Below are 57,439 nucleotides of genomic sequence, written 5' to 3'. Positions count from 1 at the left end.
CTTGACTAAACAAATGTGTCTTCAGCCTAGACCTAAACATTGAGACTGTGTCTGAATCCCGAACACTAATTGGAAGGCTAAAATGAAATGATGTAAAAAAAATATTGTGCAAACATACAACAGCAGCGGTTGAGGTAGTGCAAATAGAAATAAACATAAATACAACTATAGCAGCAGATGACAGGTTGAGGTACTGCAATAAGTAATGAACAATATAAATTATGTGTGCGTGTGTGTGCGTCCACACAGTCGAGAGAGAGAGAGAGTGTGTGTGTGTGTGTGTGTATGTGTGTGAGAGAGACAGAGAGTTGTATACAGTTCAGTCCTGAGTGTGTGTGTGTGTGTGTGTGTGAGAGAGTGTGTGAGAGTGTAGAACAGTTCAGTCCCGGGTGTTGAGGAGCCTGATGGCTTGAGGAAAGAAACTGTTACACAGTCTGGTTGTGAGGGCCCGAATGCTCCGGTACCTCTTTCCAGATGGCAGGAGGGTGAAGAGTGTGTGTGAGGGGTGTGTGGGGTCAGCCACAATGCTGTTAGCGGAGTAGGCGTGGCAGATCATAAAAGACTAAAAGATCGCTCAAATACTGCGGCGCGAGACCATTTAGTGCTTTAAGTCATTGTTGCTAAATATAGATGGTGTGCGCTTTTGTACAGTGGTTTTACTCCTAGTTAGTTTTGCTACAGTCCTAAATAAAAATGTAGGATTGTTTTTGTTATCTTCACTTAGGGCAGAGGTCTAGCAGTACTAAGAGAATTTCTTTTTTTATCTCAGAAGGCTTTCCTTCCACACTAACTGAAATGCTCGCTCAACCACGTGAAAGCCAAGATGACTAGCATCTGATGCAACTGGATGGCGAGCCAAACAGGCGAGCCACTTTGTGATGGTAACAAGCAAGGACTTGGTTCTGCACTGGGTCTGGTGCAGAAAGTGACCATCTAAGGCTCTTATACAGAGGGCTGATGAGAGAGTTTTTGTCTCGATGCCTAGCTGCTCCACCAGTCCTTCATCAATCATTTCAACTGAGTGAACCCTAAGTCAACAAACACAGCGAGTATGTGAGCTTGATTCCCCACTCTAACATTAGCTTGCAACAAGGGTTTGGAGGGTAAAAAAACTGGTCTGCCACAGGACCCTCCTTCAGTGAAAAACCTTATCTTCTGCCGCCACAGTAGAGGCACAGACTGGAAGAATGTTGTCTCTCCCTCTTGGAGGTTGATAGCTTGTGTTGATCAATCTCCATGGGTTCCAGTAACTATTCTGGAGGGGCAGTTTAACAGGTCTCTTATGGCTACATTCTCTGATGCTGAGTTCACACTGCACTTTTCAGTCGTGAGTTTTTAGGTTTTTAGAGTTTTTAGATTTTTTTAGACAGAACGCACAACCCTTGTTCCCCGCACAGACCATTTGGATTGCAAACTTTTTGCGGGGTAACATTTCCAGTCTCACGTAAGAACTCTAATCTCACGTGTGATCCTGCGTTATTTCTTTATTATTTCTCATGTACGCTCGGTTGTGAAGCGCAGTTTCTTCCTGTTGTGAAATCATGCTGTGTGAAACCTCCTGTCACAGATCCAATGTGCCGTGTGAAAACAATGGTGTTCTGCCCACTTTGAAAAACGTGCAGTGTGAACTCGGCATAAGTCTTCGATTAATGCAGGAAACCAAGTAAATCAAGCCCTGAGTTGCATAGGTAACTCCCTCGCTGCAAGTTCATCTTTGATGGTCACTGCTAGGCCACGTTAGAATGCATCAAAGAGAGCTGCAAAATTCCAGTCATTCCAGTTACATGGAGTTATCTCGAAGAGGACTAACGATGCTTCTGTTTTGAGGGGTGGAGTTGGATACCTTGTGGAGCTCGAAAACGAGTTGTAGGAGGTGCAGATTGTGGTTTGCCGCTCCCATTCCACCATAGCCCATAGCCTGTTTTGCCCGAGGGCAGTGAGATGATATAGCTGATCTTGGCCCTATCTGTAGGGAAGGAAGATGGCTGTAGCTCAAAGATCACAGAACACTACATAAGGAATGAGCAGAATAGACCAGACTCTCCAGCAAAATATTCAGGATGAGGCAGGTGAGGTTCATGGATGTGTTGTGGAGCCACAGACAGTTGTGCAGGCTGGAGAGTGAGCTGACTTATGTGATGAGCCAGATCTTGGTAATGCTGGTTAAATCCTTAAGGCATTTCTCATTGAACCTACAGTCTATACATCAGAAGCAGGTTTCTTCCTTGTCTTTTTCCCTTCAGCTCTATGTGCTATTTAGTGCTTAAAATACCTGTAAATTATAACTGTGTGGCACAGCACTTCGATCCTCAGCTTGGGTTACTGCCTTCATGGTGTGTCAGCATGGGCTTATGGGTGGATTGGTGACTAGGTGTGTTAGTAGTTGGTGCCATGTGGATTGATTAGATGCTTGTTTTTGCACAAAATTCTGGGCCTGTTGTGCTCATATTGAAAAGATAAACAGAAATGGTACTCAAAGAAGTATGATAGATTCAGGTGTAGATAAAACAAGACTGACGGAAACACACCTCAGCTACTCAGATAGACTTGGCTGGAACTTAACATACTGTTTTTTTTGAGATGCTTTTCAGCTCACCATGTTTGTAAAGAGTAGTTATTTGCCTTAACATATCCCTCCTGTCAGCTCAAACCAGTCTAGCCATTGTCCTCTGACCTTTGTAATCAACTATTGTTATCAACATGACTTTCAGCCTTGGTGTCTCTCAGCAGGAACATGAGCCAGGGTGAGAGTTGAACCCACAGCCATAGTGATAAAAACGGGAAACTTTTCCTACTAAAGCTGCACATCCCCCTTTCTTCTGATTCCATCTGATAAGGGTCCACTGGTGTGTCATTTGAATGTGTATCTCAGAGTTCCAGACTTGCCTCAGGTGGACCTTCAGCATCAAATTGTCATGAATTTTCTTCTTTGTGTTTGTGGTGTGATGTGGAAGACAATCCTTTTTATGACTGAACCTTTTGAAAATGGCACATTCACAGCAGCTTCCACAACCCAAACTTCACACTGTTCACTAAACCACTTAATGGTGTTCTAGTAATATCACCCTTAAAAGACTTACATCAAGTCACATCATGTTCTCTTTTTAAAACGAATCACCAATTGCATCACATATGAACTGTCATAGTTCAAAAAATCGCACAGCTGACTAAAACAATAATAATAACGGATAAAAATGTGTATGATTGTGTAAGGTCTTGTGAGTATAATTATGTACACGGTGTAAAGGAGGCTAACATTCAGTAACCATGATGCAATCTGTGCTTAATTGGCAGGCTGAAGATAGTGAATATGGAGCTTTTACTTATTTTAACCACAAGAGAGCTTTCTAAGGTCATACTGTAGAAATTATTCTCGGGTGTGTTTCTCATTTTGTCCACAAGAGGGCTGTCTAATCTCATTCTATTTAAATCCAGGCTATTTTGGTACATTTTGCACACTTCTATTCATCTGCCTTTAAAATATAATTTTTTTCAACACGCAAACAGATTTAATGGCACCCTTCCTAAAAAAGAAAGTTTCACATGCAGATATATAACGCAAATAAATAACACATATGCCGACACATCTCAAGTTTATTATATTCAGAGGTTTGTCGATGTGGATAAGTGCATGCTTTAAGAATGAACCTCCTGGCAACCATACAGCAAACTTTGGGCCTGGAGGAAAACACTTTTCAGAATTCATTTTATCCTTAATAACTGGTTTTATTTATTTATTTATTTAAACTATATCTTAATATTACTGGCACCCTGTCCAGAGTGTCCTCTGCCCTGTACTCCAAGACTCTTGGGATAGGCTTCCCTGTGGCCCTCTGTAGCATAAACAGTTTAGGAAATGGATGGATGGATGGATGGATATTACCAGCTAAATTTGTTAACAAATAATTACAGAGCAAACAAAAAATGGGAAAAAACTTTGCATAAAGCTTGTAAAGCTCGTAAGCCTTCTAATCTGGAGATCTCAAGTGACATGTAGAAATACAGTTTTTACCCGACACATTGGCGCAAAATCCAGACTGAATTACACAGGTCCAATTATCTTAATGCCTGTGTATTTGAACATCTTTATTGGGATTTCTCTGGCAGAGGTAGAATCCTGAAAATACCATAGGTATCTGTGGCCAGGACCCAAGAGAACAAAACTGGCTGTTAGACAGATGCCACAAGCTCATATATGCAGAAAAGAGGGCAGATTGCACCATTCTGAAAAAAAGCAGGTAAATATGATTGTGAGAGGCAGGTGGGAAGATGACCAAATTTGGCAGATGACCAAATTGGGAAGAAAAATGGGAAACAAAAGCAAACCTTTTTTTTTTTATCTAAGCATGATTAACATTTGGATTAAGTTTCTGTGAAATATCTATCAAAAACAGGCAACGCTATATCTAATACTGTATCTCAGTCTTGACATTAGACTAATATGCCATGTTTGTGTTTAAATCCTAAGCGGAAATTGTGCTGCAGACACGTGATCTACTGTACTTCAGTTCATTGGTGTCAGGTTTAGCACTGTTCGATGACATTGGGCCTAGTGGCCTCTGAGGCCAGTCTATCAAATAATCTACTATCATGGGCCTATATACAGTTAAAGACTAAGTGTGTGTTTGTGTGTGCTGTGTTTGCTCAAGTCTGTTGGCAGGCAGTCGCAACCCTGACCTTGGTCCACAGCCAGGACTCACAATAGCACTGCTGCCTCCAGACTCCGTCTCTGTCTCTCTAGAAAGTGATAGAGGATGACAGTCAGTAAAGGGGATAGAGAAAACAAAACAATAGATCTTCCAGGCCTTGGGGAGGTGTCCACTGAGACAAGTGAGGAAACCGGCAAGGCACGTGGCCATCTTTATGGCACTTCCTGCCATTTTTCATCAAACAAGCATCTACTTATAAGAAACAGTTCCTCAAATTATGTAACAGAAATAAAACAAACAAAAAAACCCCACCTGTACAGCAGCAATCTCCCTGTTAGTCAAATACATCATCCACTTCAGATAGCAGGGTGAGATCACTGACCTACAGCAGCTTTCTCTAAAGACACCACACAAATGTCATGCTATGTCTCCTGGCAAGGCAAAATGCATTACTTTTCTAAAATCTTTAAAATGGCATGTTTACAGGATGAACCCACCAGTGGGATGCATCTTCACTCATATCACTTTTTGTGGAATGCCAGCAACATCTACGAGGGCAGAGCTAGTTCTAACATCACACAGGCAAGTTACGTGGAACTACACCTAATTTTTTACAACAAGGATGTCAAACATACATGTATAATAAAGGTTCTAATCTCATCAGTAGAATCAGCGTCCAGAATAGAAATGGTTTTGTGCCATGTAATTTAACTTGAATTTGAAAAAGATCAAGTCTTTGTTAGGCCATTGGGAGGGGCCTCTCATAGCATATGGAGTGTGGGATGGTTCCTTTAGCTGGAATGTGTTGTTTATTGGTGGTTTATTGGTGGTCTGGCTCGATTGCTTTCAGTTTGTTTGTTTGAGTTGGTCGGTATGGTGGGTTGATTTTCGGTTTGGGTTGGTTTTGATTAGTGGTTTGGATGGTATGGGATAATTTGCTTTGGTTGAGTTTGTTTGATTGGATTGGTTGGCTTGGGCTGGTTTAGATGACTTGATTTAGTTGGGTTTGTTTTACTGGCTTGGATTGGTTGCATATGCTCGATTGGATTTATGTATATTGACTGTTTTAGGTTGGATTGTTTTAAGTTGTTTCTTTGTTTTTTTTCATTTGGTTGGGTATATTAATATGTTTGTAGGTTCAATTGGGTGGATTGGTTTATTTGTGTTAGGATGTTTGAGATGGTTCAAGTATCCTAACAGAGCTGCAAAAGAAATTACAAAATGTGTGTATTTATAATACCTGTGCATAACTAGTGTGGAGATCTGGTGATTCTGTGGTGAAAAAAAAGGAAAAAACAAATCTGCTTTATAGCATTAAAAACTGAACAATCTTACAGAAAATAATGGTTAATAATTAGAGATGCAGAGTCAAACAATAAAATGTCAGAAGTATTATATTGGATATTTCAGTATATACAGTCTTATGCAAAAGTTTAGGCACCCCTTGATAAATACCAGATTTTGGTGATTTTTTAATTGAAAAGATGTTAACACAGTCTCTCTTGGAAATGGAAAAAATGCACAATATTTTCAGCAAACACTGATGCATAGTTACTTCTTATGCCATAAATTGAACAAAGATAAAAAATAAAAACATTATTGTGGCACTGTGCAAAAGTTTGGGCACCCTACATAATCAGTACTTAGTAACACCTCCTCTGGCAGATATCACAGCTTGCAAACGCTTTTTATAGCCAGCTAAAAGTCTTTCAATTCTTGTACTTGGGATTTTCTCCCATTCTTCCTTGCAAAAGCCTTCTAGTTCTGTAATATTCTTTGGTCGTCTTGCATGCACAGCTCTTTTAAGATCTACCCGCAAATTTTCAATGATGTTTAAATCAGGGGACTGTGATGGCCATTCCAAAACCTTCAGCTTGCGTCTCTTTAGGTACTCCATAGTGGATTTCGAGGTATGTTTAGGATCATTGTCCTGTTGTAGAAGCCATCCTCTTTTCAGCTTCAGCTTTTTTACAGATGGTGTGATGTTTGCTTCCAGAATTTGCTGGTATTTAGTGGAATCCATTCTTCCCTCCACCCGTGCAATGTTTTCTGTGCCACTGGCTGCAACACAACCCCAAAGCATGATGGATCCACCCCCATGCTTAATAGTTGGCAAGGTGTTCTTTTCATGAAATGCTGCTCTTTTTTTTTCTCCAAACATGCCTTTTCTGATTGTGGCCAAAGAGTTCTATTTTAACTTCATCAGTCCACAGCACTTGTTTCCAAAACGCATCAGGCTTCTGTAGATGTTCTGTTGCATACTTCTGACGTTGGATTTTATGATGGGGACGCAGGTAAGGTTTTCTTCTGCTGACTCTTCCATGAAGGTCTTGTCTGTGCAAGCATCGCTGCACAGTGGAACGGTGCACCACCACTCCTGAGTCTGCTAAATCTTCCTGCAGGTTTTCTGCAGTCAAATGGGGGTTTTGATTTGTCTTTCTGACCAGCATACGAGCAGTTCTCTCCAAGAGTTTTCTTGGTCTTCCAGATCTCATCTTGACCTCCACAGTTCCCCTGAACTGCCATCTCTTAATTACATTTCTCACTGTGGAAACTGCAAGCTGACAACGCTTTGCTATCTTCTTGTAGCCTTCTCCTGCATTGTGGGCATCAATAACTTTCATTTTCAGAGTCTTACACAGCTGCTTAGAGGAACCCATAGTTGTTGAGTATCTGCAAGTGTGTGCACAAGGTTTGAAGAGTCAAAGTATTTGTAAAGCTTTGAAATTGGCATTTACTAATGACAGCTGTTGCCATGCATCAGATCTAATGAGCTGATTAAGGTCTGAAATCTTGTAAAAAGAATCTGAGACTCTGGAACTCTTAGAGTGCCCAAACTTTTGCACAGTGCCATAATAATGTTTTTATTTTTTATTTTTGTTCAATTTATGGCATAAGAAGTAACTATGCATCAGTGTTTGCTGAAAATATTGTGCATTTTTTCCATTTCCAAGAGAGACTGTGTTAACATCTTTTCAATTAAAAAATCACCAAAATCTGTTATTTATCAAGGGGTGCCCAAACTTTTGCATAAGACTGTATAGTTTATTTTCAATATATACAAACAAAATAGTATTTTTTTATTTAGTGTATTTAGAAGAGACCTGAGACCTGAGAAGTACACACCTGTTTGTGTTCCTGAACTGTTAACTTATACTGTATGAAACCCAGTGGCGGACCGTGAATTTCACACCTAGGCCTTCACTGGTGTCCTTCCTGTATTAATCCACCTCTATACCGTCATTATGACACCACAGCAGTAGATACTAAACAACCGTTAAATAACAAAGTAAAAAAGAAATTAGGCTACAGTATTTCACACCTCACAAGGAATAATCCGTTTTATTACAGTTCCCCTTGAAAATGCATGTGTAAGGATGTCTGCGACCAAATCAATTTCTTTTCCTCTGTCTGTTATATTTAGTTTGTGCGGGTCGCTGCCTCTGACTACTCCAATTATCCAATCAAAGGACGGGAAATTGCTGACGTAATCGTATGCCTGCTAGATGGCCCCAGTGATGCCAACTCGAAATCTGATTTCAATTTCATTGCCACTTATTTTAAGCTCCGGGCGCCTGCACTATTGATTCTGAAGGCCTTAAGGCAGATTTTCACCCTGGCAACACATGATGTCAGCCACTGGCTGAAATATGATTGGATAAATACTCTTATCATAAATATACACTACTGGAAGCAGCGCAACCAAGAGAAAAGCTATGAAATGTAGAGAATAGACTATTGGGAATAATTTAATACCCATTCATGGAAAAATATATTAAATATATTAAAATGCAAGTCAATGATTCAGATCACTGCTGTTTAGGCCAGCAGAGAAGGTCTTGCTGACCCTGATGGCCTACCATTGATGAAACCTGAGAACAAAGAAGCAGAAATTTACTCTGTACCTAAAGTGTGTCAGGAACCACTGGGACAGTTCACACAAGGTATATATGAGCCCTTGTGTGCCTGTCTTTGTCAGTCATTGTTGTTGTTGTTTTGTCCATGTTTCCACGTGCCTAGTGTTGTCAGACCATATGATGGACTGCTCATGTTTTGTTTATGTTTTGTTTCATTTTCATTTTTGTTTAGTCCTATCTTACCCCTATTAATAAAGCAGCACTTCATTTAATCCTGCGCATGGGCCTAATTCCCATTGTGTGCAGACGCACGTGGCTCCCACAGAGATCTGGGTTCAAGACCCGTGTGGTGCGGGGTTACAAAGTGTGATATACAGATGGCTATGCAATCTAATTTTTTATTATAGAAAGTTCTGTGCAAAAGAAAGCTACATATAGACTTGTACTAATGTACCAGATATATTCATTCATTCATTCATTCATTCATTCATTCATTCATTCATTCATTCATTCATTCATTCATTCATTTATTTATCCATTCATTCATTTATTCATTCATTTATTCTATTGTTCATTCATTTGCTTGTGTTTAGTTTCCTGGTCATATTTTTAACAAACAAAGACTTCCATTAAAAATAATTTTACAGCATCAGTGCTCTTCAATTACTTTTTATGGATAATTTAGTGCAGGTTGTGTTCTGTGTGACTGTCCCCCCCAGACTGGATCTCCTGTGATGAAGCCTGGAAGAACAGTGTGTTAATGTAAAGATGATGAGCACAACATTAAGATGACAGAGAAGGTGGATAATATAATGTTAAGACAAATGAAAGAAAATTAAGATAATTTTGACCAAATATTTTTTTTTTACTTGTTAAGTTTCTACTTCTATTATACAAATTCAACCTGGAAGTACAGTACATGTTTCACAGGACCGTACAGATCTTACTCTGCTTTTGTGAAAGATATAATAAAATTAAGATCAACAAAAGGCTGTATTTCTGCTTACCTGCTTTGATTCTTCCTACGTTTCATACAGCAGATGGCCACACCAAAACAGCCCCCAACAGGAGAAAAACTGCCACAGCGATGCCTGTATGTGAACCTAAAATGCAAACGGATTTAAGGTGCAGCGTTATTTCTTGTGCTCTGTAGATGTGCACAAGAACAAGGAAGCCACGTGTTGTCTTGATAATCCCTGTTTAATGAGTGTTCACACCGGAAATGAACATGCCCCAACTTCCCCATTTCCAAATATACAGCTCCCATAAACATACATATGTGTGTAACACAGACATATTCTACATGCTCCTAGCATTGTAATATTTAAAAAAAATATATATATATCTAAGACTAGGATTGGATCAAAGAAAATACATAGTTGAATAAGGAAAAAAAAAAACATACTTGTATCTGTAGACTGAGAGCTGAATGACTAGCATCACACTGTTAGGTAGAAGCGAGTTGGGTGGAAGCACTGGTTTTGATTCGCAGGGACTTGAATGACAGTTGTTAAACATAAACTAATGTCTAATAATAAATTAATAAAATTTTACTATTATTTGTCATGTATTTAGCCTTTATGGAAGGAGTCTCTGGTATGAGCAAATTGTCTGACTCTTCATGGATTCTAGATACATGACAAGCAGGTTTTTTTCCTTATCCTGTTAACTGTAGACAAAATGAGAGTCTGGTGGTGGAACAACTGTTTATAACAGCTATAATATAAGTGATAACTAAGTGATAACTTAGTTGTTTTGGGACCTTTCCACAATATCAAGTATAACTACAAGGGTATGACATGTGCAACTTCTTTAATAAATAAGAATTGTAATGGTTGGCAAATTGTGCTCATATGTGTAGCAGCCACCATCAGTGCTTATTGTTTATCAGTAATCAGGGTGAAAATCGATAATTTCGTATACCAGCTGTACAAAAATTGCTATCAAATTATTATTTGTTGTTCAAATTGAATGAAACCGCACTGGTTGGGAAGCTAATAAAATTCCCTTTTATCTGATATAAATATATAATATTGTTCTTTGTTAAGTTGATCATCTGCCTGGGTAATTACCAGTGCCATGTGTTTATTTTGCAACATCCTGTGTATGGTGTTTTCCTAAGTGTCATGGGAACACGTGTGTTTTGGGGTCAAATGCGAACTATTTTGGGCTCATGAATACTTGTGAGGTGACATTCACTAAATTCATGAATGAAAACAGTTTCTAAAGGTGCAGACTTTATGTACATATGACCACCCTTCGCTAAGTTCCCAAAGTCAGCCCAAAATATTTGCGCTTCCTGACCAGCTACAGCGAAAATGGTTATATATTCTGAATGTAGACATTACAACCTTTCTTGTCATGTAAAATGTTTTAGAAATGAACTCGAATTCAGTGTTGGGGAAAGTTACTTTTAAAAGTAATGCGTTACAATATTGCGTTACTCCCTAAAAAAGTAACTAATTGCATTACTTAGTTATTTTTCTTTATAAAAAGTAATGCATTACATTACTTTTGCGTAACTTTTTCTTACATTAAAACCAATTTATTGAGTGGAACTAAATGTTTTACCTGGTGGTGAACTGAAATCAAGCTTTTGTTGTTTAGCAGTAGGCGGGGTGCAGGTGTCAACATTCGGCTCTCTCGCTTCCAACTCTACAGAGCTGTGCTTTGCATGAAGATGCTTTTTTAAATTTGAGTTTGTGTTTTTCACCTGCACACAATCTACATTTGATGACTATTGCCTTCTCCTTTTCTTCGACGACTTCAAAATAATGAGAGTATTTCCATCGCTGAAACGTAAAGCTCTGACCTGCCATGTCTGTTTCTGCAGCGTGTTACAGCGCACGCAAGAGTGACGGAAATAAATTTAATTCAGTAAAGACATAATGGTTAAAAAAGATTAATTTAACTGAAAAGTAACTCGTGTTAGTTTACAAAAAAAGTAACGCAAATATTAATGTGTAAATTTAGAAAGTAATCCGTTTCTTTACTTGTTACTTCATAAAAGTAATTTGGTAAAAAATTATTCGGTAAGAAAATATTTTTGATATATATGCAAACATTTACCCCCTATTAGATTACTTATTAGTTCTTTTTTTTAATGAAATGAAAATAGAAGGTCACAATGCGCTTTTTTTTTTTTTTTGGACAACTCTGTGAATATTTTCCAGATTGTGTTTTATATCAAATTAAAGCCAAATCATTGATTACAGTGAAAAAAAGTAAAGCCAGGATTTCTTCTTGCCTCTGGCATGATGTATAAATTCTGGAAAGCAGCGGTTTTTCAGTGACCATGTAAAATATCAGAAACTTTATACATCATACAGAGATGTTTTTAAAATCTGCAACTATAAAATGAAACCTTAAAAAGTGTCTTTGAACTGTAATGTCAAAACCTGACCTTTTTTTAATGTTAAAAACAACATGTAAATTTAATTCTACAGAAATAAAATCCACTGGAATGCAAAGTTTGAAGGCAATACCTCTTCTAGATCAAAAGATATAGAAATTTAAAGGCAATTTTTACTGACTTGGGCATGCGATCGCCCCGTTTCACGAAGGTATTTATATAGAGCAAAAATTCTCCAAAATGTTCATTTTTTTCGATTTCAAATACCAATAATATAAGGTGAAAATTTGATGGTGGTTGCTAATATATGATGAATAAAACACTTCACAATGTGCTGTTATATAATCACTCCATCATGTCATGCCTTGTATCAGCAGAACATAATAATATAAAGTTTTTACCTTACAGTTTCGACAGCAATCTCCTTCTGCACATTTTGAGCCCTTTGTAAGTTTACATGTGGTGGCATTGCAGCACAGGTTAGTACACTCCTACACACACACACACACACACACACACGTGCACAGAACATCAGTTCAGTCAGGTTGAATTTTCAAATTATAACACAACAAACACAATGCTATAGTTTACAGGTTCACGTTTACCGATGCAGATCCGCAGTCACAGTCTTCTCCTATCTCTTGGAAGCCGTTGCCACACACTGCAGGCTGGAGCAGGTCTTCGGCGTTTGGTTTATTGAGGAGACACTCAGGGTTCTGTGAGTTCAGAAACCCCTCATAGTAGTCCAGGCTGCAGGCGCTGAAGAACTGTGGGATGTTGTAGCTACAAAAACAAAACAGAGATTATGCAAGGACGTGTTCACTAATTACATTGTTTTGTCACTGGCCTGACATTCCATTTGGCAGGATGCTGCTGGTATCACATCCAGATTGATAGGGCTTTGCGAATACAGCTACACAGGACACAGACTGGATCACAGTCAGTTTGCAAATTCTAGAAACTTAACAATCCAGAATTACTAACATTAGTTGGCTAAATGGACTCATAATGTAACATGGCAATAAAATACAAAACTGGTATGATGAATTCAATTGAAAGATCATATCTATATATTTTAATATTCCCCTTGAGCACCATTCCACCAGTGTTAAGTGCATTTAGTACTAGCTGCTTTAAGAGTCAGCAACTTATGTCTGAATGTTATTTTAATATTTATCAAAAAGGAAATTCATGAAAACATTTTTATGAAATTGTGCAAACAAATGAATGAAGTTAGAAGCTGCAAATGAGAGGTCATGAAATCATAATCTGTGTGTGTGATACAGGATATTCTATCATGTTGTTCATTTGCTATTTGGAATAGTTGAATTAATTAAGTGATGCCAATAATACTGTTACAACTATGTTCATTTCCCTTCCTGCTCACCAGAGGGAACCCTCTTCTGGGTCATGGAGGTCACTTCCGGTTTATGCTTCCGGATATACAGATATTTACACTGCACTCACGCTGGTTGCCAGCGCAAAGTATAGTCGGTTTATCACTGCATACCAATCCTTTTTTATTCTGCTTTTGTATTTGCCAATGTGTATGACCCTCATTATGGACCCTCATTTACCCTCGTTGGATTTGTATGCTTCGTGGACTGTGTATTCTGGTTAGTTTGATGTTTGCATATTGCTATTTATTGTTTAGTAAATAGAATTACACAGCATATGGATCCTGCCAGTCAATCTTTACAGGATACTTCACCACTGATGGATCAAGCGGATGTAACCCAGCTCCAGGCCATAGTGGCCCAGCAAGGACAAGTACTAGCGGCCCTTCAGACCACCAACACACCATAACCTTCCTGGGGTATGTCATGTCAGCAGCCAAGGCATGGAGATGGACTACAACAAAGTGAGAACTGTAACATATTAGCCTGTCCCCTCCAATGTCAAAGACTTGCATTAATTCATTTATTGAGGTTTTTTGGATTAGTGAATTTTTACAGAAGGTTCATCCAGGGTTACATCAGAGTGGCCACCCCCTTATTGCACTACTTGAAATCCCAAGAAAATACACTGGTCTGAGGCAGCACAGACGAACTTCGAATGAGTTTTACAACCACACTCATCTTATGTCACCCCGACCCCAACCTCTCGTTCATTTTCAAGGTACATGCCTCATGCTGCAGGATTGGAGCTGTGCTGTCACAGCGACATGGAAACCTGGGAAAACTTTACCCATGCACCTTCTTCTTCCAGAAATTGACCCCAGCTGACTATGATGTGGAACCAAGAGCTACTCCCAATCAAGAAGGCTATTGAGGAGTGATCTGCCCAGGTCCAAGAATAGCAAGACCGATGTGCTTTCTCATCACCATGACCCCATTCATGTAGAAACAGACCCCAAGCCCATTCTGACCACCTTCATAATCGTCGCACCAATACATTGGAACTTTATTGAGTAAATCAGCTGTGCCCTGCGAGACGAAGCACCACCCGCAGAGTGTCCTCCAATGTGACAATATATGCTCATTGCTGTTCGTAAATGAACCATTGAGTGGGTCCACACCTCCCTCAGTTCTTGGCACCCTGGCATTCAACAAACCATGCAACTCCTTTGAAATGGCTTCAAGGGACCCTCACTGGCTACGAATGTCAGAGCATACATGTGCTCAAGTACGCACTCCCTGCCAGTTACCTGCGGGGCTCCTGGAACTGCCCCCCATGCCCTGACACCCTTGGGCCCACATTACAGTGGACTTTGTTACCAACCTATCCAGCTCCCATGGATTCACCATCATCCTTGTGGCCTTGTATCAGTTTTCAAAAGTGTGCAATCTTGTTCCCCTCAAGGACCTGCCCAAAGCCATGGAAACCACCACACTCTTATTCAAACACATCTTCTGATGCTATGACATCCCTGTGGACATAGTCTCTGACAGAGGGGTGCAATTCACGTCACATGTATGGAGATCCTTCTGTGGAAAGCTCACCTCAACCAACCCCCCTCCATCTAATGGTCAAGTGGAGCGTGGGACGGTATCTACAAACCTTCTGCAGCAGGGAGTAGCAAAGGTGGAGCAAATTCCTCCCCTGGGCCTAAAAAAATGCCTAAAACTCCCTCACTCGAGCCTCCTCTGGCCACACAACATTCCAATGCATTCTTGGTTATCAGCTGCCACTGTTTTCATGGTCAGGAGAGCCCTTGGATGTCCCGGCAGTGGATGACTGGTTTAACCAGAGCAAGAAGGTTTGGGAAATCACCCATGTGCATGGACACCACAGGATACACCCACATTCCTTGTACCAACCAGGACAGAAGGTCTGGCTGTCAAAATGGAATCTTCTCCCTTGCTCCCTTGGCGCAAACTGAACCCCAGGTACATCGGCCCCTTAAAGATTCTCTAACAAATTTACCCTGTAACCTAAAGGGCATTTTATCACTTAATCATATTAAAATAATTTCTTCAATGTGAGAAGTTGGGACATTTAAGGGATTGTACTATCAATGGCTTTTAATTGTACTGTACAGTTTTTGAGTTCTTCTTGTAATTGCATGTTACTGAAACATATGAAATCACTTTTTTAAGCTAGGCTTACAATGCTACTGGAGAACGTTTTTTGCATTGCTGTTAATAAACACAGCTTGTTACCTCAGATAGGCAGCCATGATGCAGGTCTCCCCGGCACATGCACATGAGCTGTCATCATGGCCCATTCCAAGGTTATGTCCCATCTCATGTGCCAAAGTGGCACCTACAGCTATGGCTCGTGTGTTATGGTTCTGAGAGACATGAGAGAGCACATGGACATTGAACATATGCCAGTTTCAGTTATTCATGTTTATGAAGTAAATATCCTTTTTTTGCTACCTGTGTGACCCCGGTAGAAAGTTCTGTGCATAGGGTGCTAACGAAAGCCAGGCCTATTGTCATTCCATCAAAGTCAATTTCACTGAAATAGCACCAAAATATCATTTTTAAAAAATTTTTTTAAATACAACATTATTTATATTAGTTTTTCACACTGACGTGATCAGATGAGCATTGTCATGCTTAATCCTCTTCATCAGATCTTCATTTCTCCACTTAGTAAATGCATACAGTGTGTCACCAGGAGATACAGTCACCTTAATCTTATCAGCATCTGTCCAAATTTCCAGACCAATCAGAGCGACAAAAGTATGCAGTTGTTTGTACACCTGTCAAAAAATGTTAACAGTTAAATGTATGAATAACTTCATAACTTTCAAATAAATCTTCCTAGAAAATATTTCCAGTAGTTAATCTAAATCCAAACTCATCTTGCTTCTGATTGGTCAGAAGGTTTATATTAAAGTGCTTATTCTATTGTTTATATAGCAACAACTTACACAGGGTCTCATATGGTAGATGCCAGTGTAAGTAGTAATCAAGCGATCACATGAACTAACTTCTTTTAAGCATGTTCTTGACAATGAATTCTTGAAATAGTATTTTAGAAGCTGCATCCTTTTATCACCATATCAGAGTTTTATTGAATTTACTTAAACCTGAGGTCTGAGACTTACAATGTTAACAAAGTTGAGAATATCGAAGATCTTCTGTCTCACTTTGGTGATGTTCTCGTCCAGCTTCAGATACTGTGTGAGAGCAAATCAAACATGTGGTTAGTCACAGACCCTTTTTGGCAAAGACAAAGTTACATTTAAATTCTGGGGACGTATTTTTCCTTTTGTATTTTTGTATTTTTATTTTTGAGCCTACACCTACTGTACAATAATTATAACTGTTGAATGATATGGTTAAAAGGAATAATTCAGTATGCTAAATATGTTGCTCCTATATGTAAACAATACTAACGCTAAACCAGCGTGTGATAGAACAATATCAGCAAGAATCAAGGGGAAGGTGTACAAGGCAGTGGTGAGACCCGCCATGCTGTATGGTTTAGAGACAGTGTCACTGAGGAAGAGACAGGAGTCAGAACTGGAGGTAGCAGAGCTGAAGATGTTGAGGTTCTCTTTGGGAGTGACACGGGTGGACAGGATTAGGAACGAGTACATCAGAGGGACAGCTCATGTTGGACGTTTGGGGGACAAAGTTAGGGAGGCCAGATTAAGATGGTTTGGACATGTCCAGAGGAGGGAGAGTGAGTATATTGGTAGGAGAATGTTGGACATGGAGCTGCCAGGCAGGAGGCAAAGAGGAAGGCCAAAGAGGAGGAATATGGATGGAATAAATGAGGATATGAAGCTAGTGGGTGCAAGTGTTGAGGATGCAGAAGATAGGGATAGGTGGAGAGAGATGATTCACTGTGGCGAAGGGAAAAGCTGAAAGAAGAAGAAGAAGACTAATACTAAACCAGTAAATGTTATTTGCCACATTGCAAAGTTTTGCCAGGATTAAACAGAATAATTTTTTTCCAGTTTCATGTGTATTATTTCCTGGTTTCCCCATCTTTTTGGAATGATTATGGAACAATTGCTGTTTGTGTTGGTCTGAATCCTACTTAGATTTCTAATAATTCATGTGGCTGCTGATTACATACCATTCTATTGTCCACTACAAGGAAGACTTCATTAAATTTCTTTTGCTGGAACTTTGTTTGTCCCTAAGAAATAGAAAAAAAATATTTTAAAATACAACTATCAGTAAACCAATAGTTATTATGTTCCATATCTGGAGTCCATTAGCCATGGTTCACTTTTGACTTCTCCTCACTTCCTGGTACATCAAGTTTTATTTTACTATTTACTATGAAAATGACCTCTTAGGTTTTGTGACATTGGTTTGCCTGAGATCTTGAAGAATAGAAAATCTCTAGAAAAACTGTATCTTATCTCACTTACTGACATGCGAGCATTAGATCTGTCAACGGAAGACCCTGGGAAGCCTTCAGGTACAGGATGCCAGGTAGTGTTGGTGACTCCACATACAGATGGAGAATCAATCACATCTTCGTCCTTCATCACCACATGGTCACCATCAGTGTCTTCAGACAAAGGCTCGATGATAAACCTCTGTTCTGCAGTCTGGAAATATCCCCTGAAATGCATAAAAACTTTGGAGCTCTATAGTTTTTAAACCATATAATGATTATAATACTAATCCCTGAATTAATTAAAGCACTGTAAGAAGAAACACTCCAAAGTAATCAGAAACAATCTTAGAAAAGAGGGCAACAAACCAGTAAAACCTTTAAGCGTGCTAAATTTACCCAAGGCACCATTACCTTCTTTCAAATATTAGCATTTCTTTCAGAAATGACTAGAAGAATAAAATCTCAAAAAGTACAATATCCAAAAAGTAAATGATTTAAGCTTCTCATGGACATTAATTAAGACTCTTGTGGCTGTGAATTATGCAGGCTTTCATTTTAGACTCAGTATATTAATTTGTTGCCACACTTTTAGTAAATTTGTCAAATGTTTTTCACACAACATTGAGAAGTCATTGGCTCTACCGTAATCCATCACAGGTGCTCACGCTGACCATTGAGTTCCTGTCATTCATGATCTTCCCCTGGTAGTAGCAGAGATCCTACAGAAAATAATCCTCAGAATTACTCAGTGTGCATCTTTATTAAAGCATAAACTCCATCTAAGGACTATGTGAAACTGAATTCAAGTAGAATCCAATCACCATTTCAACAGGTTTAGTTACGACTGGAGTTCCGTCGCTCATGTAGTGAGTCTCAGTGTAACCATCGGTTATAAAATCACTGCAGAACCAAAGGATCATAGGCATAAGATCAACTAGTAAGAGCAGTTTTTTTCACTAAATGTTGAATTACAAACAAATTACACACAAAGCCTTTTCTAAAAAACCTAATTTTTATTTTTTTTTTTCACATTTTTTCACAAATTCATAATTTTATCGTAGAAAATTAATCTTCACAAAGATCTCATCGCCTGTTGACCTCTGAGGGAAAAAATAAAAACTTTTGTGGACTTTAAACAGCTTTCATTTTCATTCGATATTCCTCCAGCTCCCATTTTTCAAGAAATTAGAAAAGTAAAGCTTACGTGTTTTTCTCTAGATGCATTTCAATGTGTTTGCCGCTAACATTCATGGCATATTTCACAGTATCAGGCCTGGTGGACTGGACAAAAAGGAATAATTATGCACATTATAAATACATTTATGACCACTTCTCATTGATTCCCAAGGTTGAATCATTCACTGACTCTTACCTCTAAAGATCTTTTATGAAGGTCATGGAGTCTGATTGGTCGAACCACCTCATAGAGGTCAAGTCCATCTAATGTATAAGAACTAAATGTGAGAAAATCTCATTTCACTTAATTTAATTCAGTTGTAGTAATATAGAAGAATAGAATAGTATCCAAAAAAGCTAGAATTGTTTAGATGATACCCACAGAACTGTAGCTTAATGACAGTAAGCATTTTTTCTCATAGTGATGGTTGTAGTGAATTTTAAGAACTTCTGGCATTAGCTAGGAATACACCATTGATGGGACTTAACCATTAAGATATTTGAATTTAACTGAATAGTGGTTTCTGATTGATCACAGATTCACAGACAGTTCTTGTCTAGTCTTTGTCATCCAGTTGTTTTACATTAAGCATTAAAACTGTCACTATTATTAAGTTAGCTGCTAATCTGGAAAAAAATATTATTTAACAGAACCTTTTCAAATATAATATTCAATAAATACAGAAGTGTGTATCATCACTATTGACTTAATACGTTTATACTTTTTCTTTTTCTTCTTCTTCTCTTCTTCTATGGATAAAGGCCACATTTTGGAGCCATATGGAGTCATTATTCTATGCTGATTATGAAAATGTAGGAATTTTTTTACTTCCCTCTGTTGGGAAAGCCCCTTTGTTCTCAGTGTCAAAAACCTGAAATAAATAATATATAGGTTTAAATAATAAATAGATTTAGATTCTACAGATAAAGTTGCTAATCCAGAAAACATGTTTATATGTAAAAACCTGTGACCTAAATCTTTAACAGAGCCCTTTTTTTTTTTTTAGTTTGCTCTAGCTAAACTGTAGTGATAAAATGATCTAGTCCAGCTCTGTGATGTTGTCCAGGCTGTTGTTTTGGTTGACTGGAAGCCCATGCTGATAAAATCAGCAATTATTGTATTGTAATAACAATATTTATATTAACAATTTTTAGGTAGGACCTGACTTTTACATTTAGCATATTGTGAGTACGCAAAAAGAGAAAAACCTTTATAAAACAATGAGGAATGAGGAAGTGCATAAATACAGTTCCAGTTACATGTTGATTATTAAAAGTTGTGGATGTGCAAGCTTTCATAAGAGTTGGAGTGTGGTTATACTATTACTTGTAAAACCATATTAAAAAAGAAAAAAGGAAACAGAATATATTCAAGTTTGTTGTGTGGAGGTTCACAGACTCAGAGACTCAGTCTGTATAATTTGCACAATAAATTTGTAAAATAAATAAAGAAAACAACAGAACAAATCATAAGATTTTCCTGAGACCCCTGGTTTGGGAGACCAGGTTTGAAATGATGAGAAATTTGGATGAAAGTCTCTCTTTCGCTCAGCTGTACCCAGGGTTTAGTATAAGGTTATAAATCATGAAACGCAAACATGAGCAACCTGAACATACCTTAGTCTAGTGATTCAGTGTTTACGTAGAATCTGTGAAAGGTTTTCCTTGTTCTTTACTTACATGTGGCCTTAGTCCTGTAAATCACGAACAATCTCGTTTCCTTCTGTTAATTAGTGCGGTTAATGAAGTTATAAATACTTCTGCTTCAAATCCAACTTCTTCTCTGTGTTGTTCTGTATTTCCCTCTGTGATGCATCCACCAATCAGCTTGCATAACCACCAACCTAGCGCATCAAACTTTTCGACCCCTTTAACTGTAATAAAATTTCCAGATAACCCTGTCTGTACAGATTAACTATTCCATTATGATCTAAATGCATACAAAACAAATCCAGCTGTTTATTGGAGCCTTTAACTTTCCACTCATAGAACACGGTAGGCTTGTTTTTTTTTTTTTTTTTTATCATCGTGAGGTTTGGATTATGACTCTTGCAGTTAAATAGACCTCAAAAAGGAATAGAATAACAGTTTAACACCATTTCCAATTCACTGTAACAAAAAAAAACCCCGTCCCTCTGGCTGTGCTTTACACCCTCTACTGATCTAGAGACACTACCATGTATGCTGTATGAGCCATTTTTTACATTGTAATGTATGGAAAGTTGAAATATTTATTTATACTGGTTGATAAAAGAGTAAATATTTGATGCTCGAGCACTTGAGCAATCCATGAATACACTAGACATTTAAAACCATTTTTATCCAACTAATCGAATCAGTCGAATCACACTCGCAACCATGTTTTACCAATATACTGCACAGCTATAAGGCAAAAACGTCTAAATAAATCAGTGCAAATCACTTATCACATATTTTTTCTTAAACATTCCACTCATTGAACACATGAGGCTATTTAATGATAGTGAGGTTTGGATTAAAACCATTGAAATGTATTTGGGCTGTTACATAGAACTCAGAAGTAAATATAATAACAGTTGAACACGATTTCCAATGTAAAAAAAAAATTACAAAAAAAAAATCCCTCTGGCTATGCTGCACACACTCTTCTAATCTAGAGACAATTCAGTGCTGTTTGAGCCATTTTCACATTTTATTGCATGGAAAGTTGAAATATTTCTTTGCACTGGTTTATAAAAGGAGAGCCAGAAATATGTGATGCCGCACGTAAGCATAAGGAATGCTAATAATCATAGGCACTACTGCATGAATAGACCATTTTCAACCTACTAATGAGTCGAATCACTCACAACCAGCTCTGTTTTATTAAAATACTGTACAGCTATATGGCAATAAATAAATAAATAAATAAATAAATAAATATATAAATAAATAAATAAGTGCAAATCAATCACTCAGAGAATTTGTAGTGCATTAAATATCTTGCCTGAGTGGACCGATGACAATAAAACCATGAAGCTCCACAACAGGAGACGATCAGCTGATATCCTTAGCATTCTTACACCTGAGCATGAAGAGAATGATACCCAAGCCCTGCTCTGCCAGAGAATGAGTAGCAGTCTTGTTCTAAAACGTTAGAGAGGAAGTGAGATGTACTTTATACTGCACACTGTGACTGATTTACTGATGAAAACACTATGACGCACAGGTGGACTGTAGTAAGTCTCATTTGGTGATTATCTATTGGTGGACCGGTGTTTTTAAGCAGTGAATCTATGCTGGAACTGATACTCTAGCCCTCTAAGAATCACTATAAGTACTTACTCTGATCAACCAATCAGCCAGAATATTCAATAATCTAGCACATTTTTGCACACTCAACAATCATTATTGACTTTGTGCAGCCAGTTGAATAGAACTCAAAAATAAATAGACTGAAGTTTTCTAGGAACACTGGGTATTTTTGATTCAGGTATAGTTAGCATACATTGCACAGAATTGATTTACAGTACATTTGCATGAAATTTTAATATTTCTTTGCATTGGTTGATAGAAGGACAAGAAATATGGAATGATGCCCTCGCAGACATAGAGAAAGTTTTAAACTGCATTGTTAGTCATAGTTTAACAAATATTTTCTGCCTTTTTAGCTGTAACCTAAAGACTATATGTGTCATACCATTCTTATTAATAAATTAAACCACATGTTGTTTGAAGAACATCATCATTAATATGTATTATGTTTATCTCAGGAAAGAGTCTTTTCCACTTTGAGCATGCTTGCATGGTAGAGATTCTGTAACATGCGTGAGAATAAGAAGGAACTTGCTTCATGGATGTTCAGTGTAACTAGGAAATAAATTAGCTCAGTGGCAGGAACTATCAACATTGTTGATTATCCATGTGCTTAGTATCTTTGTGCTCATTTCTCTTTCTATAACCTCACCCCAACATCATTATGTTATAGTGAGGTTATATATATCATTATATAACTTTATAGACTGGAAGTTTGTTTCTTCTTCATTTATAATTTCAGTTCTGCTTATTCTTTTCATTTCAAACTCTGACCTCAAACTTGTCCCTTGATAGTTAGCTTCAGGGATGTCTTAAATCTTCTGTCCATTAGCATGTACAGAACAGGAATATCTGAATAGTAGACCAAATGTCAATATCAAGCCATATTTTGTTATTTGAGCTCACATAATTAAAGCTATCAGGATTAAAGATCAACATCAGATTATTAAAGAGCAGGATGTCACCCAGATGAAGACAAAAGAGTTCATCATGTCCTGAAAGACATCACTGACAAGCACCTGGAACACCGCCGGGTTGTCGGTCAGGCTGTTGGTCAGACCAGTAGGCATGTTGAACTCGGATCACAGATGCGTACCAGGTGATAAGCTTTTCTCAGGTCCAGCTTTGTGAAGATGCTGGTTCCCTAGAGTGACTTAAAATCTGAAGACATCAGTGGTAAAGGGTTTTTTATAGTGAAGGCTTTGAGGCCTCGGTAGTCAATGCAGGGACAAAGAGACTTGTCCTTTTTTCCACAAAGAAAACCCTGCTCCAGCAGAGAATAAAGATGGGCATATGATACCAGCTACATGTGACTCCTGTACGTATGTAGTCATCACCTGTCTCTCTGGTGTAGTGAGATAGTAAAGGCACCCATAAGGTAAGCAGAAATGAGGTCTTGACCTTACTAAAAACATGCTTGAAGTTGTGGTACCTTTGGGGCGCTGAGCTGATGTTAGGAGAAGGATCTTTCATTAAAGGGCCTTCTTGGTGGGGAACACAGGGCAAGACAATGAGAGTGGCAGGAGGCTCCCCAATCAAGAATGCTGCCGCTGACCCAGTCTACGTGAAGGTTGTGCTTGCTCAACCACGTGAAAGACAAGATCTGCATCTAGCATCTACCATCTGATGCAACTGGATGATAAAAAAAGAGAGCCACTCTTGGTAATAATAATAAACAAGGACTTGATACTGCACTGGGCCTGGTGCAGAAAGTTACCATTAAAGGCTTTTATACAGAGGGCTGATGAAAGAGTTTCTGTCTCGATCCCTAGCTGCTCCACCAGCCCTTCATCCATGAATTCAATTGAGTGAACCCTGAGTCACAAACACAGTGAATGTGTGAGCTTGGTTCCCCACTGAACTATGAGCTTGCAACAAGGGTTTGGGGTGGGGGGGGCTTGTTGTGTACATCTTGAGAAGATAAACAGAAATGGTACTCAAAGAAATATGATAGATTCAGGTCTAGACTGACTGAAACACACCTCAGGTTCTCAGATAGACTGGCTTGGGTGGACTTGCCTGGAACCTATAATACTCTTATGTTGTGGTGTTCATATACCCTTCCTATCAGCTCAAACTAGTCTAGCAATTCTCCTTTGTAATCAACTATTGTTATCAAACATAACTTTCACCCAGGGTAAGAGTTGAACCCACAGCCATAGTGATAAAAATGGAGACTTTTACTACTAAAGCTGCACATCCTCCTTTCTTCTGATCCTCTTTTAACCTGAGGCATGATTCATGCTGCCTGTCTCCACTGGTGTCTCATTTGAATGTGTATCTCACAGTTCCAGACTTGCCTCAGGTGGACCTTCAGCTTCGAATTGTCATGAATTTTCCTCTTTGTGTTTGTGGTGTGATGTGGAAGACAATCCTCTTTATGATTGAACCTTTTGATACTGGCACATTTTAAAATTCACAGCAGCTTCCACAACCCAAACTTCGCACTGTTTGCTAAAACACTAAATGGTCTGCTAGTAATATCACCGTTAAAAGACTTACATCAAATCACATCAACTCCATCATTTATTCTTTACCAATCAAAAGGAAATATTGTGCATATGTTCTCTTTGCTGCCATAGTTCAAAAATTGCATAGCTGATTAAAATGATAATAATAACAGGTAAAACGTCCAAGATCGTGTAAGGTCTTGTGAGTATAATTATGTTCACAGCATAGAGGAGGCAAGCCTTCAGTAACCATGACATGATGCAATCAGTGCTTGATTAGCAGGCTGAAGATGGTGAATAAGCAGCTTTCACTCATTTTAACCACAAGAAGGCTTTCTAAGATCATACTTTAGAAATTATTCCAGGGTGTGTTTCTCAGTTTGTCCACAAAAGGGCTCACTAATATCATCCTTTAGAAATTAGTCTGGGGTGTGTTTCTCATTTTGTCCACAATAAGGCTCCCTATTCTCATCCTTCATTAATCATACTGACATGTGCTACTCATTTTGTCTAATCTCATTCTACTTAAATCCAGGACATTTTGGTACATTTTGCATTGCATTTTTTTTCGACACACAAACAGATTTATTGGCACCCTTCCTAAAATAAAATAATAATAATAAAAAATCACATTCAGATATATTACACAAATAAATAAACACATATGCAGACACATCTCAAGTTTATTATATTCAGAGGTTTGTGGTAGTGGATAGGTGCATGCTTTAAGAATGAACCTCCTGGCAACCTGATGAGCAAAATTTGGGCCTGGAGGAAAACACTTGTCCTTAGAGGATGTCCACATGCTCAAACCTTTGAACTAGGAGACGCATAAAATATCTTGACTGGGAACATTCAGTTATGTTAGATGTGTTATTTTCATGAGAACATCTAACAAGACATTGAACAAATAAAGGAAGTTTTAAACTTTTATATGGGTATGCAGCCAGATATGAAGGTTTTTGGATAAGAAATCTTTTGCAGCATTAATTTTATCTGTAGCAACTGCATGGTTCTATCTATCTATCTATCTATCTATCTATCTATCTATCTATCTATCTATCTATCTATCTATATTTACCTGTGCATAACTCAGACAGTCATTAGTGTGGAGCTGTGGTGATCCTGTGGGGACTAAAATGTACTTTATGTGACACAACAAACTCACAGCATATTTGCTTCATAATTAGGGATGCAGCACAAGAGACAAACAATAAAATGTCAGAAGTATTATATTGGACATTTCAGTATATATTCAGTATATAGTTTATTTTCAATATATACAGGCAAAACAGTATTTTTTTCAATGTGTGTTTAAAAGAGACCTGAGAAGCGAGAACCGAGATCTGATACTGTATGAAACCTGAGAACAAAGAAGCAGAAACTTGCTCCAGGACCTAAACTGTAATATTATAGTGCAAGAAAACTGCGAGTAAAGAAGCAGAAATTTACTAGTGCACCTAAAGTGGAATGTACCGATGGCTATGTAATCTAAATTTTATTATAGAAAGCTCTATGCAAAAGAAAGCTACAGTATATATCGACTCGTACTAATGTACCAGATAAATTCATTAATGTATTAATTCATTCATTTACTCATGTTCAATTTCCTGGTCAGTGTGTCTATACACTGTGGATACAGCAAATTCACATTACAAGCCTGATATATAAACTATGTCCAATAGAAATAATTTTACAGCATCAGGGCTCTTCAAGTACTTTGAAAGTTTGTAAAAAACAAAAATGTAATCCAAATTCAGTGCAGGTTGTGTTTTGTGTGACTGTTCCCCGAAGACTGGATTTACAAATCTCCTGTAAGAGGCCTGGAAGAGAACAGTGTGTTAATGCAAAGATGAAATTCCTGACCAGGGCAGTCATATGATTGCTTTTACCCTTTTAAAGTCCAATTTACTAGTGAATCCATTTTCAAATGCTTGTCATGAACAAAGTGGCTTAATGTTCAGGAAAAAAAGTAAATAGAAAAAAAAAAGACTTACATTAGATGTTTACGGTAGACTTTTGAAAACGGTTTGCTCTTGCTGAACTAAAAGAAAAGTTTGTTATAAGCACACAGATCTGATAGAAGAACACTGAAATGATAGAAGGTGGATAATATATATATATATATATATATATATATATATATATATATATATATATATATATATATATATATATCTAGATTTCTAGTTTGAAGGAAATTTTTTTTTAATTTTTATTTAAAATTCATTTAATTTATTTATTAAAAGATTTATACGTTTATTATACAAATTCAAGTACAAGTTTCACAGGACCGTACAGAATTTACTCTGCTTTTGTAAAAGATATAATAAAATTGGTATCAACAAAAGGCTGTATTCCAGCTTACCTGCTCTGATTCTTCCTACATTTTATACAGTAGATGGCCACCCCGATTAAAACAGCCCCCAACAGGAGAAACACAGCCACAGCGATGCCTATCTGTGAACCTAAAATGCAGACAAGTGAAAGGTGCAGCGTTATTCCTTGTGCTCCTAAGTCGGCATTTCATTAAATTTTTTAATAAATGTGAGAAATTGAATTAAAAACATGTACTTGTATCTGTAGACTGAGATCTGCTGGCTAGCATCACACAGTTAGGTGGAAGCCAGTTAGGTGCACAGGTGCACTGCAGCTTATGATTACACACCTGAATAACACATGATTCCTCTCAGATCAGGAGAAAACATGACTTCTTATTGGCTTTGCTTTGAAAAGTTCAGCGCAAAAAAGGGCATTGTCTATCGGGCTAAAAGGCAAATGTTTGTGATTAAAGGTAATGGAAAGGTAATGGTCTAGATGTTATTGTCTCAAACATAAGTCTTGGACCATTATACTTGAGAATCTGTCAACCACAGAGGCTGTGATTTTTTATAATAATTGGAATGGGACGTAACCCAATTCTGAATACAAGAAACTTTCTCAGCATCAATACTTGACAAATCTTTTGAACTCACAGCCTCTGCCTTAGAATCTGGCCCATATTATATATGTCATGCTGAAAACTTACCCTGTTTTCACCGCACTTAGCTGTGCAGTTGGTTGCGTTGTAGGCGACATCTACACTCACACATTGGTTCTTACTACACACCTGGAAGTCCCAAGCTTGAATGAGTAAACTGAGCATTTACTTAAATGATAAAATGATGATTTACTGATCATCATTTTACTGAATGAAATCTTACCTTCGCTTCACCACACTTGGTCCCTGTGTCCACTTGACCAAAATCCTGGGTACTGTCGCTGTATAAAGTGGCTTTGCAGTTGCCCTGTGGGAGCGAGAACAGGATGTAGCGGCCATAGTTCGGGTTGGCCTGGCCTTTATCGCAGAAAAGCTTCCCACACATGACATCCCTAAGAGATTAAATGTGTTCAGGAGAATTGCTCAACGATTTATCAGTCTGTATTCGAAAAATGAGCTTTGAGATGTAGTGGTAAAAAAGGCTCATATATTGCTTTTGAAGGTATGACAATGCCGTAATGACTTACTGTTTCTGACACCCTAGATACCGGTTGTTGCTGGGTCGTGTACAATAAGCATATTCTAGTCCCCTTGTGTTCTGGTTGTAGCAGTTATCAACCCCTACAATGGCACCTGGCGAAGACCAAATCAGTAGAATTCATTTTTAATGCAGAGCCTTAAATACTTTTAATGCTTTATAAAACAGGAACCATGTCCAGTACCTGAACCCCACATTTTGATGCACTGCTCGGCCCGTTTTGGACACTGCCCATTGTAGCAGTAGCCAGTGCTGTCCTTGCAGGGCAAACCATTCAAAGTGAAAACATCCTCAGGGCATGAGCTTGAATTTCCTGTGCAATATTCAGGCAGGTCACACTCATCACGCATGGGACGACACAGCAAGGAGGCAGCAGCGATCTGTCCAAGAAGATTCAGTTCAAAAAAAGTGACACTGGACTGTGGGTGTATCTGTTTCTGGAAAAATACTGCATCGCAAAGTTTATCTGGATCAATTTTATCACCATTTTTAAAAAAGAAATATTTTTTCCCATTGGTTTATATCAGTGTACTGGTTTTAATAGGTAGAACCAGTTCATTTGCATCGACTTGAATGACAGATTCTCATAAACTAATGTCTAATAAAAATGGTTACAAATGTGGTGTTAATTGTCCTGTATTTAATCTTTGTGGAAAGTGTGTCTGGTATGAGCAAGTTTAGATCTTTAGGGTAACATGACAAACAGATTTTTTTACCTTACAGTTCTGACAACACTCTCCTTCTGCACACTTTGATCCCTTTGTGAGTTTACAAGTGGTGGCATTGCAGCACGGGTTGGTGCACTCCTACACACACACACACACACACACACACAATCTATTCAGTCAGATTGAATTTTGAAATGTTAATTCAACACACTCTAACACACAATGCTATAGCTTATAGGTTCGTGTTTACCAATGCAGGTCCACAGTCGCAGTCTTCTCCGGTCTCTCGGAAGCCGTTGCCACACACCGCAGGCTGGAGCAGGTCTTTGGCTTGCGGTTTATTGAGGAGACACTCAGGGCTCCGGGAGTTCAGGAACTGCTCATAGTTGCCCAGGCTGCAGGTGCTGAAGAGCTGTGGGATGTTGTAGCTACAGAAACAAAACAGAGCTCATGCAAGCACTCGTTCACTAATTATTAGGGCTGTCAGTCGATCAAAATTTTTAATCTAATTAATTACATGATGTGACGATTAATTAATCTAATTAATCACATTTAATCAAACATGAACATTGGTTGAGAAATTACCCCCAAAATGATCATTTAACCTCTTAAGACCCGAGCTTTAGTTGTTTTTTTTTATAGGTGTTTGGAGTTAGTTACACCTAATAAGTATAAAAATATAAGCACTGTCTTTGAACAGGAAATAGTTTTTGAAAAAAATTATGTCCTCATTTGAGGACACTGGGTTTATTTTACTGCATAAGAAAATAAAATTTGTACAGTAAACCGTGTATAACAAAGTATGTGCAAAAGCAATATTGCAAACAATGAAACACAAATAAAAGCCCTGTGATTACTCTACAGGTACATCTCAAAAAAATAGAATATCATGAAAAAGGTCAATATTTTTTGTCACTCAGTTCAGAAAGTGAAACCCATATATTATATAGATTCATTACACATAGAGTGAAATATTTCATTTATTTCTTGAAATTGTGATGATTATGGCGTACAGATAAGGAAAACCCAACATTCTGTGTCTCAGAGAATTAGAATATTGTGAAAAAGTTCAATACTGGAAAGTCATGGTGTTGCACCCTAATCAGCTAATTACCTCAAAACACCTGCAAAGGTTTCCTGAGCTTTTAAATGGTCTCTCAGTCTGGGTCAGTAGGCTACACAATCATGGGTAAAACATATCAACCTTTTTCATGATATTCTAATTTTTTAAGATGTACCTGTATAGTCCAAACTAGGAATGGTATTTTGTCCGTAAGAACAGTCTGCCAGATCTACTGCCCGGTGTGAAATGCTGCAAAACAGTTGCGTTTGGTTTGCAAGCATAGCAACACAATACATGTCACATACCCCGCAAAAGATTTGCCAGAGCAACACTGTTCTGCTGAACTGATTCTGATAAATCAGGTGTAAGATAAGCTTGATCACATAGCTGGTTTACACCAGGATCAGCATCATGACACTTAGATAAATCCTCCAACTCAGAGATCTCTCCTATTATTGCATTTAACAATCTTTCAGCTCCTGACAATGAAATATGCCCTAGAAATGTATCACAGAAGAAAAAAAAAAACCAAAGGAGACTATGTTTTACATGTGACTATGTAACTATGACATGTTTACTACATGAAAGAATTCTGTAAACTGTTGGTTTCTTCTCAAATCTTTCCTAGCTATGTGCTCTGACCTGAGCATGTTCACTTTGCAATTATACCATTATAAAGACCCAATGTCCTCAAACGAGTACTGTCTAATTAGAAGCATCTAATCTTGTTACTATTGATAAAACTTGTTAAATTTGTAAGCCACGTGAAACTTTAAATGTTACTAAGCATAAATAAACAAGTTTTGACCATAGACATTGATGATGTTTTGTACCAGTTCCACTGCATTACGTGTTGACTGAGATTCAAGCTATATTGTATCTCAATATAAACAGCCTATTTCAAACAAGCCTATTTATTTTCGAAAGTGCTGTAGTTCTTGACTATTTGAAATGCATCCATTAACCTTGTCTTCCACTATATTAACAGGCCTACAGTCCACAGAAATCCATTTAGCTATCGTATTTGCAAAGTTTTTCCGATGTAGACTTGCTAATTTTGTCGCGACTAGCCTCAGGCAGTGTGGTTTGGTGGAGCCTGTTGATTGTAGCAGATGGGGTTGTGCTAACTGTAGAGCTCGCTAAAACGTGCTTTGAGTTCATGTGGTATTTCAGGCTAGAACTGCTTCAATGGTATGCAAATTCCTTACTGCAGACAATGCAGTACTTTGGTTTGATCAGTGGCTCTATCTGGATGAGTTTTAAATTTACATTGTCCCTTCAGAGGGTAGATCTTTGTCGTGGTTTTGCATCATCACTACAGCTTACAGTGCTAAGATGATGTACAGGTCTGGCGCGGGGCGGGGCGTGACAGGGTGCGTTAACTGCATTAAAGTATTTTAATCACGTTATTTTTTCATTACTAATTAATTAAGTTAACGCGTTAAACTGACAGCCCTACTAATTATGTTAATTACATGATAAGTCACAAAATGTTGTTTGTGTCACTGCCATAACGTTCCATTTGACAAGAGGTCATATCGTGAGTACACATAAGCACATCAATACAACTGATGTACACCTACATAAATATTTATACAGTCTCAGAGAGCCATCAGTGCTGTAATCAGCTTTGAAGCCAGGAGATATTTTCTTTTGTTGTGTTATTACATGAGAACAGCATGACAGCTTGTGATGTGTGTCATCTGCATATATGAGCTTTTTTTAAATTTATTTATTTATTTATTTATTTATTTATTTATTTATTTATTTATTTATTTATTTATGCTTATTTAAGCATCTGACATTACTTACATTAGTTGCCTAAAAGCATTCACTTACATAAAATGTCTGGTAAATTTAGACCCATAAAAAAACACGACAGTAAAGTGTGTGTGTGTGTGTATGTGTGTGTATTTGATGCGGGATATTATATCATCCTGATCATTTGCTATTTTGAATTGTTGAATTAATAAATCGATGCCAATTGTAATACCAAATAATTGGAAGGTTCATTCATTATGTTATCCAAAGAAATTAAAAAAAAAAAAAAACAAAAAACCTTTAAATACCTCCTCTAAAGAAAAAAAATATGTTGAGGGACATTTAAAGGGATTTTGAGTTTTTCTTGTAACTGCATGTTAGCTACTTGAGCTCAACTTATTTATTTATGTTTTTTTTGCATTGCTGTTAATACACACAGCTTATTACCTCAGATAGGCAGCCATGATGCAGGTCTCCCCACTACATGCACATGAGTTGTTATCGTGGCTCATTCCAAAGTTATGTCCCATCTCATGTGCCAAAGTGGCACCTACAGCTATGGCTCGTGTGTTATGGTTCTGAGAGACATGACAGAGCACATGGACAGTGAACATCAGATATCCATATTAGATATTCATATTTTTTTAAATAAATATCCTCTTTACCTGGATGACTCCAGTAGAAGATTCTGTGCACAGGGTGCCGACGAACGCCAGGCCTACTGTTGCCCCATCAAAGTCGATTTCTCTGAAATAGCAACAGAAACCAAGTCATATGCTTTTTTTCTTCTTTAAATTCAACATTGTTTGCTTAGTTTAGTTCTATTTCATACTGACGTGATCAGATGAGCATTGTCATGCTTAATCCTCTTAATCAGATCTTCATTTCTCCACTTAGTAAATGCTTTCAGTGTGTCACTGGCAGGTGTAGTCACTGCAATCTTATCAGTATCAGTCCAAATGTCCAGACCGATCAGAGCGATAAAAGTGTTCAGTGGTTTATACACCTATCAAACAGTTAAATGGATGAATAACTTCTTAATTTCCAGGTAAATCTTCCTAGAAAATCTTTCCAATAGTTATCTTAAATCCAAACTTCTGATGGGTCAGATTCAAGGTTTATATTAAAGTGCTCGGTGTAATATTTCTGTATTTAATATGTAATGTTTTTATAGCAACAACTGAGACAGAGGCTCATATGGTGGACACTACATATAAAGGATGTAAACTGTGTGTTATTATTCAGTCTCAAGTGTCAGCTTAATGCAGGAGTAAGTTTATAGCTGCTGTAACATAAGTGATCACATGAACGTCTTACAATCATGTTCTTGACAGTGAACTCTTAGAGTAACATCTTAGAAGCTGCACCCTTTATCATCATATAAGGGTTTTATTAAATTTACTTAAACATGACGTCTGAAACTCACAACGTTAACAAAGTTGAGGATGTCGAAGATCTTCTGTCTCACTTTGGTGATGTTCTTGTCCAGCTTCACATACTATGTGAGAGCAAATCAAACATGTGGTTAGTCACAGACCCTTTTTGGCAAAGATAAAATTTTAATTTTTAAAGTCCAAAGACCTGTAGAGACATACTGTATTTTCCTTACTCTTGTCACTACATACCTTTCATATAAGCTTCCTTGTACTTACTGAACAATTAATTATAACTGTTGAATGATATGTTTATTCATTATGCTAAGTATGAAATAAATCAGAAGAGATATGTGTGGTCAGAAAACAGGTACAAACCAAGAATCCAAAACAGACTGTCAGCAGAGCAAACGAAACCAAAACACTATACAAAACACGCAAAACCAGATAACAAGGCTATGGTCAGAACATATGAAAATCAGGCACAATGAATCTAGGAACAGCATGGTAAGTAGTGTAATAGCAACAATACTTCGTGCTTAGTATAGTGTTAGTGTACGATTTAAACTCTCAGAACCCAGAAGTGAACTTAACCTGTATATATTTGGGCGACCCTCTGATGGTCGGGTAAACTGCAGGTGGCATTATTACAGAATCCCCCCTCCTAGGAACACTGCCTGGTGTTCTTCTACGGCCCGTCTCTGGGTTCTTGGTGTTGGGCAGTCAGGATATTCTCTGTGAAACTTGGCGGTGAGTGATGGGTTCTGGCATTAACACATGATCATTCTGGAAGGTAGTATCCCTCTCAGTTCACTAGATATTGGAGGTGGCCTCTCCTTTGAATCCAGAATCTTGTGCACCAGGTATGCTGGGGCTCCCTCAAAGTCTAATGGAGATGGGGGCTCATTTTTGACATGCATGGCCCCAGGGGCTGTGTGGCTTGAGGAGGGATATGTGAAATGATGGAGAGATATGGTAGGTGTGGGGAAGTTGAAGTTGTTAATTGACATGGTTACTTGAGTTTTAGATTTCTGGTGAAAAGCCATACCATTTGGCCAGGTTGGAATGGAAGGTGTGGACATCTCAGCCTAGCCATTAGCCTGTGGATGGTAGCTGACGTGAGCTCATATTGATGCTTTTTTGCTCACAGAAGGCCCTTCATATGCGGGAAGTGAAATGGGTTTTCCTGTCAGATACGATGTCCACCCGGAGGTCATAGACACGGAGCACGTGGAAAAGTGCCTTAACAGTGTTTATAATCATAAGGAGTCCCTTGAGGGGCACCAACCTGCAGGCCTTAGAGAAGTGGTCAGTGATCACAAGGATTGTGGTATGTCCATGGGAATGTGGGAGATCCACATCAAAATCAATTGCTAGATGTGAACATGTGTGTTTTGGAATTGGTAAGGGTTTTCAAAGACTTGCAAGCAGTTGATGTGGAGTCTTGCATTTGGCGCATATCAAGCAGGCCTTGACAAAGACTTCAACGTCAATGTGGTGGGCCAAGGAAAGCCAGCAAAAGGCATTCTGCACTAACATGATGGTCCTCTGGATGCACAGGATGTGTAGAACCATTGGATAGCTTGAGGGCGGAGGCTGGTTGGTACATAAAGTTTCATTCTGGCGGGCATTCTGGTGGCAATGCTTCCGTTTGCTGTGCTTGCTGCATTTCCTCCATGATGTCTCAATGGATAAGGGCATTGACTGTGGACGAGGGAAAGTATAGATTCTGGACTCAAGAGTTTGTGTATGGGGTCGTGGTGGTGAGAGAGGGCATTGCCCTTGCTGACCATGAAATTGAAACATGTAAAAACAGTGCCCACCTAGACTGTAAAGGGACGATACGTTTTGCCTTCCTTATATATTCCAGGTTTTTGTGGTCCATTACGGCCCACAGCCAATATTTAGATTATATCGCCACTCAAAGCAACAGAAGTGTCAATAAAGGTTTGTGAAACCCAGAAACCAACTCGTGTAACTCCTTGATTGTAGAGTGGGTAGGCCACTCCATCACCACCCTGTACTTTACTATTTATGTGACTAATCATTTACCCCAAGAAGGTTATCAAGTCCTGATGGAATTCACATTTTTCTCCTTTTATGTAGAGTTGGTGCTGCAGTAGATGGCAGAAGACAGACTGTACTTGGTTCATGTGGTCCTCAAAGGTCTTGAAGTAGATAAGATAAGAGATAAGATATTGTCAATGTAGATGATCACACAGTGGTTGACTAAGTTATTAAAAATTTCTTTCACAAAGTCCTGGAAGATGGCAGCGGCATTAGTCAGTCCATACACCATCACCAAGTACCTGTAGTGCCCCCTGGTGGTGTGGAAGGTGGTTTTCCACTCAATCTCTTCCCTTATCCAGATGAGGTTGTAAGTCGAGCTTTGTGAAGATACAGGCCTCAGGGAGTTGTTTGAGGATTGATGGGACAAGTGGGAGTATAGGACCATGTAGAGTTAAGTCCATGATAGTTGATTTATGGTCTCAGTCTGCCATCTTTCTTCTCAGCGACAGATGACAGGCATGGGCGGATGAACCAGGTGGCCAGGGCTTCTTCAATATAGTCCCCCATGGTTTAGATATTTGGTACAGAGAAAGGATAGATTCTCTTACATGATGCAGGGCTCTGCATGACAAAGGCAGTGGCGATGACAGAATAGGGACCATTGTGTGAGTTCTTTATGATGCCATGACAACCGAGGGTTATACTAGTGGAGCCATGGGAATTTGGTGAGGTTAAAGTGAGGTTATTATAAGAAAAACCAATGTGAAAAGTTCAATTTGCAGAAGATTCATGTGGCTGCTGATTACATACCATTCTGTTGTCCACTACAAGGAATACTTCATTGTATTTCTTTTGCTGGAACATTGTTTGTCCCTAAAAAACAGGAAAAACAAATGTTCTTGAAAATATTTCTTACAACTATCATTAAACAAATAGTTTATATGTTCCATATCTGGAGTACATTAGCCATGGTTCAGTTTTGACTTCTCCTCACTTCCAGGTTTTATTGACTATTGAAAGTTACCTCTTAGGTATTGAGACAATCTTTTGCCTGAGATCTTGAGGAACAGAAAATCTCTAAATTTAACTGATCTCACTTACTGACATGCGAGCTCTAGATTTGCCACGAGAAGAGCCTGGGAAGCCTTCAGGAAAAGGATACCAGGTAGTGTTGGTGACTCCACATACAGAAGGAGAATCAGTCACATCTTCATACTTCATCACCGCATGGTCACCATCAGTGTCTTCAGACAAAGGCTCGATGATAAACCTCTGTTCTGCAGTCTGGAAATATCCCCTGAAATGCATAAAAACTTTGGAGCTCTATAACCCTTTAAGGCTGCTAGATTTACCCTTCTTTGAAATACTAGCATTTCTTTCAGAAATGACTACAAGAGTAAAATCTCAAAATATATCAATTAATATTTTGAAAGTATGGAGCTGCTGAGCTAACATGATGATTTCTCTTCTTTTTTTTTTTTCTTTTTTTTTTTTTAGAAATACCCAAAAATTCAAATATTAGGGCCAGGAATTAAGCTGGCCATGACTTACATTTTTTGTGGCTGTGAATTATAAATGTTTTCATATCAGTCCAAATATATTAATTAAACTTGTTATATATTAAACTTGTTTTTTTTATATTTTTGTACAGCATTGAGAAGTTATTGGCTGTACCGTAATCCATCACAGGTGCTCACGCTGACCATTGAGTTCCTGTCATTCATGATCTTCCCCTGGTAGTAGCAGAGATCCTACACAAAAAAGAATTACTCATTTTCTTATTTTCCCAGAAATTGAAGCTGAATTATAAATGAAGCAAGCATAAACTCTGTGAAATAGCCATGTGAAAGTGAATTAAAGGAGAATCCACCCACCATTTTATCAGGTTTAGTTACGACTGGAGTCCCGTTGCTCAGGTAGTGAGTCTCAGTGTAGTCCTCAGTTATAAAATCACTGCAGAACCAAGGATTCATAGCATTAGATCAACTAGAAAGAACTTTTTTTTCTTTAAGTTTTGAATTACAAATTTGACAAATTACACACACAGACTTTTCCAAAAAGCCTATTTTTTTGTATTTTCCACAAATTTCATTCTAGAAAATTCATCCTCATGATTATCTCTTCATCTGATTACCTCTGAGGGGAAAAATAAAAACTTCTGTGAACTTTAAACAGCCTCCCCTGGCGTTCCACTCCCCTCAAACTCCCAGTGGTCACGAAATTAGAAAAGTAAAGCTTACGTGTTTTTCTCTAGATGCATTTCAATGTGTTTGCCGCTAAAATTCATGGCATATTTCACAGTATCAGGCCTGGTGGACTGGAAAAAGGAATATTACGCACATTATAAATACATTTATGACCAATTCTCATGAGAGATTCCCAAGATCGAATCATTCACTGACTCTTACCTCTAAAGATCTTTTATGAAGGTCATGGAGTCTGATTGGTCGAACCACCTCATAGAGGTCCAGTCCATCTAATGTACAAGAACCAGACATCAGAAAATATTATTTCACTTAACAACTGTGGTTATATAGAACAGGAAGTGTCCAAAAAAAGCTAGAAATCAGTTTTGTCCAGATGATACACACAGGACTGTGGCTTAATGACTTCAGTAAGCATTTTCCTCCTCATAGTGATGGTTGTGGTGAATCTTAAGAACTTCTTGCATGAGCTAAGAATACACTATTGATAGGACTCAATTATTAAGATATTTGAATTTAACTTTCTGATGGTTTCTGATTGATCACAAATTGTTGTCTAGTCTGTCATCCATTTTTTTTTATATTAATCCTGAGTTTACAAGATTTATTCATAGCTCCACTGAGTCAGAGACACTTAGTACAGATTGTACTGTTTGTAAAATGAATAAAAAAAGGGTCTCTCATGACCCTTGGTTTGGACCAAGTTTGAAATGACAAATTTGGATGAAAGTCACTCTTTGGCTCAGCAGTACTCTGGGTTTAGTAGAGTAGTTGAGTATAAAGTTATAAATCGTGAAATGCAAACACGAGACAATTCATACACTGGTGAACGTACCTTAGTCTAGTGATTTAATCTTTATGTAGAATCTGTGAAAGGTTTTCCTTGTTCTATTGTTTTCCCTCTAGTTACATGTGGCCTCAGTCTGGTAAATCAATAACAATCTTGTTTTCCTTCTGTTAATTAGTGCGGTTAATAAAGCCATAAGTACTAAAACTTCTTATCTGTGTTGTTCTGTATCTCCCGCTGTCATGCATCCACCAATCGGCTTGATCGTGTAGATTTATGATCGTGAGGTTTGGTTAAAACACTTGCAGTTAAATAGAACTCAGAAATCATTTGAATAGGAGACTACACTATAAATACACTATAACAAAAACAAACAAACAAACAAACAAACAAACAAACAAAAAACATCGCTCTGGCTGTGCTTCACGCCCTCTACTGATCTAGAGACACTTCCATGTATGCTGTTTGAGCCATTTTCACATTTTACTATTTGGAAAGTTGAAATATTTATTTGCTCTGGTTTATAAAATAGCCAGAAATATGTGATGCTCGAGCACGTGAGCAATCCATGAATACACTAGACATTTGAAACAATTTTCAACTCACTAATAAATCAAATTATGCTCACAACCAGCCCTGTTTTACCAATATACTGTACAGCTATAAGGCAAAAATGTTTAAATAAATCAGTGCAAATCACTTACTAAGAGAACTCGTAGTGAAGAGTGTATTGAATAACTTACCGGAGTGGATAGATGAGACTAAAAACACAAAGCTCCACAGCAGGAGATGATCAGCTGTTATCCTCAGCATTCTTACGCTTTTTTGGGTATGAAGAGAATGCTACCTGAGCCCGGCTCGGCACATTCATAGAGAAGGAGGAATGAGTAGCAGTCTTGTTCTAACATGTCGCCGACAGAGTGAGACGTGCTGCACGCTGTGACAGATCTACTGATGTAAACACCATAACACCATGGATTGGGCATATTTTAACATATTTCGTAACTTCTTTAACTTATGGACCATATTTAAATTATTGTTCTTATTAATAACTTTTTGTTTCTATGTTTAAAAGCAATTAAGTTAAAAGCATGTTTTTATTTAACGAAAAACAACACATCATGGTTCATATGTATTATGTTTATGGGAAATTTCAGGACAGAGGTTTTTCCTTTTCAGCTTGCTTGCTGAAACAATAAAGATGCTGTAACGGACATGAAAGAAAAAGAAACTTGCTTCCTGGACTTTCCATGTAACTATAAATGGATAAACAAAATCCTATGTTGTATGTTAAGGATTTTATTTGCAGATTACTGGGGTTGTAAGAGGAACAGAGCAGATAGTCACCTCTGGGGCAGGATTTCTAATGGTTTCACCATCACTGATTAATTCCCGTAAAATATTGCTGCTCTTCAGTGCTAACTTACAGTATTGCTGAGTCAGAAAGGGATTCTCTGTGAGTTAATAGACTCTTACATTTTAATGTTCACCCACTAAAGTTGCATTTTTCTTTCTGGGGCAGAGCAAAAGGAAAATGAAAAGGCAGCTTTGTGTCCTCTGCCATGTCCATGCATGTGTCCATGCACTCAGTGTTATTGCACAACCATGTCTTGATAACTATACAGTATCCTCTTTCTGTCCATGTCCTCGATTCTCTCTCTATAACCTCACCATAACACCATGTGGATAACGTTTTTAAACTGGAAGTTTGTTTTTTCTTCATGGAGTTTTTAAACTATGGATATTTTCAGCATCTCAACCTTTTAACTGCTTCTCTGACCTCTAACTAATCACACCATGAATGGCTTCAGGAATATCTTAAATCTTCTGTTTATTAACATTTGCAGAGTAGGAATATGTGACTAGTAGACTAAATGGCAACACCAAGCTGTATTTTGTTATTTGAGCTTGCATGATTAAAGCTAGAACCATATCCCTGGGGCTAAGAGTGATCTCTCCCATGCGGCTAAAATAGTCTGGATCCATTTCAGGTATGTATCTTTGTGAAACTGTTGCAGCAAGCTGCAAAAGAACAACAGCAAAATTGCTGCTGAACAGTTTTAGTAGTTTGATTTCAGCAGTATGTGTAGGTGTAAATTCATGGCTTTGTCTTCAGATCTTGTTCTAATACATTATACATTTAATAAAAACAGCTTACACATGGACTAACGTGGTGGATACCTGGCATTTTTAATTACTGGAAAATGTTTTTCACCTTCAGGACCGACTCAAATAAGTGGCTGGTGAGAGAGTAGCTGGTTATAGCTGCTATATTGAAAGCAATATATGACTATAAACAGATAACATTGAGTCAGTCCAAAATCACAAACACTTCTCCCCATTGTTAATTGCTTATCTTTAACAATTTCACTGCAATTTGATTATTGTACACACATTTTATACCAGTTTTATATAAAAAAAACCAATATATTTTGGGGGTGACTCAGGCAGTGAGTCAGAAAGAAAGTGTGAGCCACTTTAAGAAATTTCCTCTCTATTCTTCGTGTATTTGGTTTTCTGTAAGTGAGACATATAGCTCTGTTTGCATTGTCCTATTACCCAGCTTCTCTTTATTTCACAACACTTTGTGGTTTTGAAAACTCTGTCTTTGGTATGTTTCACAACCAGTAATTTAACCTACAGTCGTACATTATAAGCAGATTTCCTCATCGTGTTTCCTTGAATCCCTTCTTCCCTTAACTCTATGTGCAGTGTAGTGCTTAATATAAATGTATAATTATTATACTATAGATTGTAGAAATATAGATATGGCAATGTTGTTGTGCAGCGGTTTGATCTACAGCTTGGGTTATTGCCTGTACAGAGCTTCATGGTGTGTCCACGTTGGCTCATGGGTGGATTAGTGATGGTTGATCAGAGTGTTGGCAGTTGGTGCCTTGTGGATTGATTAGATATTTGTTTTTGCACAAATTTCTGGGTCGGTTGTGCACTTCATAAGAAGATTAACAGAAATAGCTCTTAAAGAAATGTGATTTTGTGTTAACTGGATTAAACAAACCTCAGGTTCTCAGATACACTAGCTTGGCCAGAACCTGAAATGGTGTTCTGGTGTTATAACCCATGAGCCAAGATGTCTAATGCATTTTGACATTTTCATCTCACCATGGTTGTAAAGATTGTTTATTTGCGTTAACATATCCCTCCTGCTAATACGAACCAATCTGACTGTTATTGTTTGACTGTTATCAACAATTGTTATCAAATGTGACTTTCAGCCCTGGTGTTTCAGCCGGAACATGAGCTATGGCGAGAGTTGAACCCACATCCTGAGTGATAAAAAGGAAACACTAAAGCTGCACATCCTCCTTTCTTCTGATAACATCTGATATGGGTTTGACCCAAGGCATGATTCGTGCTGCCTGTCTCCACAGGTGTCTCAGTTCAACATGTATCTCACAGTCTCACAGTTCCAGACTTGCCTCAGGTGGACCTTCAGCACTGAACTGTCATGAGTATTCTTCTTTGTGTGTCAGTAGTGTGAATCCTCTAATTAAATGAGAAAAGATCTAAAACTTTTTATTGTCTTTGTTTTTCTTGATATATGATTGTGATATGGTCTTTAAGACTACAGGGCAGGTACAGAACATTTTGATAAATATTACACAAATTATTAACATTTCCACCTGGAGGATCTACGTCCCTTGTCAGTTCACTCTTCTCTTTTAGAAGTATTCTAACATTTTATTTCAAAATATGTTTACATATATACAGCTCTGGAAAAAACTAAGAGACCACTGCCCAATCTCCAGATTTGAACCCTATTGAAAACCTCTGGAATGTCATCAAGAGGAAGATGGATGATCACAAACCATCAAGCAAAGCTGAGCTGTTTGCTTTTTGGCAAAAAGAGTGGTATAAAGTTCCCCAACAGCAATGTGAGAAACTGGTGGAGATCATGGAGCCAAAACGCATGCAGATCGGGGTTATTCCACCAAATACTGATTTCTTAATGTTATTTAACCAAAGCATTAACACAATTTGTTTACAAATTATTTGCATTTAGTTTTATTTGAGTTATTAAAGCTCTGCAAATACTGCATGATCTTGGGTTATTTTGATGTGATGTCATTTCCTTTAAATATTCACTCTAAATAACAATAGTTATATTTTGAATTTAGGAGAAATATTGTCAGCAGTTCACAAAAAATGAAACAAAACTCTTCATCTCTCCAGTACATGAACCTGGAAGAAAAAACATAAGAAACTGATTATTTTGTATATCATTATATATTATATATATATGATTATATATATATATATTTTACATTGATACATACATACATTTTTGCTCAATTTTTCCTATAATCCCAATAAAGTCCCAATAATCTTAGTGAAGTGTTGACAGTCTCATGTTACTCTAAACCAACACATAAATACAGGTCTTCTTTTTTTAAATGGAATTCCTTCTTGATTTATTTGAGCTCTATTTCGGCATAATCCACAACTGTGATGGAGTAACAGGCCCCATGGCTTTTTCTCTTTTAACAACAAATCACAAATTGAGCTTGCAGTGTAAGCACATGCAAGCTGTCATAGCACAAAAATCGCACACCTGAGGAAAACGATAATGATTATAATAATATGATTGATTAATAATAATGATTACAGCTAAAACGTCTAGTATCGTGTAAGGTCTTGAGTATAATTATGTACACAGCATAGAAAAGGTAAACCTTCTGTAACCATGCCATGATGCAATTAGTGATAATGATGACTAAGGAGCTGTTACTCATTTTGTCCACAAGAGGTCATCTAATTTCATCCTTCATATTTTGTCCACAAGAGGGTTCTCTAATCTTATCCTTCAGAAATGATCAACTCAAGTCAAAAGTCAAAGTCAAAGAAGCTTTATTGTCACTTCAACCATATATATCTGATGCAGTACACAGTGAAGTGAAACAACGTTCCTCCTGGAGCAGAGGTGCTACACAGAACAAAGACAAAGTACAGTGACGCAGACAGACATAGAGCTATGACATAGAGATAAAACTAAACTATACTTAAGGTGCAAGAAAAACTAGACAGACAAAAGAAGTGCACAGGATGACAAGACAAAACAATGCACACAAACAACATATAGACTCTGTGCAAAAGAATAGTGTAGACAGTGAGTGCAAATATTAAAGTTAACATGTAAACAGGATCAGTATAAAGTGTAAAGTGTAATGTAAAGTGACATATGGGTGCAAACAGGACAATTTATGTCTGTGTGTGTGTGTGTGTCTGTGTCCAGCACAGTATAGATCTCTGTTGAAAGCAGAGTGTGTGTGTGTCTCAGTTGTGTGTGTGTGTGTCTGTGTCCAGCACAGTTCAGTTCTCACTGGGAACACAGTTCTCATTTTTTGTGTGTGTGTGTGGTGTGTGTGTGTGTGTGACCGTGTCCAGCACAGTTCAGTTTCTCTGTTGAGATCAGATCTTGATTGTGTGTGTGTGTGTCCGTGTCCGTGTCCGTGTCCAGCTCAGTTCAGCTGAGATACCTGATTGCCTGAGGGAAGAAGCTGTTCAACAGTCTGGTTGTGTGGGTCCGAATGCTTCAGTACCTCTTTCCGGATGGCAAAAGGGTGAAGAGTGTGAAGAGATTCCGACTTGTGATACTCATTTTGTCCACAAGAGGGCTCTCTAATCTCATTCTATATAAATGCAGGACATTCTGGTACACACTCAGATAAATTACTAAAAAAAAAAATAAAAATAGCAAAACAAGCAAACTAATATATAATAAATAAATAACACATGCAGACATATAACACAAATAAATAACACATATGCAGACACATTTCAAGCTTATTGCATTTAGAGGTTTGTGGATGTGGATAAGTGCATGCTTTCAGAATTAACCTCCTGGCAGATTTATTAAAGAGGACGTCCACAAGCTCAAACTTTTGAACATGTAAAATAGCTTGAGTGGGAGAGTTCATTTATGTTAGATGTGCTCTTTTCACATCTCAGTACTTGAGATTCTGTACAAAAGATTGTACAATCTATATAAATGAAATATGTACCATATTAATATAAAAGAAAACATGTGCTGTAGGAATACCAGTGCGGTTTCCTGAACTGGCTAAATCACACGTTTTTTTTTCCTTCCTATGTGTACAGACGATGAAGTAATGTGGGGCTAACAAAATCTAAAAAGATACGTGTGTGTGTGTAGAGGAGCGAAAATACCCTTTTGATGTCAACAATTTCATCTGCTTTTCTATATTTTATTAAGCTCCTTGAATGTCGATCTTATCCTTTATTGGACCAAGCGTGGCTCGGATCAAAAAAGGATGATGTCATTGCCACTGACGTTAAAGTTAATTAAGCGTGTGCACTTCAACTGTACTGTGTAAGCTGTTTTTCTGTAACACTCTTTCAAGCCAGGCCTGTGATGGTAATCACCACGTAGACATACAAACAGACTTCAGACACAAAGGAAGACAAGTTCAGTATGACAAACCAGATGCTGTTAGATCACCGTATTCAGTACCTTCTGATCTATCAGAATCCCAAACTGGATACGGTAAATGCTATGTGTTCAGTTTACACTTCATTTCTATTTGTTCACCGTATTTATCCTTATAACCACGTCATACTTTATGTGCAAGATTCTACAGTTGATTTATTTGTCTTGCAAAACGGCAGTATAATAATCAAATGTATGCAAAACTTTGCAGGCTTCTACTCTCAGACAAGTACGAGACATCGGCGAGACAAAATCAGCCTGCAGACGTAAATAGGCAACATAAATAATAAAACTCTCTAGAATTACAGTTTTCTTTGATTCCATCTGCGTCTGCAAGATTGGCCGCACATGAAGCATGAAATCCAGGTCCAATTAAGTTAATGCCTGTGTATTTGAACATCTGCAGTAGGAATTTTCTAGTCGTTTGTGTTGTGTGTGTGTGTGTGTGCTCTAATCAGCTTGAGAGGCTGTGAAAGCATTAACACTCTGACATGTGAGTATATCTCTAACTGCACTGCTGTGCTCACTCTCTGATCCTCTTTCCTCATTGTCTAAAGCCTCGTGTGTGTGTCTGTGTGTGTGTGTGTACTGCTGACTTCGCTCTCTGACCCTTTTTCCTTGTTGTCTGATGAAATTCCATGGACCTTCGCCGTGTGTTAATTCATCTGCAAGATTGGTTCCTCTTGCTGTACCAGCCGGTTCCAACCAGTTGTGAGGTTAATAAGGTTCAGGCTTCTACTTCTACTACACACACACACACACACACACACACTGAATGCTATCTGTTCTATATAAAGTGAATCTCTAGTGCGGTGGCTATAAAACATGATTATAAAACAATTCATTTTACAGTTTTGTTTGGTTTAGGAAACACACATGGGATGTAAATATAAATACATGTGCAATGCACTGGCACCCTATCCAGGGTGTCCCCTGGGAAAGGCTCCAAGCTCCCTGTGGTCGCAAGTTCCACATATAGAAATGCAGTTTTCACCTGTCACATTGGCGTAAAATCCAGATTGAAATCCACAGGTCCAATTAAGTTAGCGCCTGTAGTTTAAATCCTGAAAATACCATAGGTATCCAGAGCCAAAAGAACAAAACTTGGCTGCACTCTCAGAGTTAGACAGATGCCCCAAACTTTCTTTTTTCACTTTCTGTGAAATGACTGTCAAAAACAGGCAATACCTCAGTCTTGACATCAATATTGCTTTTGTGTTTTAAACCTAAAAGGAATTTGTGCAGCGATCATTTCTTACCCTCTGCAAGCATGCACAATGGCAGACACGTGATCTACTTCAGTTCATTGGTGTCAGGTTTAGCATTGTTTGTTGTCATTGGTCCTAGTGACCTCTGAGGCCAGTCTATCAAATAATCTTTTATCACGGGCCTATACACACTGAGACACCGAGTGTGTGTTTGTGTGTGTTGTGTTCGTTGAAGGCTGTTGGCAGGCAGTCGCAACCCTGACCTTGGTCCACAGCCAGGACTCACAATAGCACTGCTGGCTCCAGACTCCGTCTCTGTCTCTCTAGAAAGTGATAGAGGATGACGGTCAGGGAAGGGGAGAGAGAAATCGAAACAATAGATCTTCCAGGCCTTGGGGAGGTGTCCACTGAGACAAGTGAGGAAACCGGCAAGGCAAGCGGCCATCTTTATGGCACTTCCTGCCATTTTTCATCAAACGAGCATCTACTTATAAGAAACAGTTCCTCAAATTATGTAACAGAAATAAAACAAAAAAAAAAAAAAAACCCACCTCTACAGCAGCAATCTCCCTGTTAGTCAAATACATCATCCACTTCAGATAGCAGGGTGAGATCACTGACCTACAGAAGGGTCTTTCCCAAAAGACACCACAAAAATGTCACATTATGTCTCCTGGCAAGGCAAAGCATTAGCATTAGCTGACACAGTACACATAGTTAGTACTATTAAACAGTACTGCTATGTCTGCATAACAAAACCTGCTCTATAACAAAGAAATAAGCTGGATGCTGTTGTATTATAATTGTTACAAAGTAGTGGCATATGACAAATAAGGAAAAAAAATCACTTGGGGATGGGCAGTTATAGAAAAACGATGGGATGGTGTGAGGAAGCAGAGTTACCGTTTATTCTTGTTATTGTCAACACTAACATGTTTCTCTTGTTTATAGTTACATCTACTGTTAAAGCAGGTTAGTTTCTGTTACAGTAACATAACACAGCCGGTTTATCAGATTCTCAAGAAACCCTTAAACATACTCCACCTTCCTGAACAATTCCAGTCTTGAAAAAATATTGACATTTCACACAAAGCTGAGCTCTTTCCATAAATGTTAAATATAAGGCTCTTTAAAAAGACAAGTTTGCCTTTGTTTCAAAACAAATACAGCAATATCTTCAGGTTATTGTGGTTAGCTTATGTGGAGTGTCTGTAGAAGCTCCTCTGGGTGTTTTTTTCATACCTGAGAAAAGTCCCAGCTGCTGTTATTGAAACTAGACCAATTAAACAAAGTATTAAATTCATACAGTTTTCCTAAATTGCCCTTAGCAAACCACTTTATGTAATAGATTTATATTGTAAATGTTATCTATATCATTGTTCCATATATGTGTGTGTGCATCAGTATAATTATGCATGCTCTATTATGGCAATGTAATGTTATTTGGTTCAAGTTTATTCAGGTTCATTCAGGTTTCTAAAACCTTTAATATGGCTTGTTGGCATGTTTACAGAATGAACCCACCTGTGTGATGCATCTTCACTCGTCACTTTCTGTGGAACACCAGCATCATCTGATGTGGCAGAGGTAGTTCTAACATCACAAAGGCAAGTTATGACAAACTACACACAATTTTGTACATTTTGTAATTTTGTGTCTTTGCTTTAGCTTCAGGGCAAGGTTAATGAAAACAAAAGTCGAGGGAGCAATGGTATTGCATGTGCCACCTCGGTGTAGTGGTTAGTGTCGCTACAGTCTTAGTGTTTGGCTTGCCTGTTGCATGCAAAACCATGAGCTACAGCAAAAGGCAAAGGGTACAGGCTTGAACCAGGGCTGTCATGCACCAGAGCCTACAGCACTAATCACGACACCATGTGTCTTTTTTGCCCATTAGACTTTTGACTTAAAGAACCATTCTCTACAGCACTAACCTCTACACCAGGGAAGGACTTGTGGAGACTTTGCTTAACTTACTGAGCCTGGCATGGAACTAAAGAAAATCATAGGGCCACGAGTCAGGAACCTCACACATCAGAGCTTGCAGGATTAACCCATATGCTGTGGCTAGATGTGTGGTGCCCTTACTTGTTGGACTTAATAAATCCTGAAACCAGGACCCGGAGCTAAAGGAGAGGTGTGCAGCCACAAGCCAGGGCTCTCATACTGATGAAACCTTTAGAGGAAGAGGAGCTGGTCAAGCTTCGGTGCTCATCTCTGTGTATGTGTGTGTTAGGATGACCCAAAGTCAGTGCTTTGCCTCCATAGCTGGATCAGACTGGTTTAGCTGTAGCTCATAGTAATGCGCTGTCTAATCCGCACACACATGGACTTTTCTAGTCACACTGAGCATGTGTGTGTGTGTTCGTCCTAGGTTAATACAACCTTTCGCTCATGACCAAAGAGTCATCTGTGATTCTGGAGATTGCAGCGTTGTTGTTAGCTCTTCACCCATCTGTCTGATGCTAATGTGAAAAGAGGATTAGTTTTGTTATCTTGCAATCAACATTCGTGACAGTGACCAAAAACAAAGCAGACGTCATACCCCTTTTGGATGACATTGCAGACAATTCCTGTTTACCCAGCACCTTGTTTTGGTCAATACATTGCTGACAACAATCTCCCTAATTCACATTCTCTAAACAACTCTTCAGAGGCTCCGGTAAACCATGAGCCATCACCCTGTAATTTATACTGTGCTTACATAAGTGACTGTTGTGCAAATCATTAAACCTGATCAAGCACAGTGCCACAGTTCTATAAAGGTCAGCTAATGTGCAGAATGATGCCTAGAGACTCTAAGTTTCCTGAAAGACCACACCTCTTACCGGAAATTTCCTGCCAAAAAAGCCAGATGCCAGAAACCTAAGTCAAGTAGGTCAAACTTGGAGACTATGCTCACTATACCCTACTGGAAAAACCTGGAAAACTCCAGAGGGAGTAATATCAGTAAAGCATTGTGTGTGAATTTCACCCCTGACACTCCAATTCATAACTAGCCTCAACTACAGAGTTTCTCAATATTTAACCACTGCTTTGACCCTGATCAGGTTGAATGAATAATTGCTGCATAGAAAAAACAAACAACTGTTATATAGTACACAAAATACTACTTCTTCTCTTCATATATGTATTTGTAGTGTCTGAAGCAGCACACTAGACATTTTATGGGGAAAAAAAAACTAATGCAAGTATACAGCTGTCGGAAATGTTTTATTGTAAACTTTTTTACTGATCAGTTCAAGTAATAAGCAAGTAGGAAAATTAGTTTCTGTCTGAAATGCTGGTCAACATCTCATTCTGTGTCTTAGCAGATCAGTTCACTGGTCAGATCACAGCAGAAAGGTCTACTGCTCCTAGAAGAGGCGAGTAGGACTGGATGCGAACTATTGTATAACCTCCATTTCCCTTTACAGTAACTGGGTGTGGTCCAGGGATCAACAAAGCACTGTGACATTTTTGTGATATCACTGTGACAGAATTGTGGGCATACAGTTTCACCAACATTGTAGAAAAAAAATTGTAGGTGTGTGTTACTAAGATCTCCACAATTGCATCTATGGACTTTATTCATCTGATTCACACCAAATTAGATCAGGATGATGTTAACATATGCATGATTACATCTAAGTTTTGAGATCTCAACCAGTGTTGCCATGGCGATGCAAGGAATCAGCATTTCACTGCATGCGAAACAGGAATTCAGGCGTAAATCCACCGCGCATTGTTTGTACAAAGTGTTTTATTCCTGTACCACTACAAAACTAAGATATGTTTTTTATTCATTCTAAGAGTTGATGATTGTAAAGCATAACCTTTTAGTCCATGATGAGAGCAGCTTGAGACTAGTCCTAAATCATGTTGGTCTAAAAGATGCTTTGTTTCAGTAAATGTACTAAAATCTCATGACTTGCTCATGTTGTGCAAGTCAGCTGTCTCCTGAAACTGGGCTGTAATTAGGACGTCTGCCTCATATATTCTTGTAACAGAAACAGTTTTTCATCTCCTCACAAACGCAGAGTGACTAGCTTGTGGGGAATATTTTTTTGCACTTGGATTGTCTCACTGTTTCCAATTGCCTACGTTTTGGTCTTTCTTGTAAAGTCTTGTCTTTTTTGCTCAGCAGTCTAAAAATAGAAAAGTTGTTTTTTTTGTTTTTCTCATTCCGGCATTTCGCAAGCTGTGTTTCTTCAGAGCTTCTTTCTTGCTGAGTTGAGGTCTGGTGTTGATCGAACACACCTGAGTCAGCTAAGGGGAAGAAGTTTATTAGAGTCAAGCATGCGATTACTCTCTTCACCAAAGCACCAACATTTACAACACTCAACAGAGACCCTTATCCAAGGCCACTTACATTTATCTCATTTATACAGCTGAGCAGATAAAAGTTAAGAGCCTTTCTCAAAGCACCAGCAGTTGCAGCTTGGTGGTCCTGGGATATGAACCAACAACCTTCCAATCAGTAGTCCACAGAAATAGCACCGACATGCATGAACAGAAGTGACAGACACTGAGCATGAGATTAAATCAGTGTAAAGTGTACTCTTTGACCTTGGAGCTCAGTGACTGACCTGAAGCGTCATCTATGAAAGAAAACTTGTGTGTGTGTGTGTGGTGGTGGTGGGGGGACGGTGTCTGTGTGTGTGTGGTTACAGGAAAACTAATAAGTGGCGTGTTTTTGAGATGATGCAGAGTTACTGTTACAACCTTGAGTCGATTCGTTTCCTGTAATCGCATATCAGTACGTGTTTACTGTCTTCTGTACTCCAGCATTTTACATAAAAAAACTAAATTGAAGACAGCATGTCATAAAAAATAAATAAATAAATAAATAAGTAAGTCTGGCCTAGTCGTGTAGTCCACCACACCATCTGGGATTCACTCAAACAGAAGTCTCTGTTTCTTCCACTGGGGAAACCCTGCCAGGGAGAAAACACACACACACACACACACAATTAATCTTAAACATGTCCAAAAACAAGAATTCCTGTGCACTATTTTTCACTTGAGGAACAATTGGGATTGTTCTCTGTAAGTATCAGCATAGGAAGAAGTAGTGGTATTTGTGTGTGTGTGTGTGTGTGTGTGTGGCTTATGTAAAATACCATTAGATTCACCTCAGATGATTCATCACAAGCAGCAATTGCCAGGCCAAAGGTTTCTCATATTATGTTGCTAAAGTCCCAGATTACCTTTTAGGTTGGAGGATATTGCAGTAACAAGTGCTTGTATTGTGCAAGGAAATCTTTATACAAGTGGCAAGTCCAAGTGTGTCACGCTAACAATATCATCGAATGGCCAAATTTAGTAGAATTATACAGATTCAAACAGACTGCTTCCATTTCATCTTGATGGCATTATAGCATTGAAATATATAAGACACCACCATGGGGCTCTGATCTGTGTCACCGAACATGGTGGGACATTAACTACTTTAAAATGTTTCTCAAGAATGAGACCGTGGCGGGTTTGAACCCAAAAGTGTGCAGCTGTCGATGTTTCTCTGAGTCTCCAGTGTTTCTCTACATCTTCCTTAAGTCTCCAGTGATAGAGGTAAAGCTGGAAATTTAAAGTTGCAGAGATGGAAAGTCTTCAGGAATAAGGGCCTTGTTAATGTGAGGAGAGAGCGAGAGAGAGAGAGAGAGAGAGAGAGAGTGTGAGAGAGAGTGTGAGAGAGAGAGAAAGAAAGAGAGAGAGAGATAGGCAGAGAGACAAAAAAGAGACAGAGAAAGAGAGAGACAGACAGACAGACAAAAGAGAGAGAGAGAGAGAGAGAGAGAGACAACAGAGAGAGAGAGAGTGAGAGAGAGATAGGCAGAGAGACAAAAAAGAGACAGAGAGAAAGAGAGAGAGAGAGATAGGCAGAGAGACAAAAAAGAGATAGAGACAGACAGAGAGAGAGAGAGAGACATAGGCAGAGAGACAAAAAAGAGAGAGAAAGACAGAGAGACAGACAGACAGAGAGAGAGAGAGAGATAGGCAGAGAGACAAAAGAGAGAGAGAGAGAGAGAGAGAGAGACAGATAGACAGACAGAGAGGAGAATGCATTAATTAAATCCAAGTAAGAACTTTTGAAATGTATTTCTCTCTCTCTCTCTCCCTCTCTCTCTCTCTCTCTCTCTACATGTGGCATTCTTTTCTTGCCTCACAAATAATCAACATGAGTTTGTTTCATTTACAGGGAATCTGAGACGCTTTAACTCAATTTCACAGATTTACCCTAATCCTTCACAAAGCTCCGAAAATCATAAACTCATGTTGTCGTAAACGGTATCGATTGAAGCACTTTATCAAATCACCTCCCTAATTTATCCTGTTTGGTAACATCATATCCTCCAGCACAGCAGATCGTCTGTCTATCAGATATCGTCAAAACGCCATCAATTCGTTGAGGAAGTCGTGTCTGGAAAGAATAAAAGCAGAACATTGTTTTCCCTCAATACAGGATGAGATCAACGCTATTCTGAGGACATGATTGTCAAAAACATCTGGAGGGATGAAGGCTGAAAAGTAGTGACTCCTCTGTACCCGAGTGCGTAGGGTACAAGAGACATGAAGTCATAGTCTCAGAAGTTGAAAGAACAGCAATTCCAGCGCCTGAAAACGTTTAACCAGAATGCGGGGATGATGTGAACGGGATTAGCGTCAAGCCCCAACACCTCAGGCTGAAACGTACGATGTAGAGACGATGAGTCAGGTTCATGAGCTTCCCGCTATTGTGGCTAAACAAAAACACCTCCATAAGAGGAGTTTATAAGGAATAAAAACTCTGGGTGCGTCTCAATCAGCTCTCTCGCTCCCTATCTGGTGAATCAGTATATAGTGTAAACAAGTTGGGGCACTGACAAGGAAGTTTTACGTCATAAAAATTTGTTAGCGCTATCACATGCATTTGTCATGATATGTCAAGCAAGATTGTTCTAGGAGTCATTAAACAATTAAAAGTCGTTAGATTCAAACGTCAAATAACGTACAGTAACTTATCAACAACAACCATAACAAGCTACTTACATTTGTAGTATTTTATGTCCGCCGTTTTTATCGAGCTAAAAGGCTCCAGAAAACATGACTTTCCCTCGTGTTATTGAGTAAGTGTGAAGTCACATATCTGAGTGCTGACACCGGAGACTCCTTCCAGAAATGTGACATGAAATATAACATTACCTTGTATTTTTTTAAGGATATTTTAGTTACAATATCTTGCACTGTACAAGTTCAAGCAAGCAATGCAAAGATTATCATGCTGACCAATCAGAATCCATCTCCAAGCTGCATTAATTAATTAAAGCTAGAGTTCAGCCACAAAAATGTCAAGAAAAAGAACATCAGTGTTGTAAATTTTCTTTCTCTTTCTTTCTTCGATGTTCCTAATAAGGCAAACTTTCTCAAAAAGTGTGAGTTACAGTGGTCCTATAATACACAATCTTGAAGTTTCGTTCCTGTCATGTTTTATGGTCAGCCTCTAAGAAGAGCGCAGTGTCTCCTCGCTGATGTGACCCATTACCCCGGTGCCTCCCAATGTTATGATTAATAGAAGACAGTTTGGCTGGGCTTCGCAAGGCCAGCTCCAGCACTTCCTTCCGCCTGCTGCGGGACGGCGGGGAACGAGGGATTTCGGGACAGATAAGGCCAGGCCAGAAGAAAAGTTAAACAATACAATTCCAAACAAATGATGTTTTGTATTTTTTTCCCTCTTCATCAGACAGTAGATGCCCAAGTGCCATGCATTCCACTTTTATGCAACAGCGGCACATTTTTTTTGGCACAAATACGATCTGGAATTTTTATCATCTGACTAATATTGTTTCTCTCACTCTGGATTCAAATGTTCAGAATGCGGCTGCTGTAATAGAACATGAGGAAAAAAACAACAACAAGAAGCAAGCCCCAGGGCATGAGCTGCTGAGAATGCCAACAACAAGCGCTGTTTATGTTCCCGAACAAGCTGCGAGTGTAAAGGAGTCACCCGCATGGCTGTGTTCAGAAAGACCTGTTTATTACTGAAGTATACAGGCAGGATCTGAGCAATTATTCTAAACGGCTGTTTTCCGTTTCAGATAAACTTGCGGGTGATATTTATAGCACACCGTCGTGGGAGAAAATTCTTATTTTAGGTACAACACTCAGCATGACAGAACAAAAATAAACATTTTGAGCTAAAAAAAGAAACCTGAAACATGCCAATATCTTAATAACGGAGGAAAGTAAAGGTTAGTAAAGTTAGAACTTAGCAATCAGTCAGGGTCCATGTGCAGTGATGTTGAAAGATTTCCTGCAAATAATGATGGATTTTTTAAAGCACTTGGCAGACACCTTTATCCAGAGCAACTTATGTTTATTTCAGTTATTGCATATATATATATATATATATATATACACATACATACATACATAATACATACATACAACTAAGCATTAAGGGCCTTGCACAAGGGCCCAGCAGTGGAAGCTTGGCGGATCTGGGATTTGATCTCATGACCTCATGATCTATTAAAACCTGAAATCAACAAGGACATTCACAGCCCAGTTTGGTTACCATTCAGAATAAATGATGAGAATGATTCATTTTGAAGACTCTAAAATTACAAATGGAAATATTATTTGGGGAAAATATTCATTGCTGTATGTTTTTTTCTAAATACAGAATGCTCCATCTTTGCTGATTTAATTCAAATCATTTTTTACTAGTATCTATACTTTGTTTATTTTATTGAGTTATTTTAATATACGACTGTACAATATATTTATTTATTTATTTATTTAGATTCTCCTCTCAGGGCAGGGGGCGTGCCTGTAGACTACGTGACGCAATTTCCGTAAGCGGCTCCTCGGGGTATAAACATCGCGCGCGCTGCAGTGTGTGCTTCACTCAGCTTCGAGCGAGTGCACCGAGCAAACCGAACAAAAAATCTCGACTCGACTCGCGAGAACTGGCGAGAACAAGCGAGAACAAACAGAAAGCTCAGCTTTCAAGCACAAAGCCACACGAGGGAAGAAGTATAGAAAGAAAAGTGCAGCGATGGCGACTTACACGAGGTCAGATAGCTGCCGGGTGTGTCCGTCTGTGCGCGGTAACCGCTTCGACACGGCTCGCCGCAAGCGCGCGGCCCCCAACATCTTCGAGCACGTTAGCGAGGACGCGCTCGCGCGGCTCTTCCGCAAGGCGGGCGACGCCAAGGCCGAGGAGCGCGTGCGGAGCATCTTCTCCTGTGCCAACGACCCAGACGAGACAGCGCGCGCTCTGATGGCGCTCAAGCAGCGAAAGAAGGACAAGTTCCTGCAGATCGCACGCACACTCCGCGGCCTGCTGAAGCTGCGATGAGGATTCACTACACGCGGCTCCGGTAGAAGAGTCGCGATCGAGTGACGGCAGCTCGACAGCAGCTGGAGTGACTCCGAGTCCACCCTGCGCGCGGATGCTCAGGGACACGGAGGGGCTTCCAGGTGCCAAAGAGACAGAGACGCACAAGGGCCGACCGGCCGGCGGGGAAAACGCAGCTTATGGCAAGCCAAAAACGCCTCAAACGGACAGTTGTAACGGCGTTTGAAGTGCCGGTGTCATGCTGCGCTGTGAAGCACAAAGACAAGCAGCAGCTCTGAGATGAAGTTCAGCTGCAACGCACATGGAGCACAAGAAGGAGCACGAACAAGCCTCCAGAAACTTCTCATGAACTTTTGCAAAGACTGATTGGACTTTACGAGTTTCAGTGTTCATGCACCTGCTTTTTTTTATTACAATGCTGTGATAACTTTTGGTCATGCATTTGCACACAATTTTGTAATTATTTCCACAATAAATTATTAACGTTTTTCTTAAAAAAAAAAAAAAAAATTCTTTGTGATTGTTTTTCAGAGTTCAGTTTTGTGTGAAATTTCAAAATCTGAGAACTTTTACCTTCTGTAGGTCTAACAAAGTAAACAAAGGGGGGGGGGACTAACGCAATCACCTTATACTCTCTTTTTAAGTTACAAGTAGCAACATTTTAATTGAATTAAAAATGGTTAAGAAACTTGTAATTAAAATCATTACATTTATCATACATCATAGATTTTCACAAAAAAAATCATAATTTATGTAAATTGTGTTCATGTAAAATGCAGTCATAATTAGTGGGGGGGGGGGATCACAAACAGTCTTAAATAATAGAAAATGGCAGTTATCCACATGAGGGATTTTTACCCTTATTCTTTAAAGGTCACATTAATTTTTCTAAGAGTTTTTGCATTAGAAAATTAACCTATGGTTTAATAAGTAAACACATTTCCACAGCATGCTGAATCACATCTGCTTACACAAATCCTCCATATTATTATTCTGAAATCTCGGACACATCTGTGTCAACATCTGGCAGTGACACGGCCCTGAGGATCATCTCTCTGGGACAAAAAGTCACACTCAGCACTCGGATCTCAATCTCGAGTCCGATCTTTACAGCTGAGGCACACCCACGTGTCGTGGCATCAGAGAATCTGATATGGTGAAAACTTCGAATTACATCATCGTACTGATGTCATCCTTCCCCATGCAGCCGATGTAACGGATTTGCATATGATGCAGCGTTTGTACTTATAAGGACAATAGCGCATGTAACACATTATTGTTTCTATAGCAAAATAAATGAATCTACTAATCTCCACTAGTGTTAGAGCTGCTGTTATAGGAAATGAATCAATACCTTCTGACTGAAATGCAGTGCTCTGTCACAAGCTTAACACTCTGATAAAACATGCTAAACAATAGAGTCAAAAAAAATCTTCCAAATTGTTCGCCAAAGATGTTGCTGCTATCTCAGAAACCTTTTCCAGACTATTTAAAAAGCAGAAGGTGTAGCTGTTTATTTAGTTTCAGCTGTCATTGCCTATCTCTCTCTTTACACACACACACACACACACACACACACACGCTTATCTCTCTTGTTGAGATAAGCACTAACTAAAGAGGATCTGGTTTCTCTCTACCAGCTGGGGTTTTACAGTTAAAAGGCTCTTCCTGCTATGTAGCATAACACACCAGCGCAAACCAGTTCACTCAGGGCCAGCTAAAACATTCACTGTGTAGAAAGAGCGCAATTAATCGATTAAACTCCTCATCTCAGGATTTCCTGCTGGCATCAGGCGACGGCTAGTTGTTTGGCAAGTGTGATGTTAGCTCTGATGTGTGCTCAGGTTTAGGGTCGGGTTCGGGATAACAGCCAGTGAGAGAAGGAGGAGGATTAGCGGGATGGACACTAAGCTTATTGCTCTGGTAGTTAGCCGCTCGGCTGGTGCAAACCAGCTAGGGGCAGTTTGTAGTGCGTCATCTGACATCCAAGCACCTGAACACCATGTGTGAAACTGGTTTGAACCGGCCAGAGGCAGAAATTTACCTGAGCCAGTACCCTCTCATAAATATTCATCTCTCTCGCGCGCCTTTCTTTCTCTTTCTCAGGTCAACATGGATGATAGACATGGAAAGGTCTAGCAAACAAGCTTTACATCCCCCCTCACCTATTTTTCTCTCACTCTCTTTCTTTCTTATCCCTTCTTTTCTTATCACAGCTTTTTTCTAGGTCCCAAAAATCTCCTTCAAAAGTGCAAGTAACTTCTATCAAATGACGTCAACAACAAACCTTCAAAATGAACAGAATATTCGCTCACCAGCCACTTTAATAGGAACACCAGCACACCTGCTGAATTATCCACTCAGCCACTGATTGGTTACTCAGTATGGCTCTGCATCTGTGGTCACATGTCAGGACAAAACAGTAGAAAATCCCACCCCAGTTAGACGAGATCAGAAATTTTGAGGAGGTAAGTATATTTGGAGGTGCTTTTCTGCTCACCGTGGTTATAAAGAGTGATTATTTGTGTTACTGTATCTTTTCTGTCTTTCTATC

General features: G+C 38.7%; 3 protein-coding genes and 1 long non-coding RNA gene across 4 annotated transcripts; 1 reads left to right on the top strand and 3 right to left on the bottom strand.

Annotated features, from left to right (window-relative positions):
- Nucleotides 1–8,629: 8,629 nt before the first annotated feature.
- On the bottom strand, nt 8,630–21,881 carry LOC131343128 (zinc metalloproteinase-disintegrin bilitoxin-1-like). Its single transcript, XM_058374558.1, has 15 exons — nt 21,751–21,881; nt 18,982–19,049; nt 18,814–18,890; nt 18,431–18,509; nt 18,252–18,328; nt 17,638–17,833; nt 17,337–17,399; nt 16,357–16,428; nt 15,839–16,008; nt 15,680–15,761; nt 15,461–15,591; nt 12,464–12,641; nt 12,260–12,349; nt 9,514–9,609; nt 8,630–9,247 (listed from the first exon to the last, which is right to left on the bottom strand). The coding sequence occupies exons 1-14, from the start codon at nt 21,818–21,820 to the stop codon at nt 9,529–9,531; spliced, it is 1,434 nt and encodes a 477-aa protein (XP_058230541.1). The 5' UTR covers nt 21,821–21,881; the 3' UTR covers nt 8,630–9,247; nt 9,514–9,528.
- Nucleotides 21,882–25,603: 3,722 nt separating this feature from the next.
- Nucleotides 25,604–38,788, bottom strand: LOC131342997 (zinc metalloproteinase-disintegrin-like crotastatin). Its single transcript, XM_058374322.1, has 21 exons — nt 38,636–38,788; nt 37,310–37,377; nt 37,142–37,218; nt 36,776–36,854; nt 36,576–36,652; nt 36,003–36,198; nt 35,712–35,774; nt 32,945–33,016; nt 32,355–32,524; nt 32,184–32,265; nt 31,966–32,096; nt 28,945–29,122; nt 28,743–28,832; nt 28,211–28,406; nt 28,016–28,121; nt 27,712–27,880; nt 27,537–27,617; nt 27,083–27,176; nt 26,877–26,976; nt 26,506–26,552; nt 25,604–26,331 (listed from the first exon to the last, which is right to left on the bottom strand). The coding sequence occupies exons 1-20, from the start codon at nt 38,703–38,705 to the stop codon at nt 26,507–26,509; spliced, it is 2,145 nt and encodes a 714-aa protein (XP_058230305.1). The 5' UTR covers nt 38,706–38,788; the 3' UTR covers nt 25,604–26,331; nt 26,506.
- Nucleotides 38,789–48,543: 9,755 nt separating this feature from the next.
- Nucleotides 48,544–53,830, bottom strand: LOC131343123 (uncharacterized). The gene is made up of 3 exons (XR_009203107.1): nt 52,575–53,830; nt 51,863–51,966; nt 48,544–50,482 (listed from the first exon to the last, which is right to left on the bottom strand). It is a non-coding gene; the product is annotated as an uncharacterized LOC131343123 (long non-coding RNA).
- A 588-nt stretch (nt 53,831–54,418) lies between these two features.
- tcima (transcriptional and immune response regulator a) lies at nt 54,419–55,376 on the top strand. Its single transcript, XM_058374299.1, has one exon. It carries the CDS (start codon nt 54,583–54,585, stop codon nt 54,883–54,885), a length of 303 nt encoding a protein of 100 aa, XP_058230282.1. The 5' UTR covers nt 54,419–54,582; the 3' UTR covers nt 54,886–55,376.
- Nucleotides 55,377–57,439: the final 2,063 nt, after the last annotated feature.

The sequence above is a fragment of the Hemibagrus wyckioides genome, linkage group LG22 (genome assembly GCF_019097595.1).
Source record: "Hemibagrus wyckioides isolate EC202008001 linkage group LG22, SWU_Hwy_1.0, whole genome shotgun sequence".
Classification (NCBI taxonomy): domain Eukaryota; kingdom Metazoa; phylum Chordata; class Actinopteri; order Siluriformes; family Bagridae; genus Hemibagrus; species Hemibagrus wyckioides.
This window is presented reverse-complemented; position numbering and strand designations above follow the sequence as displayed.

What these genes read in the sequence shown, in the direction of transcription:
- LOC131343128 (XM_058374558.1), bottom strand. Translation starts at nt 21,820, where the DNA reads ATGCTAAGGATATCAGCTGATCGTCTCCTGTTGTGGAGCTTCATGGTT. An exon ending in ATTGTCATCGGTCCACTCAG is followed by an intron (nt 19,050 to 21,750) that starts GCAAGATATTTA and finishes CTTATACATTAG; the next exon opens with ATGGACTTGACCTCTATGAG. An exon ending in TAACTAAACCTGTTGAAATG is followed by an intron (nt 18,329 to 18,430) that starts GTGATTGGATTC and finishes TATTTTCTGTAG; the next exon opens with GATCTCTGCTACTACCAGGG.
- LOC131342997 (XM_058374322.1), bottom strand. Translation starts at nt 38,705, where the DNA reads ATGCTGAGGATAACAGCTGATCATCTCCTGCTGTGGAGCTTTGTGTTT. An exon ending in ATCATGGCTGCCTATCTGAG is followed by an intron (nt 29,123 to 31,965) that starts GTAATAAGCTGT and finishes TTGTTTCTGTAG; the next exon opens with CTACAACATCCCACAGCTCT. An exon ending in TATCTAGGGTGTCAGAAACA is followed by an intron (nt 27,881 to 28,015) that starts GTAAGTCATTAC and finishes TTAATCTCTTAG; the next exon opens with GGATGTCATGTGTGGGAAGC.
- tcima (XM_058374299.1), top strand. Translation starts at nt 54,583, where the DNA reads ATGGCGACTTACACGAGGTCAGATAGCTGCCGGGTGTGTCCGTCTGTG.